The sequence below is a fragment of the Chiroxiphia lanceolata genome, chromosome 6, assembly GCF_009829145.1.
Source record: "Chiroxiphia lanceolata isolate bChiLan1 chromosome 6, bChiLan1.pri, whole genome shotgun sequence".
Taxonomy (NCBI): domain Eukaryota; kingdom Metazoa; phylum Chordata; class Aves; order Passeriformes; family Pipridae; genus Chiroxiphia; species Chiroxiphia lanceolata.
This window is the reverse complement of record NC_045642.1, coordinates 51,590,862-51,662,950: the sequence shown is the minus strand read 5'-3', so window position 1 is coordinate 51,662,950 and position 72,089 is coordinate 51,590,862.

The following is a 72,089-nucleotide window of genomic DNA, read 5'->3' as shown; positions in this document are numbered from 1 at the left end:
GGGAAAAAAATCCATCTGTTTTTAAATTTTATATAGAATATGTATTTATAGTGTCTTTAATGGTCAATAGCAACTGAAAATACAGAATGTTAAATCCACTTTTCACTAAGAGATGCACATTATTGAGAAGTTCAGAGATTTTCAGATATTGTATCTAAACAAATTAATGCATGTCTGCAAAGTGAGTCCAGGTAGATATAGCTGCATTTTAAATTTTTAACAGAAAACATGTCATTATTTATTTATTATTTTATATTGAAAAATGCCAAATACATCCTTCAATGAAACTATTTTTTATTTTAAGACTGGCATGTTTAAAGAGATTCAGCTGTGGCCAGTGTCAGTGTGTGTGCTAATAGGATGGTTGACAGCTCCTGTGGAACATTTTCAGCACAGATGCATTATTGGTTCATGAAACATTCCCTCAAATATGACGAGTGACAACAAACCTGGAAATGGTGCAAGACAGGCACTTCCAATCTATAAAGACAGCTCATGTTTGAATTCTCCAACACCAGACCATTATGCAATCAACCAGCACTCCATCTGTACCATAACCTCATGTCATAGAACCGCATTGTCCTCCTGGAAATGCTTCCTAGGACCAAAATAAACTGCCTTAAAACTGTAGGATGTTTGTTTTGTATCTTGCATATGTTAAGACAGCACCTAGTGGGTTAACAGTTTTCCTTGGTTTATATGCCTTTGGGTTACACTTGGACTTATTGAGCAGAATACCCAGAGGTCAAATCTGAGTTGGTTTCTCAATTTTCTTCAATTAATTCTAATATTAAAGTTGTAACAGACGATACTGAGTTTTTAAGGGAACTGCAGGCATACTACTTCATAGATGTTCTTAGTGTTGACTGCATCTCTGGCATTTAATCTTTGCTAAGGAAGCTCCAGTGGGTGCTTTATGCTTCTTCAGTACTTATTTTTCATCTCCCGCCCTTCTGCTTTCCTTGCAGAAAAACTTTTTAATGCTATATAAGCCACCTGGTTTGTGAGTGTGTAATGGGAATACTATTTTCCTGAAATGGGATGCCAAAGTTGCAGCATTAAAGCAAGCCTTGCATTGGTGTGGTGTGGCAGTTGAGCACCCTAAGGCATCTTTAGCAGGATTTGCGCCACCTATCAGTTCACATTACACAAGTGCCTTTAGGCATTTCAGTAAGGCAACTGTCTTAGGGATTGAAGTCATTTACCTCAGATTCCCTTCGGAGTTGGTGAGAGAGCAAGGCACCTTTGGAGGTGGTCAGCCTCAGGATGTTGTTACCCAGCTTAACGTGCTGCAGTGCCTCACTGCTTCAGCTGTGCACTAAACAGGTGGAGTCACAGCTTTCTTCCATTCTGTAGTGTAGATCTCAAAACCAGGTATGAGCTGGTAAGACTCAGGAATGAACAGTGTCTTGCACCTTTGCAGTTCATGTGCATATTTACATTTCCCTGCCTCCTTCAACCTCCATCTGCCCTTTCAACATTCAACATCAAGAATCTTTAAAGAAACACCTTCAATATCTTTGTCTTACACTGGTTGCTTTTGACTACCACAGTAACAGTGGGAGTGGTAGAGACTGTATATGCATGGTGATATGTTCTGTCCTCATGGCAGGTATATTTGCCCTTGAGAAAGTGCAAAAGCACAAAAGTCACCCACAGAACCGAAAACAACAGAGTGGTTGAGGTTGACAGGGGTCTTTAGAGGCCAAGTAGTCCAAACCCCATCACAGAACAGGATCAAACAGAAGAGGTTGCCCAGAACCATGTCCACTTGGGATTTGAATATCTCCAAGGACAGAGACTATACAACTCTTCTGGGTAACTGGTTCTAGTGTTTGAGTGCCCTAAAGGTAGAAAACCTGCTGCTTATGTTTAAATGTAATTTCCTGTATTGTAATTAGTACCTGAGATTTTCACCATATAATCCCAACTCAGTTTCCCAGAAAATGTTTCTACAGGCAATAATGTACATGAAGAATTTAGCCCCAGGTTTGTCCATAAACCTATTTGCATACAGCTTTATAAACACAATTATTTTACCTAGGACTGGTTGATTGTTCTGGTTCTGGTTGGTTGGTGCCTCACTATCTCATTTAAGTTACTGATGTGGACACAGATGGTATGTGCATTGCAGAGTAGAAGAAGGGCAGATGACTACTGTGGATGTGCTAAACTTAGTCACAACCCTTACCCTGCTAGTATATTTTTGGAGGTAGTACAACTGGCTGATACTTTTGGGGGTAGAGCTGATTCCTCCCTTGAAGGATCTATCTTCTGGCAAGAAAGCCCCCCACCTTATAGATACAAACACAAGGCAGAGGAGAGACAAGCTTTGATAGGGTAGTTTTCTTTCTTCCCCCCAGAAACAAAAGTTAGGATCTTCAGTGTTTTCTTCATATTCTATGTGCTCCCTGACTTTTCAATACTAAACATAAACAGGATCGTTATGGGCTGACAGGGGATGAATTCTTTGAAGTTCAGTAAGTACTGTCTCATAATAGCAAAAACATCTGAGTTGGTTATTTGTGTTAGAGGACAGTGTGCCGGTGTGCTCTTGTGTTGGAGACAGAAAGGTGGTTAGGGTGCCGGACCAGAGCCAAGGGTGTGGTGCTGAGCTCTGGCAAGGTTAAATGAGGAGAGAGGCGGTTCTCAGCCTGGAGGATAGGTGTGTGCCCGAGGTTTCTGAGAAGCTGTTTGGCACAACTTGGACAAAGCTTTTGAACCATTTCAGGATGGTAGAGTTTCAGGAAAGGAATGGAGACAACTGGTAAATGAGTTTGTGGGTGAATGGATGATATACTGGTGGTAAAAGGGCAGCAGTAGACAGATTGGAAGTAGATTGATTGACTAGGCCTTCTTAAAAAAAAATTGTAAGACCCATGGCAGATTAATTACTGTTTTCTCACTCCCTTTCCATTTTCAAGAAACCATTTGCTCCCCTGACATTTTCATATCCACTTCCTACCTTTCTTTGGGAAAAGACAGAAGAAAAAGGAAGGAACTTATAAGGTCTGTTTGAAAAATAAACATGCATGTGATTTAATAATTTACTTTAATGTCATGTATGTACCATAGACAGGGGGAAACAGCACAGTCCATGGAATCCACTGTGATTTACAGCCAACTTAGGGTCATGTCTCCTGAGGGTTCTATTACACTCAGAGAACAATTAAGATGCTTTAAAGATTGCCTGGCTTTTTATTCTTCCAGTAAGTTGCTGAAAGGTTCATATAAGGCTGAAAGTGGTTGAATAGGCATTTTCAGTTTTCTAAGTTTTGAGGCTTTTTGTGTTTGGGTTTTTTTGTTTGTTTGTTTGGGAGGTTTTTTGTTTTGTTTTGTTTTGTTTTTAATAATTTATTTTTTAGTTTGCCTTAGTCAAGTACTGAAGACTGGGAAAAAGGAGGAGTTCAAAATAAAATGACAGAGGAAAAGAGAAAAAGGGTTTATAAATACCATCAAGGTGGTGGATAACATCAGTGTATTTTAAATAGATAATGTATGTTTTGAGAGGTGGTCCTTACAATTTCAAGGCAAGTTATATCTCTAAGCTTGGTTCCTTACATATTTTCCTTTTGATATATTTTACTGGAAGGAATGTATTTAATGTTTTACAGCAAATATTAAGCTTTTCTTTCACTTTCTTCCCTTTTTGTGCAGAGAAATTCATATGCTATGCTATTCTAAAAGAACTCTGACTTATTGTTTCCCTTTAAAAGACTTATTCAAGAGACTTTAAAATACACCCGTATGTGTGTATTCTGTTATTTACTGTATTTGTTTACCATTTGGCAGTTTGCATTCTTGTCCCTTATTCCCTATTCATGGTTGGAGTTTGAGGACTAGAAGAACAAGACGAAAGAACAATATGAAATTGTTATAAAACAATTTGCAATTGACTTTATATATGAATTGAACTTTGGCTGAATTTTCTTTTGTGATTTTCCTACTTGAAAAATGTTCAGGTTTTTATGTTAGATATTGTGTTCTGCTAGATATTGTCTTCTGTTTTATGCTAAAGTTTCCCCAAATTTTAAATATCACAGTAAAAATACAGTACATACTTGTGTACATAGTTTCCTTACTGAAAGTAGAAGTGAATCTTAGATAATTCTTCTTGTGTTTGTGAAAGACCTGGAACATGATTCTGTTTAGTCCTTTTATTCTGTTGTCTACTGTCCAAACTTTGATCCAAACTAATTGTCAAATTTTCAGGCTAACTTTAAATGCAGCACACTGCTCTAACAAATCACAACATGCTGGTGGAGGACAGCTCTGCTATAGTAAAGACCTCAAACACCTTAGACTCCACATAGTGATCTTTACAGTGGCTTTCTACATTATCTCACAGGGTCTCAAGAATGGAAAGGTTGGAGCCAAATAGGATAAGAACTAATTTTCCTCATCAAGATAAAATTTAAAAAGGAATAAGAACAGAAAGATAAAACGGTTTCTCAAATAATTTTGATAAAAAATGTATGGATATTAATCAACACTCTTTGTTCAACAATTCCAGGATATTTTCTTTAATTGAATTGTTTACTTTTCTAATATTAAAATTATTAAGATGCTAAACCAGAAAATTATCACTAAATAAGACATCTCAGTTTTCATTTATAAAATATAGAAATGGAACATTACGACAATAATTGTACTTTTTTCTTCTTTCAGGTTGAAATAATTCAAGACTAATTCCCCCCCTCAGAAATCCCATCGTGTTTCACAGATTTTCTGTAGAAACCTCATAGAGGACTCCTCTGAGGTACTCTTAAACCAACATGCAGGTAAAAATTACCATGCCAAAAAGATGAAATAGAACTTTTCCAGGCTGTCTTCTAAAATCTGGGGCATGACCTCCAATTTTCACCATTTTACTACTATGCTATGCAGCCCCAAAGAGGATCTTATGTTGTCCACATCACTGTAATATCTGAAAGTCCCAGAGCAGTCCATTAAGCAACATGACTGACATTGTCACATGTGGTTTGTTCTTCCACTCTCTGCCCAAGGGAAGAAACAGGGTGTGCTGTTTCGTTTTGGTGTGTCATTTTCACACATCCATCGTCGTGTAATACTCCTCCTGCTATTAGCCAATGCAACAGTAGCTTTTGTCCTGGGAGAACAAACTTCCCATGAAACTGGTATAGCTCCTGAAAACAGGGCAGTAGCTTTTGTCCTGGGAGAACAAACTTCCCATGAAACTGGTATAGCTCCTGAAAACAGGGCATCTTCATTATCCCTTACTTCCCAGTTCTTGCTTGTCTCAGCAGCACCCCTCTGTCAGCAGGCAATAATACTGAAGTCATGCCAGAAGCTGGCACATTCAAGTGGCCTGGCTGTGAGGTACTGGCAGACACCAGACAGATTCAATATTTGCTTATTAAAATTCACCATGGAGGTGACCATACAAGGTGTTGACCAGTTGCTCTCTGTCTTTATTGTTAATGATTGGCTCAAAAATGGAAAGAGCAACCCCTCTGCCACCCCACAGCTGCAGTGGTGGTGGCATCAACATTATGTCATCTGCCTCATGTTGCATGCTTTCAATGCTGCCTCTCATTTGGGTTTAAAGCATTACAATCATTATTCATCTGGGTCACAGGTACACACACTTTTTTCAACAAAAACAGACATTGAAATGGCCTGTGAAGTGATCATCAACCCTTGGGGAAGAAAAGAGAGGAAGAGGTCTTGCTGGCTTGTTTGTGTTTCTTCATGATGTTACCAGTGAATTTCTTTCCCTGAAAAAGGACCTAATGAAATTCCTGACTGAATTTTCCACACCACAATGAGAGTATATCTAGGTTTTTTTTGTTTTCTTTAAATTTCATGCACACAAACTAGATAAGAAAGATGAAAATGTTCCCTCCTCATTAGAACACTGATACAAATGGAGCATTGACTTATTCAATATTCTCCCAACACTGACGGCACTACATGGGTTAGGGGTGTTATAATAATTTATTGAGATTATACAGCAGCTGTTTTACCTTCTCCACCAACATTCCATTTGGATGCATCAGGCAAACATGGAGTGAAAGATACAATCTTTTCTGTGTTTGTAAGTAAGGAGTGAGACTGGAAGCAGAAGGGCAGGAAGGTAATGTTTTTATGTAATAAAACAAAACAAAAGGGTCAGACTGGGACCTTTGAGATATGTGGGAAATAAGAACAGAAGGGTGAGAAACAGAACATGGTGCATGGTACTTTCAAATTCAGATGAGAATATGTAACTCTGCGTCTGGTTACTCTAGAAGGTGACTCGGGTAAATACAATAGTTTGAGTTAGGTAAAATGTCCGTGCTGACACCCTCAAACTGCATAAACCTGCTCTCACTTCAGGTTTAATCATTTCAGAATCACTGATATAATGGATGGCTGGAGGGTCCTTAATGCTTCTTGCCTCAGATTCAGCCAGGGCACAATTTCTAAGAAAACTGGACACAGTATGCTTAATTTTAATAGAAAAAAATCATGTTAACTTTGTTCTGAGAAAGTGCCTGTCAATGACAAGTTTTTTTCTATTTAGAGATGAAAATGTTGAGTAGAAATGAAGCAAAGAGAGGTGATTAATACGGTAAATGTCTAGAGGCAATTCAGGGCAAATAGATAAGACAATAGCAAATAGATCCAGTTTTTCCCCACAAAATCATGCTACCTTGATATTTGCAGGATGATAGCACTGTCAGAGATGTTTTGACCAAGTATCTGATCTGTCATGTGAGGAGCAAAGAATGCTGGAGTTAGGCTCGGCAGATTATGTATCAGGCTTCTTGTGCTTGTTGCTGCTTGCATCTGGGACTTTGCCAGGGAAGGAAGGAATGAAAACATCTTCACTAGTTATGGGCATTTCATAAACGAGGGAACCTTGCTCTGTGTGTGGGTGAGAGAAGACTTGCAGTTGCCCTTTGTGAAACACTGTTTGGAATAGGAAAAGTTCCTGTTAGTTTCAGCATTCTGTGGTTCATGGCTGAAAAGAAATCTTAGGAAATTAAGCTGGCAGTATTACTACCTCCTGGATGGAAGTGGGATGGGATGTTATTCCTGTTTGTTAGTGGAAAACAGGATAAATTTTAAATGCACAGTTGTTGCAATGATTACTTTGCATGCTTCTGCTCCTATATTTTGGCAGTGAGTTACATGCATCAGTCAGTGGTGTCTGTATGGTAGCATAGGCGTGTGCTCAGCTTTAGTTTTATAGGATATCTGGAACTGGCAGCTGAGGTATCTGTAAGAAACTTTTCTAGTGGAGAAAAGGCTGAGGCTGGCCAAACTAAGCTTGTCCTGACAGAATTCTTTGAAGCCCACTAAATTTAATCCACAGATATACTTATGGTAAAGGGCAATGCTTCCTTCTCTGAACCCCAAAGCCCTGTCCTTGATGACTGACTGTGCTCTTACACCCTTCTAAACTCAGATTAAAAGAAGGGCATGAAGCAGGGCAAGGGGAGAAGAAAGGGTTGAAACCTGAATAAAAGTTTCCAGTGCAATCTTGTGGTCAAAAGGTCTAAGATGATCCTGTGATCTACAAACAAGAGACTACTGAGAGACAAATCTTGGCCTCTCTGAAGTCAGAGATAAAATTCCCAGGCTTTGGGATTTTTCCCTCTCAGCCTTCAGTTGTACCAATACTATCTACGGGATAAAATAGAGGGGAAGTCTGAAATCAGATATTCCTAGTTATACTCGAGGCATACTAAATAAACCCTTTGCAGTACTTCTGAATGGGAATAAAAAAAAAAAAAAAAAACAACAAAAAAACAACAAAACCCAAACCCAAAAAACCAAACAACAAAACACCACCTACATTGTGTTTTCAAGATTATATGCTCATTACAGGAAAGTCCCTGATTTTTTTTTCTTGATTTTAAATACGTTAGGGATGAGAGAATTTTTGGAGAAGGATGGGGCAGGGTATTGCTTGCATGCATTAAGAAACAAGCTTCTGGTGTCCGTTTTATTTGTTTAAAATTTTCTTGCTCTAAGTCTAGTTAGGACTGAACTGAATGGAGTTTTATTACTGGGACTTTTGTGGGAGCAAGTTTAGCTTTTGGCTTGGTTAAAGCTGGTTTGAGGAAAAGCGGTCTTCCTTAACCCGGACTAACACATGCTTATAGCATGCAATGTAAGCATGTAATGGTGTGTTTAGAACCTTTACTGGAGGGACAGTTGCAGTGTATATTGGAACATTTTACAGCTGCTAACATAATCACTTTATTTATAAGTGTAATAAATTTACTTGCTAAAATGAGGTTTTTTAGAACTATTTTACTGACAGAAATGAGGACAATATGAATATATGTTAGCAATTAAAAGACATGATTTTTTTTAAATAACAAACCAGAAAAAAGTTAATATTTAAATTATTTTATTTTGACAAGCAAGTGTATAGGGGTTTTTTTTGTCTGTAAGATGCAAGACATCTGCAAAGTCTGACAGTAAACCAGATATCATTTTTCATATATTTTAATTGGATTCAGTGCTGTTGATTTAGTAGTATATTTTTTGTGTCTCATTAAAAGATGAAAGAGACTATGAAAGCTGTCTCTTTACTTTAAAATAAATACTTCCTGGACATGCCTCTTTAGGTGGAGCAGCAAAGGGAAATAAACATGATTGAAATGTGTTTTTCAGAGCCAAAAAATCTTTCCAACAATTTAATGTAACATTACAGTGGCTGAGCCCAACCACGAAAATTTTGAGGACAGGTATAAGTTACACTTACTATTGCACCGTCTGTCAGATCACAAATCTGTCCTCTGCAGTGCAACTGGACCAGCAGTACCTGGTAATGGGCTCTCAGGCACGTTCTCTGTGCTGTGTTCCCTGCTGAGTTCTTCCATCACAATGTCTAGCATTTAGGTTGCTTCCTGGCTGGGATACATGAAGGGTGGACTGGACTAGAGGGGGGATGTGCCAAACCTGTCCTTTAGCCATATTTGTAAGTAAAGGAGTCCAAGAAGGACTGATTGGTGGATGAACCAAAACAAAGCATCTCTAAACCAGATTTATGATGGTACAAAGGGACATTTTTGCTTTGTTTGCCTCCACCTTTCATTTTCAGTGCTGGAAAGGGGGAACACTGAAACTGAGCTGTGCTTGGGCCTTAGAAGGTCATGTTTCACTTATAGTTTGCTGAAAATGTCTTACAGCGCTCTACCAGCTTTCCAAGTGTCATAGGTACCCAGCTCTGAACCAAATGTTATGTGCTTGAAGTTTTACCTGTCATGCTCAGGTGAATCATCTCTGCAGGGAAAGGTGTTGAGAGGCATCACTGTGCTACACTATCCAGCTTCAGTTTTGAGGGCTATCTTGTGCCTAGACAGTTCAAAACGTCAGTAGGGTAATATCTCTCCCATCTGCTCACAAAAAAAAAACAGTCCAAGGCCAGGTCTACACAGTCTTACTTCAATCTGGGTATATAAGAATGGGATGTTGGTGGTAGGGACAAACACAAGCACTCATTCTTGGTTCCCTCTCCTCAGAGCTGTCCCAGGATCCACTGGAACTGATGGAAATATTCATGCACCAACGTGCATGAACTCTGGTTTAGGTCTTTCTATATCCACAGAGGCACAACTCATTCTGGAAAGGTCAAAATCACACCCATCTACCCCATCTTTCTTAACAGCTTGCTGCACGGATCTGGTGCATCAAAGGCTGTACACAGAAACCTCTTTTAGCACTGATGACAGCAAAGTCTGTAAATTTAGCAAAGTTTCCAGCAGTGACATGGAGATGGAGTAGATGATTTAAACAGGATTTTCCATTCTTGATTCCCACTTGTCCATTTTTCTGCTGAAACCTGTGAACAAAATTGTTAATAGCTGGAGGCCTGGTAACTTGGCAGGTCTGAAAAAGGCTGGTGTGGAGAAGCCTGCATGGGCAGACCGCAGACTTGACATCCAGGGTTTGATCAGATCTGAACAAGAATTTTAATGAATCAGCACAGGTATTTGCACTGTTGGACAGTTACACTAAACATGCATGGGTCTGGTTAGTATCAAGATAGGTACCTTCCAGAGGAAAGTAAGGAAGAAAGAGAGTGAGAGGGAAGAAAAGAGGTACTACTCCTTCTTTTGAATGTTTGATAAACTAAAGCCCAGACTTCATTAAATAATACATTTTTGTTAAAATCCTTCTTCCAGATGAGACAAATGTAACTGAGGTACAAGATCACTTGTATTAATTACATTGAAACTTGCTTACTTAATCCTGATACAACTCACACAGAAGATATTAACAAGATGGTTTTGATATCAGAAAAAACTGTTTTATAACATAGCTAATAATGAGAAACAGTATTATTAGTACTATTATTAGCAGATGTTTTTTCTGTGTCTGTACCTGTGAAATGTTCTCGAGTTTCCGTCATGTGGTAGTTTGGTGAAAATCTGGAGTTAATTTTCAGGGTAGGTTCTTTAATCATCTTTTTGTAAAATTTTTTTTTAATTTCTTTTTCACTTCAACATAAATAGTTCTTATAGAATCTTACCCTAAGAAGGGTGCCTTATTAATAGCGACAGCAAACTGATAGGACAATCAATTATTTTTATTTTTATTAATATATTTTTTATTTTTATTTTTTCACTTGTACGCTGGTAGCCCAAAGCAAGAGAGTAGTATTACTTTGCTAATAATTTTACAAATATTAAAAAAATGTCCCACAAAATGATTTAAAAGCCTTGACACATCTTACTTCATAACTGTATAGTGTGAGTTCTGTAATGGCCCAGTCTACCTTCAACTAAATTTGCCAACAAAATGACTCCTAGTAACTGAGGCTCTAGCAAGACGTGGAGATACTTCCTTTCCCTTTGGCTACCCTGTAGATCATCAAAGCATTTTCGCAGTACTGTGGTGGACATAAGGAGTAAAGGAAAGCAAGGCCAAGAGAGGTCAAAACTGAACATTTCCCCTACATACTGAAGTGAGAACTACCTCAGGTAGACTTCTGCATAGCCCAAGGGCCATCCTGCTCCTTAGACCCTGTTCCTGTCTCCATTTGAAAGAGGTACTTCCTATAGATTCAGCTGTTTGGTGCAGAGCAGAGTCCATACTAAGGGAGAAATAAGTTCCTGGGGACATGGCAGAGCAGATTTGCTGGTGATGATCACAGATCTTGTGGGCTGAAACATGTACCAAGGACCTCCCACGGCCTCAAAAGCAGACAAAAGTACTGGGTCACTCTGCACCTCTCAGTTTGTGGTAAAGTACAGAGGAAAAAAATCAAAGGAAGTAAGATATGGCTAAGTTTAACTTATACAGGAGAAGAAAGCAAGGATGACACAAACGATTTTCCAAATATCCAGAATGGAGAGACTGTGGTTTGTACATTCACAGTTAACTAGCAGTGTGTGGCTAACACAGTTTGGAATAAATGGGCAATGTAAAATATACATGATTTGTTAGTTTCTCTGCACAGCAATTTCTTTGATGTTTGCTGTAGTGTCTATTTATAAAATTTGTGCTAGCAGGCAGGACAACATGTGATTCCTTTTTCCCCCTACAGCATTTCAAGGATTTTGTTTTATTATTAGATTTTCTTTAAAACTGGGAGAAATACAAGAAGAGAAGCCTAGCCCTTCCAGGCCATTTGCAAAGATTCTTTGTGCATGTTTTTATGCTGCAGGTTGATGATAAAGCTACAGTTTTTACTCTGAATAAAATGTTAAGACATTACGACAAACGAGATAATAGACAATACTTTGAGCGTCACTGTCCCTGGACAGAAGAAGAGATCTTTTAACCCTATGGATTGGACCGTCCTATATAATGATGTCAATTGCCAATATAAAATGTATTTGATATATGTCTTTATTGCTGTAGACCTCAACAGTGTCAGATGAATAAAGTGATGAGCGGCAGGGGAATTGTTCTGTGTAATAGTTAATAAAAAAAGGAATTGAATTAAATTAAAAACCAACCAAGCCTTGTCATTATTTTGAAGGAAGGAGCAGAACACGAGAATCAGGAAGAAAGAAACGTTAGGAAGAACTGAACTGGGAAAATGTCTTTTCAGAAATTATTAGAAAATAAATGAAAGTGTTTTGAATATATCAAGGTGTGCTTAGAAAGTAGTAACAACAGAGCAAGTGGGTTGGGGGGGAAACCCAACAAAACAAATATTTTTAACAACAACATCATAGTAAGATACACACTTAAGAATACTCAGAGCTTGAATGTATAGCTCTTCTGGGAAATTACACACTGGAGTTGCTGCCAATAATGCCCTCTTCTGGTGATGCTATTGCAGCTAAGGCAACGTGTCAGTCATCTCAGGACCCTGCATCTTCAATGTGCAGGGTGAATTCAACTGCAGGCAGGGAGAGACTTTTATCTGAGTTAAATGTCACAAGCCCCTTTTTTTTCCCCCCCTCAATTCCAAAGACTAGCTGTAGGTAAATTATTTTAATAAGGTAAGAGATACCACATTACAGTTTTCTTTTCTTTCTTTTTTTTTTCGTTACCCCAAATAATGCTCTCTATGTCATCTGTATATTTATGATAGCTCAAAGACATGGGTGTGTGGATCTAATTAAAAATGTGAAAGGGTTTAGCAGCCTGCTGCTTCCCTGTGAGTCTCTTGTTGCCAACTCTTGGCAGCTCTGCTGTCACTGAGCCAAATGTTTAGTCTTCAGCTGAACTACTGCCAGTGAGCTGCGCTGCATTCTGGGACCACAGAGCCTCGAGGTACCGTGTTAAACTATCTCACATAAGGATGTGCAGTGAGCTGGACTTCATATTCAATCACCCAAAAGAAAAGTGAAGGAGAATGCCCACTTTTGCCTGGTGAGCCTTAACGGTGTATAAGACACAATGACCAAATCCTTCAGGATTTTGCATCAGGGAAAAGAGATAGTTTCTTGAGGTGGATCAATGCAAGCATTCATTTAATGTGCTTATGAAGCAAAGGCAGTAGATATATTTAGCAAATTTAGTTTAAATCAGTCTGCTCTTGATATGGAATTAAAAATAAAATAAAAACCTGGCTTTCTGCAATGGGACTCTGGCCTCCAAATAAATGCCTGATGTAAAATAAATATATTTCAAATTAGCTTCATGTATCCTTAGCAAGTAAAGGGCAGTTTGGTCTAGAGTAATGAAAAAAAAGTTCGGCGTATGTGCATTCCAGCCAACAGCAGGAAAGCTATGTTGATAGAAACGTGCTTAGCACAGTTGCATTGCTTAATAAATTCAGGTATAATGTGGAAAGAGATGGGGTTATAGGCTAAGCTGGCCTGTAGGCTTTGATCAGTGCTCCAACTCACTTAGGGCTTAGAGTGGACTGGAAGAATTGCCAGGTCTCATGAGTCAATGATGGATTTCCAGCAGATCAGAATTAAATTCTCCTTTTAGCTGTTCTCCCTGCACTCTTTTCTGCAAGGGAAATTACTTCTGCTCACAGCAAAGCTGTGTATATGCCTTCATGATATTTTCTTTCTCTTTTCTATTTCTGTGCTATCCCATTTCTGTCTTTTGTTTTCATACTCTTTTTACTTTCACACCATTTTTATTTCCTTTCCTTCCCTTCCTTTCTTTTATTTTTGCTCCTCTCCTAAGATTTTTTGCTTCATCTGCCTGGATTTCACATCACCCTTTTTTCCCTGAACTTTAACTATCTTTCTCTACAGCTTCCCTTCACTGTCATAATGTTCTACCTGAGAGAATGAATGAGCCACCTCTAATGTTAGTTCAGGGACTTAGTAGACACTTTATTTCTGAAAATATGTTCTTTGTATGTTTTTGAAACCAGCACAATGGCAAAACAATAACTAGGTGCTGGTGATTGCACCATTGCTCCAACTCTTAATGCTGGGTATTTAGGAATAAAACTACAGTAAAAAAAATGTTGGCTTCATATCAAATGCTTGTCTGTATTCATTCATAATGCTAACTATAGATTAGACACACAGCACTAAAGGGGCAGAGAGAGAGGGAAAAAATAAACATTTACACTAATGATCATGCATTTTGTGTAAAAAGGCATTTAAAGCAATAGAAGCTGGCATAAGTGTGCAACACACCTGAACTCTACCTCTTTGATCTTTCCTCTGGGGTCCTTTTTGTTGTAGTGGGCCAGTGCTGGGAAGGAGGCAGGACTCAGAAGCCGCTTGGCATCCAGCCCAGGCTTTGTGGGCCACTGGAGAGATGGATAGCTAGGTGCAGAAGTGCCCTGAGGCAGGTGTTAAAATGTTGTTCTTAGTTCCTTGGTGGTAATCATTGCAAAACAATCCTGTCTGCTCTATTCGTATCCACAAGCTGCTTTCCATGGCTCGTTGCTAAGAGACAGGACTGTTGCTTACAAGTTGCTTAGTGCCTTAGACTTTCATAATTTATAATTTATTATCTTAGCATAAAAATTTGTCGATTTTTTTTTATTTTATTTTTCCACCAACCCAGTAATCGTCACATAAAACAAAGGTCATGTATCTACCAGAGTAGCAGCTGCTCTTATAATATACTTTGCCTTTGTATGGTTTTAGTTCTGTGAAAAGAAAATGCTATTATAAACTGACAATGAATATTATTTTTGTCCATTAACTTCATGCATTATATGACTGGTTAGGCCAATGGATTCCCTCAAGATTTCTTTACTATTGAAAACATGTTTCTACCCAACCAAGAAGAAAATGAATTGAAATTATTTCAATTATCATACGAAAGACGTCGTCTCTTCTTGCTCTACACTTCAGCACCTAATAGTTCAACTCAACAATCCTACTTTCACAAAGTTCAGTGGTAGAGATATATAACCAATGCCAGAAATTACTTTTGTGCATTGGTCTATCTTTCTAGATATACAAACCCTACCTTGCTAAAGTGTTTTGTGCTTAACACTAGTTATATCAGCTCAGTAAGGAGTAATGCCAAAGTGGAAATGAGAATAATTTGCAGACTTGTTAAATTGCAAAATAACTCCGTCACAGTTCACCAGCTTAAAGAAAAACAAAAAGAAAAAAAAAAAAAAACGAAAGATGAAGAACTTATTATTACACTCCCCGGTGGAAATTAAGGATACCAACTTTGGGTTGGTATTTACTGTTTAATGGAAGAGGTGTACACACATCTGATATTGGGGTATTAGACTAAAACATATCTAAGAGCTCCACCAATACACAACATTGTTACTGTAAATGCCTTAGAAAAATGAAGGCAAAGTTGCTTTTTCCCCATCATTTCAGTGAGCTGTTTATGCCAGTTAGAACCAAGAACTGCATGAAACAGAGCTGTAGAAATGTCTTTGGAAATGGCCTCGTACAGATAGTGCTAAGTTTGTGAGGGAGTGTCTACCCAGCAATGTTTTCAAGCATACCCGACCTTTTTCCATCCAGCAACAACAGTGAAGTTGGGCTTGCAAGCACATGACAATACAGCCAGGGTTAAGGCATGTATCACCACACCTTGCTGTCCTAGCTGACTAACGTAAGCAAAATTATGTGAACAGGTCCTGTGGTAACACCTACATTTTTTGTTGGAAGAATATCCTTGGGTGCTTCAGCAGCTTAATTCTCGACTAGCTATGCTAGCCAAACATGCCAGCCAAGTGTGTTTTAGTCAGTCTATATGTATTCTGGAGTTGGTCCTCTTACCAGTTAAGGTTACTTTAAGGTTACTCATGGGGTAACCATGCTGATCAATGCCTGAGATCACTCAAAAGCCCATACATCCTATAGTCCAACAGTCCATAAGAAATTCAGTTTTTCTCAATAGTGTGATGAAAGATAGTACATTCAGTTTTGGAAGAAAATACAGATACAGCTTAAATAAATGTGATGCTAAGAACTTCATGTGTGTTCTTGAAATTCTCTGAAATACTGCTTACTAATTCTGATGTAAATACCTCCCCTTTGTATAGTTACTTAAAAAATGGGATCCAAAACAACATACAAAAAGCCACAGTAAGATGCTATTGTGTTACCTGTGGAGTCTGTGTGTCACAAAGTTGGTATAAGGAATCTGAGGGAAGAGAACATGCTCCTCTTATTTTCCCGGTTTATGAATATCTTTGACAATAATACCTCATTTCCCATAAAAAAGGGTAGGCATGAAGATATAATGCCATGATACATACCTCCTTTATATAAGTTCATATTAATTAATTATTACTTCTGCAACCATTCAGAAGAAGAAATTTTTAGGGACAAAAATATAATTTATTCATTAACCTTCCAAGAAGGGCACTCCTGTTGACCCTGCACATGTGTCACGATTCTCCACAGGACCAGCTGGAGGATATTAGTCTAAGGAAAAGGTAGACTCATCTCCTAAGGAACTGATCTGTTAGAAGAAATTCTGTCCAAAATTTTCCCTCAAAACCAATATATGTACCCTGTCTTAATGGAGAGAGGGGAGAGGGAGAAGGGGAGGATATAGTCAAATGGAGATAACAACTGACTATTTCTTAGGTAATGTGAACTGGAAAATGCATCAACAATAATATGTCTACAGATGGTGCCTTGACCTCCTAAAAGAGTCCTTAGTATCTTTGAAGGAGGATTTACTGATTTTAAACTCTTGTGGCTATTGGGAAAAGAAACAGATTTATGGTTGGCTGTTACTTGTTAAGGTTCTTGGGTGAGCAACAGGCACCAAATGCTTGGAAATCATTGTAAAAGCACAAAAGAAATGAGCTGCAAAAAATGTAGCTGAGTGACAAATCTACTGGTTTAGTCTTTAGGTTAAGTTTGTGGGAGAAAAAATCAAAGATATGATCTTTGGCTAATTTTACTGAAACTTACATGTGAAAATATCCAAATGTTCTTGAGGGATGGTTGTAAGTTATTCACTCAGGTATGTCAAGTCCATTGTCTCATCTGGAGCTTCATGTCTGGAGCTCCATCAGAAATCTGACAAATTATCATATCATACAAAATCAATACATATTCAACAGACTGGATCTTGGGGTTCAAAAAGGAAGGGTTGATGGATCATTATCTAGGTACAGTTCATGTATTACTAGGTTCCTTTGTATTTTTTCAGGAAATAATAACTGATTAAATAAGATACGTGAACTTGTTAGATTAAATAATCAGAAGAAAGTGAAAATACCTTGAGTTTTCAGCAGGTCAGAACCTACTAATTAGATTCTATTAATGTGTTTTAAAGGTGGTGTTTTGGTTTTTGTTTTGTTTTGTTGTTTTTGTTTGTTTTTTGTTTGTTTTGTTTTGTTTTGGTGTTTTGTTTTTTGTTTGGTTGGTTTTTCTGGGGGGTTTTTTGTTTGGTTGTTTTTTTGTTTTTTTTTATCCCACCATCTAACCTACCTCGTGTCCTGTTTGGACTAAAACGTCACCATAGTCTGGAAAGGGGAAATTAGTGTGAAGGACTATAGTGTAAACATACTCATATCAAAAGAGTTTATAATTGAAAGATTTGTTTGAAGCTTTGCTTTAATGGATTAGCAAAACAAAATTTAAAATACAAAGCTCATCAGAAATCATAGTTTCTGATTAATTTGTCTGAGGGGTTACAGGAGCTCTCCTGAGAAGACACATGGTACTGGGCCACCCAGCAGTAAAACTCAGCATCTTGAATGCTCAGGCCCTTCTTCAGGGAAAAGCCTGGAAAATAACAGAGAGGGCTCTTCACTGCTCCCCTCTCAGGCAAAATGCCCACTGAATTCAATAGGATTTTTGCTTGAGTAAGTCAAGCAGGATTTGGCTCTGGAAGGACATAACAAGATTGAGCAGCCTTGGTTCCCAGTAATGGTGTGGTTCCCATTGTACTGTGGTATGGTAGAACATGCACTGCTGGAGTGCATTCTGTCAGTGCCTCTGTCTTCCAGAGGATATTGTAATATCTCATTATTGAGAACCAGAAGAAAGGGATCTGGTAGAATTAGGACTGGAGATTATTGTAGGGTTTTCAGAAGTACAAAAAAAGCAAAGAAATGTAGCCATTATGAGTACAGGATATTAATAGCTTACTTTTGCTCTGTGAACTGTCTTTAATTCCAAGCACATTGAGGCAGATGACATGGTTTTCAACAGTGTCTAGTGGCTCCATTCTAACTTATGGATACATTACCAAAAGTCTGACTGAAAAGCCCAGCTTATGAGATGTTGATTGCTTCCTGTGAAGATCTAAGTGATTTACCTCCCCCTGATTTCACCAACTCTACAGAGTTTCTGTGTTTTGCTGGATTTGGGAAGCGAGGTGTCTGAAGCAGGCCTTACAAAGCATCCTGAGAACTTGGCTTAGGCAACAGGGTAAAGTCCAGTGTTTTTCCCGGCTCAGCTCTGTGTGTTCCTATCAGTGGACACTGGACATTTGATCACAGCATGGTGCAACCACTCTGTCATAGGGTGATCCAAGCCCAGGAAACCCATAAATCCTGCATGCCTTGCAGCCTGCAACCTTCAAATCATTTGTGGAAGGGTATCAGAGATGAGATAGCTGACACAAAGCACAGGTTGTGCATGTCATGTGAGCGTGTCCTGCTCGTCCATGGAGTGGATTGTTGCGTGCCTTCAGCGCATGCCAGGGAGTAGTAGCTCAGGCCATGCTTATTCCTGTGTATGATTTAGACCTTAAGCCTAGCCAAAGGCTTTTGTCCACATGATAGATTAGAAGGTGAATCTGAACATAGGTTGGAACTTGAGTGAAAAATGTTTGCTCAGAATATGATTTAGACATGTCCAGTTTGTAGCTACAAACATTCCAATCTTACTATTTGTACAAATTCAAGACCAAATCTTTCTCAAATTCTGGATATTATGGTGTAGCCAGTTTGCTCTAGGCCTATCAGAGATACTTGCTGAAGAATATACCTGGCTTTGCTAGGTCACCTTGGTACAGACGGGAATAGGTCCCAGATTAAGGGGTATCTCTGGAAGATATGATCTCACCTCAACCTTGGCCATCCTCACCTGGTGTTCTGACTATTCCCTCAAAAAGCTGGAACTTGTCTGTAAGCAATACATCAAAATACCATAGTCAGAGAACTGCGGTAATCCATGCGGGTTTTGTGTCACCCTGATACAAAAAAACCCCAATGTTTGTCCTGTTTGGGGTGTTTGTCAGTTGATACAGTGTTTGTCATTCTTTGCTCAAAAAGAATTGCATTTATAAGTCCATTGACACACGCAAAGAATTTTTTTGAAAAAAGCTCTGAAAGGTAATTTATGCAGAGTTTATATGCTATATATATGGGATGCAATACATGTGTGTGTGTACATACACAAATAAATTATTAGTAAGCTGAAAAGTGGAAAGTACCAGTATGCAGTGAAAATCACAAGGGTCAGTATGACTTAGTGATATTATTAAAAAAAAAATACTATCTCTGCGTTTACAGAGTCTCTGAGACTATCAGTGGTACCTGGAAGGCATAACATGAACTTTTATTTAACACAGACCTGTCTCTGATGTGCATTATTAATTGATATTTATAGAGAAGTGCATTAAGAATTATCTGGGTATAGGCACTACTGTAAAGCTATAAATATATTTAGCTAGATTTTATAGTTCCTTAAGATCAGTCACCAGAGACAGAGAATGATATATATTTGATATGAATTCATAACATCTGTATTTGTGTCTAAATAGAGGAGGAAATGCATCTGTCTTTAGTAGATCTCTCTTTTTAATGTTTCATCCTGCAAGAAATGCACATTAATAGCAGCTTCTTCCCTGAGGAAGGTTTTGAACTAGAGTACTTGAGAAGAAACTTACAACAGAGCAGCCTAAAGTGCCACCCAGTCCCTTTTAATTAGCACATATAAGTCCCCCTACATCCAAGATATGATTGAGAATTTCTGCCATTTCATTTTAATATCAGTGTTATATGCTAACGTTTGTCAGACTAAGCTAAAAAGCCACTTCTTTTTATGTTGTTTCCCACATGCAGAGCAGACCTCTTACATTTTTGTTGGCTGCTAACGTACTAAGTGTTTTTTGGCAGCGTGCGGTTCTGGATGGAAGCCATGCATGCAAGTCTTCCACAGTAAGTATGGCCCAAAGGATTAGAGATCAATGGATTTAGTTATCTGGTGAAGTTCTCCTGCCTCTCTGGTGCTATTAAAAGGTTTTGCTATTGTAACGAGCACCAGAACTTTTCATTTTAAACTTCCCCAACTGAGGCTTCCACTTAAGCTGCAGAGTGTAAGAAAGTTACTGGACTTCTGCAGGCAACTTTACTGTCATGCCACTGAAATGTATGTCCAAGAAAAACCCGAAGCAGATATTTCATACACTGGAAGACAAAAATTATGCATAAAGGGAAAAAATCCCAACATTGCAGTGTTTTTTCTTAATGTAATCAAAGGATGCTATCTTAGAGAAAATTGCCTTCTAATTGGTTCATAATCAAATCCTGAGAAATGGGGTAGAGACTGCTAGAAAAACTCTGGTGCCTGAAGCACTGCCAGCCTGAGGAAAAGGAATCCTCAGTCCCAAGAGCTCAGGGGCCTCCAAACCACAGACCTGGCCCGCGGCTGGGCTGCTGCTGGCTGTTGGCTGAGGACTGGTGGACACTGCTCATTGCTCCCCGCTCTGTCACTGGCTCTGAAGCTTTTGTGTGCAGTCCAAAGCTACTGATTCAGGCCCCAAAACACCTACTTCCTTCTTCTTCCCTCCACAAGGCAATGCGAACAGCTGCCACAGAGATTTTCACTGCAGTGCATGTGTGGAGATTCCTCCTGTGTTTGGCACCCCTGTACAGCAGAAACCTATCATAAAACCCTTCAGAATTTGGCCCATGCTGTGTGTGAATATCTTGACTTTCAGGTTTAAGGGACTAAGCAGGGGTTTTTTTGGGTTTTTTTTGTTGGTTTTTTTTTAACCATGGAACTTCCTGAGGAGAGAAAAATCCATAACCAAGCTGATTTAGGATCGTGAAGAGAATAAACTATTCCAGGCATTTTCCTTTGTAGCAGACATAGTATTAGTAAATAAAAATACAGCTCAAGTTTGTGTCCACCCTGTGTATACAGGGAGTGGAACTTAAATGGGAATTCTTCTGCACTTCCCCATTATCTTTGCACAAGCCTCAGTAGACTCTGTTCCTGTAGTTACCAAGCTTCATAGGGCTAATCTCTACAAGAAGGGAAATTAGAAGAAGGAAATTATGGGAAAGTAAATTCAACCTTCCTACCTTTTTATTAGCAAGCTGCAAATAATGACATATACTGCACTGTCACATGACTGGACGGTAAAAGCAGGTAAAAACTCATTCAACGAACAGGACTGATTCCAGCTTAAGACATAGGTTGACACAGTATTGATTCTCTTTGGAAACATTCTACTGTCCAGATCTGCAGTTACATTGCATATTTATGAAATTTGTTGCAGCTGAAGTGACCCACCACACAAGAACAACCCTAAATCAAAACAAGATGGCCCTCCTACCCCCTGGTTAAAACAACAGTCATTAAGAGTAAAGCATCCACAACTGTTAACTCAGTCTTACCAGGGTGACAGCCAGCTCAGCTCAAACACTAACATCTCTGCCACCCCAAAGTAAAGCACAAACCTGCCAAAGGAAGGACAACACAGTGGAAGAGGGCACAGTCCTGAAGAGGTGATCTGGTTTTGATAAAAAACTCACTGCTGATTTCAAGATTTTACTGTCCATGAAAAATGTCCTCAATTGCCAGATATCCTGAAAAGCTCTTCAAACATAGTAAGTGTGCCCAGAGACAATCAGGCTACCAGGCTCCCTAGGGAAGCCACATATTTCTATATTGTAGGGAACAAAATGTAAATGTACCCTTCTTAAGAGAAGCCAGATAAAATAAAAACTAATCCAAGCACCAAACCAAGTCCAAAACCTTTGTAAGAGTTCATATAAACACCCTTTAATTTATCCATGTAAAATATTGTCCAGGCATAAAATGCTCTAAATTTTCTGCTATCCTAGAGTCCTAAAAAAATCCTGTCCTGCAAACTACTGCCATTCCAAGAGGATACAGGTACTTTGGAGCTTCCATTCACATGAGCTGAATTTTTGGAGCCATATCCAAAGTGAATTTCTGGAACCTCTACAGTTTTAAAGGCTCACTTTCAATGGTTTTTATGTGCTTCTAGTTCTAATCATTTATCAATTAAAAAAACACTCATAGAAATTTTTGTATTCATTTCCATTTTCAGGTCTTCCAAAGCTCTGAAAGCTGTTGCACATATAACTCTCTTTCCTGTAGCTAGAGTGCACTAAAAGTTTTCCTTCTGACAGTCTCTGCTACTGCAGATGGTTTGAAGCTGGGGAGGCAAATGGGGATCTGAACTTTCTCAAAATTGGAGCTGGTCTGTGTCTGAGGTTTACCCCAGTGCAATATAGATGTAGGAGCCAGCTAACTACATTAGATCTGAATGCTGTCTGCTTGGAAGAGCAAGTATGTCTTGAAAACTCTGTTCCCAGTTATGACCCTTTCCTATTTGTGATTCCATCCCTAGGGCAGCACCCAGCCCATTTTACAGTGCTCTCATTGTCAGCATCTGCAGGTGTCTCCAGGTAGAGCTTGTCTTTGGTGATCTCTTCTACTTCTCTATTTTAAAAATAAAAATACCCTTTATTTCAATAGTCTTTTTAACACTTGTTAAGTGGTTAGCTTTAGCCTTCCCCAGCTGAGCTCACAAACACCTATGTTTACATTTTTGGGTTTTTTTCATTGTGCTTGCCGATTTCCTCTTGCTTTTATTGCAGTGGTCTCAGAGTCCTAAACCATTCAAACAGACTTGAGAAATGCGCAACACTGTCAGGGGCTGCAGAGGAAAAGGAAAGCCAGCCTAATTCAGACTCGCTGTCACTTGCCTCAGCTCAAGTGTGGATAGGGGACGAAGTGTAGAATTAGGGACATGATGTATGTGGTGGCTAGAACTGAGGTTATTGCATCACCTGTACCATCACAAAGGATTCCTCCCATTTCCTCAGAAGGGTGGGAAAATGTATTTAAAATAAAAAGTTATATAGTGTTTCTAGCACTTCCTTTTTAATAAAAATTATCTGATTCTTTACTGAGTGACATTAACAACTTTCAGTTTTCTTTTGTTTCTTGCTTACCAGTGGGGGAACTGTGTTTAATTTAAAATATTTCTCAACAGTTTACAAAGAAAACAAATCTACAAACAAATGTCCAAACTTGTTTTCTTCTAATAAGTCGCTCATACTGATATTATTCTCAATCCGTGTTTATATGTTAATGCAATCATATCTTATGTCCTTTCCCTGATTTCCTAGCATGTCTTCTTTCACTACTCTTCTTGTAGCACTCCCCAAAGGTTTGCCTATATCAGTCCACAGTGACTGATTTACACACTAGAAAGTCTCTGAAAGCATAAAGATGCATCATGCATAGTACAGTCTCAGTTTAGAGCAGGGACAAGCACAAATTAATTCCCATGATATTTATGGGAACTAAACATAGAGGGGCAGAGAATTAAAAACAGGGATGCTCCCTAACAGGCAGGGAGACTGCTGGCTAATATACTTCCTTGGATGAAATCTCACCAGGAAAGTGTTTGGAGCCTAACCCTAGACTTCACATGCCAAGTTCTTCAGTCTGGTGCTATTCTAGATGTACCAGTCCAATCTGTGGCAGTGCGTGACTCAGCCAGACCTCACACAGCTGAACTGAGCTTGGAAGCCTCTGCCTATGAATTCCTGGGTTAGACTTCACTTTCTCTGTCTGTTTTCTATTAGCTCTGTGGGTTTTCAGGCTTTTATGGCAATCCTCTGACTGAAAATTGCTGCTGCCCAAGACAGCCTGACTGCCAACAAGGTTGCAAACATAGAAGATCTTTTTCAGTAATTCTTTGGGCCATGAAAGGTTGGTTATTTTCAAACTTTTCATTAAATGTACATTTCTGAAAGCTGAAACGTTAATTTCCATACGCTCCTCTCTCTCTTTTTCCCTCTCACTTACTCTCCTTTTTAAGCTGACATCAAGAATTCAGGCACAGAGACAGAGAGAGGGAGGGAGTACAAATATATTTTTCATGTAACTCTACTGAAGTCAGGGAAGTTACACTAAGGAAAATCTGGTACTGCTCTGTTTATTTTCTTATTCTTGGTTTGCCTAATTTCATGCCACTTAAAATTATATTTAATTGCAGCAGTTCTCTATTTCATTTTCAGTTGTGCTCCTTTCCCAACATGTTCCCCAGGACATTGGAAGAAGAGAAAGGTTGAATCAGTTTGGAAAAACATTAATATTTCTGAATGTGTGGACACTTCTCACTTCTTAAGAGTGGGAGGAATATTTTGCTGCCCACCTACCCATCACTCTAATGTCCCCACAAGGTTACTGAAAGGAATTAACCTTAAGAATAATTATCTGAAGAGAATTCTCTTCCTGTTTCAGAAAGCACACCTACTACCATATAAGCTTTTTTACTTAGGTAACATATGCCCAGGCTGGCTTCAGTTAATAAACTGAGGGATGCCTAAATCCTCTGAGGCACACACTCCTCAGTACTCCATTGATCTGAATTTGCATTACTGGCAAATAAAACTACTCACTCAAAACTCTCACTCTGCTCTAGTTGCATTTTGAAACAACAGCTTATACCAAACAAGACATCTGTACTCTGGAAGCTGAGGCCCTGACATGTGGCCAGCTCCACCTGGGCTGGGGGAAACACGGATCGAGGATTTTGCTAAAAAGCCTCTTGCTGAGGTTCCTTGGCACTCATCAACACAACCTCTTCGACCACAATCACTCTTACTTTCATTTCCAAATTCAGAAAACACGTACATGGTACAGCTTAATTCTCTTGAAATTAATGGCCAATGAATATCAAAGTCACGTGTAGGCATTCACATGCATGAGTAGTCACATAGGAGATTAGTCATCCACCAAGGAGCAGAAACATGCCATGTGACTTAGGGAAGCACTCATAACTCAGTTACACATCTTGATTATTCTGTATGGAATATTTGGAGACAGCTGTTCATGATTAACCCAGAAAGGTTCTAAAATATTTACACATTCTTCCTTGTGGCCTTCATTCAGCAAGGTACTCAGGCATATTTGTAACTAAGCAAATAAATAGCAGAGCATGGTAGGAAAGAACAGTGTGAGGAATAACTGAGATGTTTTACTCCTTCTGTCAATGGATATCACCTTTCAATGGATAGATGGAAAGAAATTTGGTTGTAAAAAAAGATACAGGTAAGGAGAGCACAGTGGTTTAGAGTGGAGTGTGGTGACCTGTTCACATATCAGTGCTGGTCCTTAGAAATGTGGAAAAAATCACACAAGAGTAGAAAGCACCTGGGATACTTTTCAAAAGGAGTCCCCGTTTAATATATTTTTAATGTCAAAATCCTTTGTTGCAAGTAAGTTTTGCTTCTGGATTTTTCATGAGCAGGAAAAAAAGATGCATTCATTGGATGATTTATGCATTTCAAATTATTTGTTCAGCTCACTGCAGAATGAATTGATACGCTGCAGAAATCCATATTACATCTATTTCACCTTTCTGTAGCTTTGAGGATACATGGCAAAACAGCTTTGCTTAATGCCATATTCTTGTGTCCTATGGGAGAATAACTATTTTTTTTGTTCTTTTTATACATCTGTGTATTCATTAAAGACATATGCAAACACACAGAAGCACTGAAATATGAAGAGATCCCCAAAAGCAAAAAGCTGAGTTGGAACAGGTTTCTGAATTTGTTTGCAAACCTGAGACAGTGAACAAGTCTCAAAAAATAATACAGCTAGGTGAGACTGCAAAGTTTTGGGGAAGTTCTTTGAACACATGTAAACATGATGTGTGTAGGCAAATGTTTAACTTGCCTTTTTTACTTCTACAAATTATATTATGAAATCAGACATCTCTGACTTCTTAGGAATGTCAAATCAATGTATTCCTTCAAAACAGATAATTGCAGGGAACTGCTCTGCTTCTCAGCTTCTATAGTTTTGATTGTTCCACTTTCAGACTGATAATGATCAGACGCTTCAGTTGTTTTAGCAGTTCATTTACATAATACAGGTAGTTTGGGAAACATCACCTGCAGCCCCAAATGTAGTGTGTTAGACACTGCAGACTCTGAACAAAAAAGAAGCAAACACATTGAGTTTATGCAACTGGAGGACAGAGACAAGTCTTGTGCTTTCATTCACTGCCCTTTGATCATGGGGACCTACATTTTAATCCATCCTAGGCAGAATCATGGAAAATGTATTTGATCTGATAGCTGTATCAGCACTACTTTAATATGCTTCTTTCTCAGATTCAGGATTGAAGCATCTAGATTTAAAATGTCCTTCTGCTGCCAAAAGAGATTGAATTTGACAGATCAGGATTTATGAGTGCTGCTCACATGTTGCAGAGGTCACCTGATATGGTCACTCCTATATTCCTGTGAGGGAATGCACTGTAGTGGTTTGGAAGCAGCAATATGGAAGATATAGTGTGTGTCTTGTTACCAGACACATAATTAGGATCTTAATGAGAAGCTTTCTATTAACATTGTATTAGGGCTAGTGACCTAGAGTGATACAAAGTCAATGGACCCATTACATTGCGTGCCATACTGTACAAAGTCCCACTGAGAGCCACAGAATATTGAAGGACCGTCCATATGATGCCCTCAGGGTCTATTCTCCCTTTGATGCATATGTATAACTCTCATTAATGTTAATAGAAGTTACATCTGAATAGTTAGGGGAGAACAGACCCTCTGTTTAATATGAAAGTGTACTTGGAGGAGATTCCACAGGAGCTTTGGGATCCCAAACAATGTCAATGAAGTTACAACAAATCAATAAGTGAGCAGCTAGGGAAATCTACTGGACGTTGTGCAAAATCCATATTGTGTGCCCAAAATGCACTGGACACACAACACTCCCCTCTTCCAAACTTCCTCCAGAAGGAGGTATATTTTATAATGGAGGCCACATAAGCTAAACCTGTCATAATCTTTATTCATCCTTTCCTCTTATGTAATAGGCTCAGGAAATTATCCTCATTCTACAGATGAGAAACCACCTCATCTAACTTTCATAGTCTAAAGATCAGTTTAATCTACTTTTTTAGACTCTTTTTATGATTCACAGGGACCATAAGCCACCTAAAGTAGGTAATAGATTCTGGTTGTGTTGAGACAAGATGATTCAACCTTTAGGGGTGCAAATTTCCCTCTACTGGCTGCACAGGAAGTGTACCTTCAGCTGACTCATAAGGTGTTTGCAACCACTTTGCAGTCCTACAATATATATGTAGCTGCATGAGGACCTGAACCTTGATTTTCAAGGGTCAGCCCTACTGCTCTAGCCACCATACTTCTTTCCTTTTTTGGCATCAACTCCAGATCCCTGGAATTCTTCCTATCTTTGAAAATGGAGTGTTTTTTATGAAAATAACCTCTCTGATACTCAGTAGGTTTTTGCTGGAGAGCAGCATACTCTCTGTGCAACAGCAAGCCTAGCTGCAGAGGCAGTACCTGGCACATGTACGATTATAATCATTCTCTATATGTATACTATGAAACAATGGTTTAGATATTTTTAATTAAAGAATGTACCTCTAAAACTCTAAAATTTCTCAGTATCTACCTAAAGCCTCCCATTGAAAACCCTGGGCAGACCTCTTCTGACTGCCAAGGAACAGGAAGAGCAGGGGAGTTGGGCCAAGGCAGGTGGGGCAGTAGCCTCCTCAGTGTGGGGGGAGCAGTCCCACCACATCCAAGCAAGAAGAAGAGAGCAGATCCAGCAGTGGTTACTGGGTTCAACCAGTGCTTATCCTTAAGTCCATGCAAATGAGGCAGGTCCAAAGTCAAGCCAGAAAGCCAAGTCAGTGCAGCACAGGAAAAGGTCAAAGGAGAGGGCCTGAGCTTAAAGGCAGCTCTCAATTAAGGAGGGACAGGCGTCCACTAAGACTGCAGGGCAGACATCTGCACCATATCTATGATGGTCCTGGGTCTAGGCAGCTATACTCCCAGGAAGGAGTGGGCCACTGAACTCAGGGTCCTGGTAGCCATCGTATCACAGTGGAAACTTCAAACTTAAATTTCTGAAATGCTTATGCTGTTACGTTTTACTTTGTACTTGCAATAAAAGTGATCAAAGTCACTCTAAATTTTGAAAGAAGATATGGATCATATACCCAAATATGTGTCTAGAGGAGGGACCTATTGAGACATGCATCAACCAAGGTACTTTTAAGTAATCATCAGAAAGAGTCAAGGAGTCCTACATCCCTGAGTCTTTATGCTACAGTTCTCTTCTGCTAAAACCTAGGCTGGCAATGAACAACTCTGTATTGTGTCGTTAGACCACCTTGGAGCTAGGACAAACACAAGGATAGAACTGAATTAGTGAAGGATGACAGAATGGGAAGGTACTTTACTGTCAGGTCTTCTGCATACCTTACCAGCATATCTGGCTATCACTTCATTTAAGTATCTTCCTGTCCCTCGGGCAATGACTTATCTGTGATTGCTCTATGACCATATTATCTTTTATCAGATCCCTCTCTGAGTCACACTGCCCTGTTTTGCACCTAAAAGCATGTTCCCAGAAAGTGTGGACTAGTCATCAGTTTCAGTACACCTAGGTTCAAAGCCACTGTTAACACCCCTACGTGAAAGCCTGTTACTGCTTGGTTTTGACTGTGCAGGAGAGCAACCACCAAGTACTCCCATTGTCGGTCTGAACTCCTACACATTAAAATACTCCCTATAATCTCTAACATGGCTGTCAGGACTATACAAATTGTTACCTCATTGTCACACTATACCTTTACTTTTCTCATGCAAATACACATATTCATCAAAAAGATAGCAATGACTGATGGAGGATTAAAACTCTAGAAACAAGAGTTTCCACTACAGTTAAAAAAAGAAATCTGTGGTTTGGAGTTTTTCAGTGTTTCATGTAATCACAGTCCTACTGCTTGTGCTGAAAAGTATATGCAAGATCTAAATCTTCTTGAACAAAACCCAAGTGACTAGGAAAAGAAAAAGACTATGCATGTGTAGGTATCTGCATACAGTCATACCTAAATTGGGCAGCGTGTGTTTGCAGATATGACTTTCTCTCTCTTTCTATGACTATACATTGAGATACATGCATCCATTGTGCATATATACTACATTTAGTTAAAAAATAAAGACTTCTATTCATATCTTCCTTGATAAATGCATAAATGTACAGACAGTTTCTTGGCCACAGCTACTGCATGCTTGACAGATATGGTCACCTCATACCAGACCTCACCTAGACCCGGGGCAAAGACAAATCCAGTTTGATTGATTGGGATATTGTGTATTCATTCATTAGCCCAGGCTTTGGCAGACAAGACCTGGCAGGTATCTTCTTGTAAGCAGACGGCTTTCCTGGTGTGGTCTTGGCTTTTCTGGCAGCTTAGCTGTGAAATTTTATACACTTCTGTGGTGGGGATTAAGGCTATCAGGACTCCAAGATTTCTCATATATTAGACAGCATATGCAGAGTGAACCCTGTACTGTATTCCCTGTTCCTAAGAAAGTGAAATCTGAATTGGTGCTTTCTCATGTAAAGTGTACCTGGACCCATATTTCAAAGTTTCTTTTTATAAAGAAAGCACCTAGAATTTGCAGCAAGTTTCATATAAGTATCTCTTTCAGTTGATTTCACCTCAGTCTCCAACCCCCAGACTGGGTTTTAATGCCCTCCAAAGAGAGAATTAAAATGAAAAAGAGAATCAGAAATAAGAGATAACCAGAAACCAAACCAAAATTTTCAATGGTAATGCCTGATTTATAAATCAATTATGTTTCAGAAATACAGGTTTCCAGGCTTTAGATATATCTCATCCTTAAGGTTGGTGTTACAATCTGTAGGCTGAAATTCTTGGGTTACTGAAGCAGACAGCAGAGGAGAACACAGCTCATATTGGCCATTTAAATTCTTTTTTTGTTCATTATTTTCACTAGATCATAAATCCACCACTTAGTAAACTCAGCAGGAAAAATGTAAATTGGATCACACTGCAGATGACAGAATTTGTTCAAAGTGAGCAAAGTTTGTCAGTTAAAAAGTACCAACAAAATCAAATGAAAATAAATGTTCTTAAGCCTTATTTTCAGAAAACTCATTTAATAATATTTAGCTGATAAAAAATGCCATCACATCCACTAGAAGTCTCTTTATGTACTACCAGAGTGGAATAAAATGTCTTATTATAAGTAAAAAATCAAGACCAGAGTTTTGAGCTGGTTTTCTATGGATGTAGATTCCTGGCGTAGGAAGGGTAAAATAGAATGAACAAAGCCAAAATTGAATTAATTTGGTCTTTCCTTTTAAAGAAACAGCTAATACAAACTGTGCGCTTACACTTTTAAAGTGTTCAGATATATTAGGCTTTGAGAAGGAAAGCAAAGCATGTAAATATTGCTGATCTGCCTTTTTTTTTTAATAATTCAGTCAACATGTTGTCTTTGTTTTTAATTAAATAAAGCTGACAGTAATATAGTCTCTGCGCTCCCACCCTTCCAATGCCAGATCAGAACTAAGCAAAATTTCAAGCTCTGAAACTGGAACAGCTTAGAATCACGCTGGACTTGATGACTACGATTTGTCCATTCAGTGAGTTGTCTTTAACCCAGCTTCTCATTCTTCAAGGAGTTAAACAGGTCTGTAAGTAATCACAAGCACAAAAACCGAATACATTTATTGAGGTCACTATGACACAGTAGAGGAGGGAGATCAATGTTCTTTTGAGGGGACACAAAGTAGTTGCATTATTATTAAATAATTAAAAATTGCTAAATGATTCATGTTTTGTTTTGCTTTATTCATTCAATGTTTAACAGGTAGGATTTTCTGCTACTTGATTAAAGACAACTACATTTCATGTGAGAGCATGGCTAAAACTATTGTGTAGCATTATGAGATAAAACATTTGATAAAACAGACTGCTCACTAAAAATATATAATTTCTCCTAGTTAGAACTTTACTCAGTGTATTTCCTCTAGTAGCCTGGATGAATAATCTTCCCGTTGTACTAGGAATGGCTGTTCTATAACTATTTACCATTTGGATTGAGTAACTTTTGGTGTGTGATTGGTCACGTTATTCTTTTTTTCATCGGACACATAAATCTTTTATAGTTGAAAGATGAAACCTTCCCATTAACTGTAGTTGGCTCTGGATCTCACTTGTAGAGGAAACTTAATGGAGTATAATATAATTCATACAGAAATGTGTTCACTTAGAATTCTGCCAGTTGCTGAGGACAGCACCATCCCAGGCACTAGGCATCTTAACAAAGCTCCTAAAATACAGTACTGTCTCACAAATGCAATATAATGACAAACCCTACTAGAAATCTCACAGCATACAACTCCAACCTTAAGGAAACTTGTAATATTACTACTACTACTACTACCACCACTACCACCACCACTGATGTTGGGGAGTAGACAGCCAAGAAAAATTGTGAAAATGGCAACCTCAGATAGCAGCAAATTAAAAAATTAGTATGGCTCATTATTTGTTATAACTATCTTAATTTAAGGGAATCCACTTACACTTTGTGTTGAGGTAAGAGCATGCACAATTAACTACTCAGACATAAAGGATATATTTTCAAAAATAGCTAGAACAGTTGTCTTTGTAGGTAATCAGATATTTGTGCATTAAAAGATAGACAAGGCCACAAACAAAATGTAGTTGTGTAGATAGGAACTGAGATAAGTATAACATGCCCTGTTTATTAAATACATGTTTGATAGATAAATGCTGCATCCTCAAGTGAGATTTATGAAAAGCTCATAAAGAATATTTTTACAAACCAGATGAAAGTAGTGTAGTCTGTTTGTTTAATGCATAAGCTTTTCTCTTTTTTAGGATGACTACCACAAAAGCCTCGTTTTTTTAGTGCTGCACTAGAGTATGTGTAGCTAGCATGGAAAATGCTGTGTAAATAATGCTATAACAAGGATGTGTTCCCACAGTAAAATTGGACTCCCTGCTATATGTTTGTATTTAACTTGGTTCATTCTGGGCATATGTTTTTTAAAAAAAAACAGTTATTCCAGGGAATGGATGTTTGACAGGCAAGGCTGTTCCTAGAATTGGCTACCCCTTGGAGTACTGAAATGAGAGAGCTTTGGTTAGTGAATGTCATTGCATTGCCAGTTCATCACCTGTTATTATGTGAGTGACTTATCTAAGCAGAGCTGCATAGCCCCCATAGAGAAAAATAACATCCTGACATGAGCAAAATGGTTTATTGTGTACCCAATCTAAATAAACGAAGTTGAAGAGGACTCAGAGATCGACTCCCCTTTCTCCTACCAACCACAAAATATATAAAGCAAGTGGTGACAACTTTTTCCTTTTCATTGCTTTTCTAAAGAGCAGAGGCCTATCTACGAGATAGAAGGGCAGGTTCTTTTCACCTTGTGAGCACATAGGAGGACCAGGCAGACCAGTTTGATGGGGCATGACAACCCACTATTTTTGCCTGGCTGCTAATGCTAGCCCATTCTGGAAGTAGGAATGGGCCTTGATCAGCAGAGCTGGCATAAACTCAGTGCTGATTGCAGTGGTGGTATGGCAGCTGTGCCCTTGAAGGACACTAGTTCATTTGCCTGCCACAAATACCATGGTTGAAGGAGATCCTTCTACTCTACCACTCCTCATTTCTCACCTCTCTTCAGTCCTCAGTTATGTGGACTATGAGTTAGCACCTTAATTAACCCCAGCTAACTATTCCTCTAAACACAACTGGTGAAAATGAAACAGACCAAATGATTCATCCATAGTCACTGAAGAAATCTCTACTGGTTGGGATCAGTCCCAAACAGACAAGCAGAATTGTCTTCAAAAATACAGGATACCATTGACTCAAACAGTTCTATAAGTATCAGTTGCAGTGTAACTTTGTTCTGGTGTCTGCTTTTTGGTGTTCCTCAGTTAAAATTTCCTATAGAATTGGTAGTGGGGATGCAGCTGTGAAAACTATGTAAGGACATAATATTAGTGAGGCCTGTGAAAAGAGTCTCAGGGTACTATTACTTGGGAAAGATAGTAACTTCCAAGGTCAAAGGCTAATTTTGGACTGAGAACCAAGGCACAGAGCTTTAGTGGCTTACTCCTGGGAAGTCTGTGGCATTGCTGAGAACTGGAACTGAAACCAGAATATCTGAATCCCAGTCAAGTTCCATAACCACAGGATAACTCCAAGACTAGCTGTAACCTACAGCTGCCCCTGCCCAAGAATTCAGCCAGGTGCCTTGTGATCATCAAGAAGTATTTGATTGCTCTTGATGAAGTACAGATAAATTTCTAAGTGGTTGAGTCAGTAGAACCAAGTATTTTTGCTTTAAGGAGACACAACCTGGCATATAACATATTACATTGCCCTCTCTTCCAGAGCACTTTGCTTCCTCTTCTGAAGTTCTATAAGTTTTAGAGGTTCCATTCAATCTTTGAAGGCATGTGGGGAAAATGGATCCCCCTTGATCCAAGATAGAGATGAACCTTCTTTAGAGAATGACTTATGTTGTATTCTGACAGAGTTAGTTTTCCAGGGTTTCAAATATGTCAAGATATTTTTAGGAAGTGACAACACATGCCAAATATTGGCCAGAGTGTTTTATGACCCTTATGGTGAGATCTTCTTGAGCGGCTAAACATTTGCAAAGAATGGTGTAATATTCTGTTAGAGAAGTATAAAATATATATATGGTTAAGTATTGTGTCTGTAGGAGCAAATCAACACATCCTTGATAAAACTAGTATTCCTGGGGAAAAACAGTACCAAAACAATACACCCAAACAAAGTTTAATAATTTTCCAGCAATGGATTTTACAGGAGGGCTTGCTACTACAGAAGATTTCTTAATCTTTAACTTTGCCTAGGACAGTGCCTTGCTTCCCTACAATAACCTAAGATGATCTAACCCCACTGGAGCCAACTACTTCAGCAAATTCCTGGCCTTGAATTCACAAATGCTCCCACCACTTAAATATAATATTTAATTATTAAACATCATGCTAAATTGAGTCCAAGTAACAATCAATAATGAAAACAGGGAAAGTAAGCAAATAAACAGAAAAAAACATCCCTGATTTTAATATACAGCTTTAAGTTTGGCCAGGTTGAATGGAGTTTTGAGCCACGTGGTCTAGCAAGAGATGTCACTGCACACAGTGGAGGGGTTGGAACAAGATAAACTTTAAGATTCCTTCCAATCCAAGCCATTCTGTGATTCTATTATTCAATAAATCTTCACTAAGAGCATTTTTTCTTTCTTTGGGAAAAAAAGACTTTGTCATTAGGCATGATAGGACTGAAAGTAAATCAAATTCTTCCATGGTCAAAGTGCAAGAGGAATACTCTAGGTCATCTTCATCCTTCACATTTGTCTTCTTGTGAAACAGAATTAAAGGAATTGGAACCTTTAGTGAAATATCATTGATAAAATCTTACAGAGTCAAATTATTTTCCCCTTCACTTTTATGTGCACTTAACGCTTCCACGCATAAAGGATAGAATTTGTATAAGCACCTGTTTCAATACACAAGGCAAGGTCAAACTTAACAAAAAGAAGTTGCAAGTACCAGTTCTATCAATTAAGCAGTACAGGACAGTACCAGAAAAAATTCAAGGCATTGCTCAGTGTTGTAGCTGAAACCTGAATTAGAAAATAAATTTCTTTCCATGCTTAATGTAGTGGAGAAGATTGCATCAATAATGCTACTTTTGATCTTAAAAATTAATATGGCAAGCTTCATGGAAAACTTACTGGAAGAAAGAGAGGAAGGAAAAAAGGAAGACAGAATGAAAGAAAATTATTCTGTTCCCCAGTCTAGAAGCACTGAGTCAGTGAGAAACTTAAGCTCTTGTTTAACTTTTCACTGCATATGTGTTTCTATTAAATTCAATACACTCTGCTGAATAAGACAGCTCGTTTCCAAAATTTCAATTTGTGATGCACTGCAAGAAAGAAAAATATTGAAATTCAGGTTTGCCTGGCACACCAGGCTGTCATTAATCTCACATTGCAAGGCCTCAGAGTCTTTAATTAATAGAATATCATATTACTAAAGCTAAGAATGACAATTATAGCTTTTTTTCCTTAACTTTCATATGACACCTGACCACTGCTACAGGGAATATTTAACTGGAGGTGAGTTTATATAATAGTCACATATGCAAGAGACAAAACAAATATTTGATCAGATGAGTATGAAATATGCTTACCAAAACATATTTGCGATATTTTTAATAACACTAGGTTTTCATGAATAATCAATCAACATTAAAGATAGGATAGATTCAGTACATAGTCATTCTACAAAAGAAGGTACTTGACTGGCTAGAAGCAATTGAATTTTCACCAGTGCTTTGCATAAGAAACTGTACTGTCTTATACTCAAGGTTACTTAATGACAGTGCTCTGGTATTTCCTCTATTTAGTGTAGGTTCTCTATACATCCGTATGGGGCTCATCTAAATCTATCGTGGAGTGACTGATCCACATTTTGGCTGAATACAGCAACTGAACTTTTTCTGTGATGCTGTAAAATGAAATGAGTAATGTTACAGTCAAAAGTAATTTACAGTCTGTAGATTTAAGCCTTGTTTATATACATAGTTGCTGCAGTTTAATTAAACTGGTGCCAACCTCCATTTGGACATCCTTCTGTTTTAGTTGGTTTAGTTTAAGCCTATTTTAAGTGACTTACAAATAATCCAAAATACAAGGTCCACACAGAACCTTCTGTACTATCTTAACCAAATGAGTTTAAAGTCAGATTTTTAACTGACATCAGTACATCTCAACAAACAGCCAAGTCTCAGATACAGAAGGGATTATATGAAGTGATGCAAAGGATGAAGGTCTGCCTGATATCTATTAGTGGTAAGTGCAATGCAATAATTTAGAAGCAAGCGCTAAAGGAGTACAGATGGAAGACATTAACTGAAACTAACAATAATTACCAAGACTAATAATGAGAACAGAAAAACTCGAATGATCTTGAACCAGACTCGTGGTCTTGTGTGCCTTCTGTATGCTGGCCACTTTCAGTGACCATATCACTGCCTTCCATGCTGATAAAAGAAAATGTGGAAGACAGAGGAGACTCTAGTAGAAGCAGCAGGTAGTATGGAATTTTGTTAGGCTCCCTGGTTTGTTATCCCTGCTTAGCACATCAACAGCACCTGCTGGTAGGAGATACAGCCTTTACAGACAGGAAGCTTCAGTTTCTTTCTAACTGACAGCTCCCCTGGAGCAGAATGGAATACATATATTTATAGCAGACAATAAAGAGTATGCATAAAGTCTGTTTGGGTCAGGCCAAATATATTTTACTGAATCAAATCACTTTGGATTTGTAACTCTGGCCTCCTTAAGTGTATCGGCACAAACTCTTCATCCTGATGACCATAAGGTTGTTCCATGTACATCTGCACAAGAAGCTACTGAAGGGTTCCTACAGGCTATTAACTTCTAGTGAGCTCATTCAATTCTCTGATCCCATCATCTCTAACTGTGGGAGCAAGATGCCAGCACATGATGTCAGAATTTTCCAGAAATATGAGGACTGGTGCACATTTTAATCCCATCTAGTTCAACAGTGATGGTTTGCACTTGCTGCCAGATGGCAAATGCTCTAATTTCCATTGATGTGAGGGGAAAGTTGTGCAGGCTCAGAAAGTAGGAGAAAAGGGCTACTGAGGCATGGATCAAGATGTAGTCTAGCAGGGTCTTTGAGAGGCTGATCAAATCAAGAGGTTATCTTTTCAAACCATTAGGAAAGAGAATCAAACCAGCTGGACTGTCCTGATAATTTATGATATTACATTTATCCCGTGGACATATATATTCTCTTTTAACTTCAGAAGTTGAAGAGTTGTAATATAGATACTTAAGATCATTTATGCACTATAGGGTCCTCAGCACACCTTGCTTCACAAAGGCCATGCAAAACATGAGAGCATCAGACTGTGTCAGGAAACCACATACACATAAACTCACAGTCATTCCCATTGATGTAAAAATTTAAACATCTACATAAATTAAAACATTTGCTTAAGAATGATTCTTAGGTGTTTTCCTAGGAAATAGCCAATAAGCCTGGAATAGGATGTCTATATTACATATACATTTCTAAAGACACCAAAACCATCTCACAGGTTATTGCTGAGTGGTAGCTGAAAGGGCACACTGCCTAATTACATTTGAAAGCTGCTGGTTAGACAAGTATTTCGGTAGTAAAGATATCTAAGGAGAGTGGGTGATTAGCTTTACAAATAGAGAATCATGTTGAGATCTGTATGAAATCAGACCCTGATACTCTCTTCCCTGCCCTAATGTCATTTATGTATTTGATGGCCTGGTCCAGTAGAGAATACCTACTTAAAGCATAGCCCACTGGAGTCAGGTGCAAAGAAAAAAAAATAATGCAGACTTTATAAGAATTTGGTTTTCTTTCCTAAGCAACAAAGAAAAGAGTATCAAATACTATCATTGTATTGACCTTAACAATAAATATGCCAGTGTATTCATATATTGTTTGGATGTAATGAATAACCGACTACCCTGCTTTAAATAGATAAACAGGTAATGGTTGGGACTGTCTCCTATGGAAAGTCATAAGTTATACAAACACAGTCATAAAACAATATTTCAGGCTTTATTTTAATCAGGACTAACATTAGGACATATACACTCCTTTGTCAAGACTACTTCTCTCTGCAGGCAATTGCATTTTTACACTTGAAAGGAAAGGAACAGAAAGGATACTGAACTTTCTGAAGTTTTTTACCTGTATTATTCTTTCAGACATATTCAGTACATGCAATCCACTGTGCTGCAAAACTAAAAGTTGTTGTATGTAAAGGCAGGACTGAATCAAAATCCATTTAATACATGCCAATAAACTGAAGTCTGGAAAAATCTTAGCTCTAGATACTCATGCCCATTTCTACAAACTGCTCATGTAATCCAGAATAGGATATGGTCATGAGTGTCCAGACTTGAGAGAGGTCAGTTTATTGCATTGGCAAAGGACATGATCTATTTTGTGTCTGGATCAAACTCTATTATACTTGTATCTACTTTTCAAACTAATATGTCAGCCTTTAGGGAGCAGAAGTCGGTGGTGCACATCTTCTTGGTCATGTGGAGGCCTGCTTTAATCCTAATAAGGATTCCTTAGGATTATACTGTTTTTCCTCTTTGGCCACAAAAGCAGTGAAACTTCTGATTCCCTCCAAATCTGGCAACAGACAAGTGTGAGCCTAGAGGCAATAATTCAGGAATGCAAGGTGAGATTTTTGGATTTTTTTTCTTCACAGGAAAATTGAAAGGTGGACAGAAATTATTTTACCTCAGAGGATTTGTATTCATGTTTCTGGGTTTGTCCTGAAACAACCAGCAACATCCAGGAAAAATAGGTGGGCACACTGTCAGTCATGTTGAGTCACCCTGGGCTGGGCTGTTGTTTTCCACACTTCCCTCTATCAGTCTGTTTTACTGTGTCTTATATTTGGACTGCAAGCTGGGCAGGGTGGGGGGAGTGGTGGTGGTGAAGAGAAGGGAGATTGGAGAATCTGATCCGTGCTTGCACATTGCCCAGGATAAGTACAGTAGGGTACAGTATTAGGCCATCCAGGGGGCTACTACAGCATTATCTCTGCTGACATTATATGCAGGTGATTAAAATACAGAAAAGTCCGTGACTATGTGGTGATGAGTCATTTTCCTTCCTCTTGATTTGAATGAGAATGCTACAATGAATCCAGGAAACTCTAAGCTTACAGACTTAAAAATGCACAAAAGAGAAAGTTTGTTTTCATACAGCACAAAAATTAAATTATGAAACTCATTGTCACGTCAAGCAAAGATAACTAAAAGTAAAAAGACAGTTAAGGATAGATTAGATAAATTTATGGATGATAAGACTATTGGTGTCTATTAAGATCAATGGGGCAGATGCAAGCCCAGGCTCCTGAAATTCTCAGATTATGTCAGCAAGAAGCTGTCCAGGAATACCTGAGAGAGGATTCTTTGCATAAACCCTGTCCTTCTTTCCTATGTATCCTCTACTCAGTACTGTTACAGAGTCACAGAATCTGCTGAGTTGAAAGGGAGCCATCAGGATCACCAAGTCCAACTCCTGGCCCTATGCAGGATACCCCAAGAGTCACACCATGTGCGACTGTCCAAACGCTTCTTGAACTCAGACAGATTTGGTGTTGTGACCACTTCCCTGGGGAGCCTGTTCCAGTGCTCAACCACCCTCTGGGTGAAGAACCTTTTCCTGATATCTAACCTAAAACTCCCAACACAGTTTCATGCTATTTACTTTAGTCCTGTTATTAGTCATGAGAGTGAAGAGATGTAGATAGAACAGCAGTCCTAACAGACTAATGTTCAGACTTCAGCCTGAATCAATATCTGCTCCTATATACTCAACTTCACATACTTAAAATTTAGCCAGATATAGCCAAGAAAGGGAATTGTGGTTTAAAAACTGGATTATTTTCCTCTTTAAATCATGGTCTTGATATTTTTTTCATACTTATGATTATTGTGCCATGAGTGTCACAGAATCACAGTATAGGAGAATAGCTGAGGTTGGAAAGGACCTCTGGAGGTCACCTTGATCAACTCTCCTGCTGAAATAGGGCCACCTAGAGCCAGTTACCCTGGACAATGTCCAGACAGCTTTTCCATATCTCCAAGGATGGAAACTCCACAACTTCTCTGTACAATCTGTGCCTGTGCTTGGTCATTCTCACTGTGCAAAAGACCATATCCTGTTTAAACATAAACTCCTGTCTTTCATTCTGCCCACTGCCTTTGGCCCTGTCACTGGAAACCACCGATAAGGGCCTGACTCCATCTTCTTTATGCCCTCTCTTCAGATATTTTTACACGTTGATAAGATCCCCCCTGAATCTTCTCTTCTCCAGGCTGGACAGTCCCAATTCTCTCAGTGTTTCCTCACGAGAGATGCTCTACTACCTTAATCATTCTCATGCCGTTTACTGGACTCTTTCCAGTAGCTCTATGTCTCTTTTACTGGGGATATTTGTTTCCTAGTGGGGAGCCCAGAACTGGACACAGTGCTCCAGGGGTGACCTCACCAGTGCTGAGTAGAGGAGAAGGTTCACCTCCCTTGATCTGTTGGAAGTACTTTGTGTAATGCAGCCCAGAATACCTGTAGCCACATCTGCAGCAAGGGGATATTGCTGGCTCTTGTGCAAAATCATATAGATAATATCTAAGAGAGAACACATTGTCTTAGACATTCCAGTGGGCTTTTTCTTTCCATGTATGGCCAATAATGTTTTGGCAATGATAATGTAAACATGCATACGTAGTGCTGTGCTGTGCTAAGTCACCAGCTCAGCCACAGGATGCACGTAGAATGGTCAAATATTACCTAACAGCATCATATTAGAGATACAGTGAGCTGCTCTATCTTTACATATGTTTACTCCTTGGTTTCTGTGAGGAGACTGCCAGCAAGGCTGACAATTAGTGCCAATTGTGGTGGACTTCTGAAGTTTGCCAGTAATTTAATTGCTGGCTAACAGGTGCCACTTGGAAGTCTGGGAACTTTGTGGTCTCATAACTCTCCCTTTCGTCCCATTCTAGCCCTGCCATTTCACTGGGTTGTTTCATCAAGGAAAGCAATTATAAAAGCTGATAGCAGTTTTCTCTAAATTGTTGGCAGGGAGCCAGCATTATACTACGAAGGTGCGGTGCACTGCATCAAGTGGTTGCACTGAGTGATGCTCTGTAATGATGTGATGTGGCTATGTGATTAAATACTGGCTTCCTGCCGAAACATTCTCCCTGGGAAACAATTGTCACTGCACTTAGCATCTCTCCCCATTTCAGTGCAATGTACCCTGCTTTTACGAGAAGGGAAAGGCTTTTATTGCTAAGGGTGAAAACCTGATGTCTCTGACTGGTGCCTTCTTTAGCTAAACTCATCCTGAGGCCAAGGACATGAAGGTTTGGTCTCAGGAAGGTTTTATCTTTCAGTCAGATATCATTAAAATAGTGAAGAAAACCTACAGGAGGGAAAACACAATTTATACTGTTGTCTGTCTAGTCCTTCCACTTGTTTTCCTCTCCCACCCTCCATATTCTTTCTACCATCCTTAATCCAAAGCCTACTCCAAACACTTTCTGAGACTGTTTTTTAAGACCTGCTTCCATATCTGCTAGGACTCAAAGGAACTGTTCAAATCGGCTCTAATACCCTGCAAAAACAGGGGGAAAGCCTATTTCTCTAAGACACAATGCTCCCCTTTCCACCTCTCCAATGATTAGTCACTTTCAGACCATCCAATCATCTTCCAGTCTGGTTTTGAACTATAGGAGATGCCTGTATTGGTGAGAAAAAAGATTAGTTTCTAGCAGACTTTATAAAAGACAAACCTCCTTCTGGGCAAAGACGAGACAATGCCAAAATAAAACTAGTGGTCACCTTCTTATCTTAAACTCTCTTGAAAATACTGGCAGAACAACAAATCTTCTTTGTGTTCATAAGAAACCCACATGCAAGGTAAATCCGAACCTCTGGTAATTCCCTAATTAATCCCTATTGACCTATTAGCTGTTAGGGACAAAGCAAATACTCTGAACTCCCAGGACTCTGTGGAAACACATCTCTTTCACTGAGCCAAAGAACTCAGGAGAGTGGGGTCTGAACTGGATAAGGAAAAGAGGGGGACACCTCTTTTATACAGCTAGCACCATCTAGTGACAGTTGACAAAGGGACCTCCAGTAGGCAAGAACACCAGGACCTACCTTAGTGTCTATTTATGAAACTAAGAGAAATGCAAAACTTTATGAAAAAGAAAGGGTTTTTACCTGCCTGCATTGTCTTACCTGTATCAAAACAAGTTCCACATGAGCAGCTTTATATATGTCTTCTGCAGACATAAGGTTTTGATCACATACAATCAATGCAATCTCTCCACAAACACACAGCTGCCACGTGCTTCCAATATTAGCAGACAGGTCAAAATTGCAATGCACACTGCTCACATGTTGAGCAGTGCAATCAGTCCAGGAGGCACTGATAGGTATGTGCAAATGTACAGTACAAAGATAAGATCTGAAACAGAGTCATAAGAAAACCTCCGAATCATGGACGCCATGGCACGCAAATGTGCCATTCACACAGGTACAGAAATGTGAACAAACCCATACTCCATCAGTGGGACACAACTGTGTCCTTATAAGATACTGAACTCTCTTAGATCAGTTAAAAAGCACATTACACATGACTTCTGATTCTCAGTTAATAGTCTCGCTTTTATCAAGGGTCAATAGTGAAACATGATGGCACATAATCTATCATGATCATGTTACTAACTGTTGTCTTTGAAAATTATAGGTACAGTATACACTGAGTTAATGTTGGCAAGTATTTTGTTTTCTCCTTGCAGTATTCTCTTGAATACACTTTACTAAACCTGCCTTGATATCAATAAACAGATGTTTTTTCATGCAACGAACGAGGTAACAATTTTGTAAGACTTCCTTCACAAATAAACTTAACTTTTTCTCTATGTTACAACTCTTCTGACCCTTTGTGTTAAATTTGAAAAACATCCTTATATCATCCTAGAATTCTATTCTTTCTCTCATGCTACTTCAGGAATTAAAAGGCACAGTGTCCATACCCATTACGAAAGTTTGGAACATCATAGAATTTCTGTCACACTTATGGCTAAATATTACATTATTGTAAGTTTCACATTGACATTGTCTGAAAGAAAACTGCATAAACAACACATATGTACATTGCATAAATTCATTTTCATTTCATCTTACTCTACCACCTTTCAAACAAATTCATTGCTTATGACAAAATAAATCTTGTCAAACAAAGGGATTTCCCACATCTTCAAAATAAATCAGATCCTTAGATAGAATTGGCTGGCATAATATGCCCCTTATGAGAATCTGACTTCGTGTTCCTAAATTTGAGAATAAAACATTCAGTATGAAGAGATTATCACTTTCTTCATGAGATTTTTTTTTCTTACGTGTTCTAAATACACGATTCTGTGATTTTTTTAAAATATTCTCTTTTGAGATTGTTGGACAGTTTTTATATGGAAAAGAATGTGACAAATTTATAACATCTGAATGTGACAATGCCTTAACACACTCCAGGGCATATATGCCCAGACCAGCCCCAGAACCTTTAACATTAGCTTTACAGTCCACAGTCAGTCTGCTGACAGGTTATGATGCATGAGGGATTTAGCCTAAATCTCCCCAGTACACCTCGCTTGAGAAAGGTGTTCACTCATTTCTAATGCTGACTTTTGTAACTTTATTTAAACTTTGCTCACTATCTTTTCTGTTAAATGTGATGTCCATCCAAACCAGGAACCTCAAGACACAAATGAACCAAAATAATCATTTATGGAAAAATAACATAATATAGATTGCTATAATTTTTTCTGTCTTAGAGAGACATTTGGAGAGAGGGAGTACCTTCATTTTTTCAACTTTACTGCATAATTGCAAATTAGTGGCCTTGCTAAATTGAGAACTATAACTCAGCCTCTATCAGGACTTCACAAGTACATGTATGGATGATTCTGAAAACAAAAAAATGGGAAGGTGAGCCTCCAGCTCTAATACTCTCTCATGTCGTGGTTGTTCCTTGTCATGCAACTGCATCACTCCCTGCATTGTGCATGAACAGGACTGTTGTTCCCTTTGTGGTAGAAAAATTACCCCTTGGTGCCAAGCATTTAAACCAGGTGTCAAAGAAAAAAAGAAAAGAAAATTATATCCTACTTGACACTGGACCAGAATAAATTCATTTGCTATTGATTTCCTTATTCAGAAGCTTGATCTTCCTTACTCATTTCTCATACACAAATGGCAACCAATATGCCTCTTCTGCATAAAAAAAAAGAAATTACAGTATTAATCAAAATCAGATAAATGAGGCAAAAAGCTCAACCCTGCCCTTGTGCCCAACTAATTATTTCGAACAGCTCTGGTCTGTTCACCTCTGTGCTGAGTTGGTAATGTATCCCCTTTTGGTCGATTCAAGATCTCTAGCAACACCTATGGGAGAGTCTTTAATTAATCCTCTGTTACTGTTGTAATTGCATTATCCTGAGGGAAAGCCTGACTAGCCAGGAATATTATTTTAAACGTATACTGTAAACAACATATGTCCTCAGGAGAGTTCAGTTAATACAACCACTTTGACCCTTTCACTGCTGGGTGCTTAACAGTTTATTTTCATAACCACTAAAAAGGACTTTTTCCTCTTCTTGTGGGGCTATTTCAGCTTCATACTAAAAAATTATATAGTGCAATTACATATCTACCCACCAAATAAAATAATTGTTTACAGACTGCTTAAAGTATTTCCAGCTAAATGAAGAAGGCATTGACATTTTGATCTCTTCCAGTCTACTGTCTCATGATGAAATAGAGCCCTTTGCGAAAACAGATATCTCTAACAGTGGCATAACCTCTGTCTCTGCTGTACCTTCCATATATGCGGCAAAGCAGTATGATACAGCCCAGCAGAATCACCTTGCTCTCCTTATTTCTTTTACACATTTAACATAAATACAGGATTACAAATCCTTTGGAGCAAGACAGCAAGAGCCTGGAATGCCACCCTCAGACTCACAGTTCTTCCATGAATGTTATAAATTGTAATAAGTTAGTAAAATTTCCATGTCTGGGTCTAAATATTTTAATTTCTAAAAATATGAGAACTTTTTAAATATTCCAAAATTTCATTAAAACTATAAAGTAATTAATGTTGTGGCATTCTCCATGCTTTATTTCACAAGCTTTCTGTTGTCAAAAAAGAGACATACAACTTCTTTTTCTTTCTCGAGGTAGAAATGGGCAGAGTATTGCCGGCTATTTCACCAACACTCTGGGAGGCTGAGCAGTGTCAGAGACTCTCCTGTGGAAAGTGTTATGTAAGTGCAATGTACTTTTAGCAAGGACATGAATAAAAAAGCTAAATAGGACTTTGAGGCTGTTTTTTTATTGGATACCTTGACCATTTTTTATTTCCCTGATCTACAGATACCAGGTATGACAGGTGCAGTGTAATGAGATCAACATATTAGATTAAATGTAGAAGATTAAGGAAGGTCAGTCTCCCGCACAATTTTTAAAGCCTTCGCTTATTTTAGTCACTATCCAGTGATGTCTCTAGAGTATGGTTGCATTTACTTGCTTTCTGATTTCAAGGAATTATATGACAGCCACAGCTGGTCACTGACTTTTGCACATTTCTCCTCCTAAGTGTTTTTCTTTCTTGTTTGTGAGACAACCACCCTATAAACAACAGCTATCTTGTATAGCCAATGCACTGGCTCAGTGAATACTCTTCTGCACTTTGAAATCTCAGCCTTTCCCAGGACCTCAAGATGTTCTTAACATACATATTCAAATGAATGCTCAAGCAAACCTCTTCCCCTTCTCTTGCTCATTTTCTTCTTCTGAAGTGTGTCAATAACCTTTCCTGAAATTTCTGAATGAATATTGTTTGCAGGAAAAACACAATGAATTAAATCTTCTCAGTGGGCCAGTTTCAGAAATTAGACATTGATTGGATTGCACCCAGAGAAGTATGAGGAAAACATACAACTAGAGACAAACAAAACACAAGTGGTGCAAACTCATTACCTAGAATGGCCAGATTAAAGTCTCTTAGGTTCAATAGAGCTAAGTTGAGCCTTTCCTCATGACTCTCCCCCCACAGGTATTATCTTTCCAAGAAAAACAAGGCAAAAAAAAAACAACTTCAATGACATATAATGCCAGAAAGACACAGTATATCAGGGGAAAAAAAAAAAAACAAACTGTAGTGAAATCATATTTTCCACAGTGTGACAAAAAGATCATGACCACAGTTAAATCATACAGGATTAGGCCATAATGTATGAAAAACCTTTTTTCAAACAGAAATATTTTCTCTGGATTTAAGAGAAGGTTCAAGTGTAATTAATTTATAAAAGGAAAAAGCAAACAGTACATTTCTTAAACTAACAATCCTGAGAAGATAGTATGTGTATCTCTATTCTGGAAAATTTATTAAGCATTAGGGAAGGGGGGAGAGAGAGACCAAGTTGAATCTCTCTGTTCTTGCCAGTTTTTGCTGCTGTGGTGAATTATCACAAACTTCATAAACGTAAGTAAAATGGGACTCTTGAAGTCTCAGTCACTTTATTTCAACAGAATGTAACCATATTCCAATTTGCACTTGAATTAATGGGAGACTACATAGCTTTGAAAGTCTTAAAGTGCATGTCACACCTATTATAACACATTTTATTAATCAGTGACTTACATTAAGAAAGACCATCCATCCCAGCTTTCTACAACTCTTTCAGGGGAATAAAAAAAAAAAAAAAAAAGAAGGAAAAAAAATCCAAAACAAACCAGCCTCATTTGTTACTTGCATACAATAGCTCAACAATATCACAAACTGGTTCTGTTAAGCAGACACATTAGGAATGTGCTATGTTGAACATTTCAGCTTTACTTAAATCAACTTCACTAATAGTTAATGTTAGATATTTTAAGAACACTAAATGCTAGTCTTTTGATATCAAGGGCTTATTTTCTTCCACTATTTCTCTCTACACATCATCCTTCATGTCCAAGTTCCATCAGAACAAACGCATCCTATCTCCCTTTGATGTTGTCAAATATTAGGATTGGATTTTGACAATGTTGATATAGTGCTGTTAGTCAATATTCAGAGGTATAACATGAAATGTTCAAGAAGCCCCGGATATGTAACAGGAAGACTAGTGATACACACTGTACCAATGGGAAAAAAAGAGAGATTTTTCGCATACAATTCAGAACAATCTAGGCATGATCACTTTGGGTGCCCTGTTGCTGGTATATTTTCATGAGGCAGAGAAACATAAACAGTTTCCTCCTGTTCTTTCCATCTGAATGCCTGGGAGAGCAGGTCCATGCAATTGCTATGCACTTAATAGCAATAGTATTAATAACTTCTGTGAGCATATATTATCCATATTCATTATAACAAATATAGACTAGAGAAACTATAAATAGAAATTGCTGTTTTGCTGGAGTGCAGTGGGAATATTGGATCTACATGAGGAAAAGAGCAATATAAAAGGATTTGAATTGGCAATGAATCCAAGTCTGGGAATGTTTATACACATGAGCTTTGTCTGATAATATTTACGTACAGGAGGCACAGCAGTCCACAGAACTCTTCAGAAACTTTAGTGAGCCATTTGGCACTACTTTCAAATGGAAAATAAATAATGTCCTGTAACCTGGACTCTTTTTATAATTTTCTCATTTTCTAAGACACATCAGTATCATTCTTTGCAAAAAAAAAAGCCTCTTTTTTTTTTTTTTTACATTTGCTTACAACTGTCAGGTTAAATTCTACCCTCCTAAATACATGAATGGCAAGGACTCATAAGTGATAGTCTATGGCAAGTAGAGCTGGAAAAGATTCAGCAGCACGGAATGTCCCAGTTCTAGCTATACATTGGAGTGCTTTGTCCACTTCAAGTTTAACTTGAAGCAAGCAGACAGGCTTCTGTTTCACTTCCTTTGGGAGCTGGACAGACTTTTCTCCCAAAAAAAGCTTTCTGATACTAATGCTAAACCTTCCTATCCTTAGGTTCATCTCTTCTCTCCCCACTTCCAAGAAGTATCAATAAACAAAATAACCTACAAAGATCCTGAACTGTCCAAACTGTAATTTATAGTACTTTTCCCAAGATGCTGTGCCTAACAAACAGACAGATTATAAAGACCGACATAGATGCTTTTAATTTTGTTTACTATTAATTTGTTCTTTCTATGAGGCCTCATATAACATCTGTGGCTGACCTTCAATTAAATTACAGTCTCAGTCTGCTTGTATTTCCCTGATACACCAAACAAGCATGAGAACACGGAGTATGGCATTTAGGCATCTTTGTCACCTCTACGTACAGCCCCAACTGAACAATTTCTTCTTGCTTCTTGTGGAACACTGACAAGTTGTTCAAATCTCTTACATCAGACAAATGGACTTTATTATACAAGAGACCGCTTCATAAGTACAAACCTTTTGGGATGACAAAAAAACCCACTGAATTCTCCACTTTCCACCAAAGCTGCCAGCAATTTCCTGGGTTTGGCAGACTTACTAACAAAATTCTGTTAGTGAAGGCAGAAACTCTAAGCCCAGGTCCAGTTGCTGCCAGTCTGCCACACACAGAAAACAGATCTCAACTTTCCACATCTGATCATTGTTTGAAGGACCATTTAAAAGTTTATATTCAGGGGAATTTCTTTCTGTAATCAGAACATTTAATCCCACTGATATCCAACCCATTCTGAAAGAGGAATAAGTTTATGGCAAAGTCACTTCAAATTAAACTGTCGTGTTATTTCATTTTTTAGGTGAAAAACGAGGGCCTGATCCTAAAAGACATCCATCATCCTCAGAACGGAGGACTTAAAACACATTGCTGAAAATACTTAGCACCTTCCAGGTTAGAGCCCTTAATGCTATTAAAAATGTTTTCACTTGCCACACATTCAGGAATATGTGTGCTTTAACCAGTCTTAGACTTTCCAGGAAAATATTCAGTACAGATTTACAGTTACTTATAATGAATAAATTACCCTGTTCAGCTTACATTGCAAAACTGCTGTCAGTGAGTGAGGTTGGAGATGGAGATTACGTAAAGACAGATCTCTAAACACAGTTTCCCATCCAGAGCCCTCACCTTTAAGAGTGTTGTTTGAGTGGCCAGATAGTTCTGATAGGCTCAGAGGTATCACTGGATTATTCTATGAAGTCATGAATATCAGAAAATAAGAAGGGAATATTAATTTCCAAGAAGAAATATAAAAATAATTTAAAGAGAAAAGGTCCTTATTTTTTTCTACAGAAAACTACTCAGCCATTTGGTTTGATTTTTTTCCCTGAGGGAAGATACAATATACACATTTCCTTTAAGAAAATGTTATCTTTTGCTTCCAGGAATGTTCTCTTTATGTAGAGGTCAGGGAACATGGCTGCTGGTCTAGACCTATCCCACAGGTTTATTGACAACTCATGGCTTTTCTCTCTGAAGAAGGCATGCTAAATTTTGTTCCTTGTTCGTGGCACAACACAGGAGGCATGTATCTGCCCCCATACTTGATGCACTGCTATTGATTACACTGTGTGTAGATAAAAGCTGTGATGTGATTCAGCTGTACCACTAACTGGGTTTAAAATCATTGTAGTATCATAAGCTACACAGCACCGAAAAAGATTGATAACTAAAGATGGAAGAGGACAGAAAGAGTTCCAGAATTAAAAATAAATCCCGAGGCTTCTCTGACAACAGGAAACTTGAGTGAAACAGGCTAAAGAGACATACAGTGTCTGGAGGAAGAGAATGGCCTGGAATAAACATGCAAGATAAATATTTATAATATCATGAAAAATCTAATTTTAAGGGATTTGAGTTAGTACCTTAACAAATCTGCCAAGGTTAATTTTTTTTCCCTAAATTAAAAAATGTGTTGCTGCATTAAAAATGTGTTGCTACAGAGGGGTAGGTAGCTTTCCAAAAGTGTGTAAAAGTGTAAGCAACAAATAGGAGGAGTTTGAATATAAAAGATGAGTGCAATAACTAAGCATCTCCCAAACTGTTGTGTTTTGTGGGGGGTTTGTTGTTGTTGTTGTTGTTTTTATGGATAAAAGGAAAAGACAAGTTCAGATTGTTTAAGGACCAGATCCTTGAATGAGGTCCTCAAGAAATCTTGTCAACTATTTGGCTGAAGGGTCACAAATGTTTAGTTCATTTGGGCTCAGGGTTTGAAGAAGGAATTTTTTTTGCAGTCTTTCTAATACATTCAATTTTTTTTCTAGATCATCTGTGTCCAAAACTATCAAATAAAACCCACTTTTCTTTTTTTTACCCATCTGAAACACACACAGACAAATGAAAATGGAAAATAAAGATCAAGACACATATAAAATCTTAAGATTTATACTTTGTAAAATACTTCTATCTAAATGCAGATTTCTGGAAAAACATTGTAGAAAATTTACATGCAGCATGCAAATCCATGCTGTATGGAGAACTTCCAGTCAGAGTTTTTTTAAATAGAGTGAGGCTTGCATTTTGTTTTGATTTCAGTATGTATGAGATCTGAGAAATGTCCTCTTCTTTAGTTATCCGTGGCTCAAGTACACTGTAGCCCAGTGTTAAGCTTTTCTGTAAGAGCCACAACTTGTATGTTGACTTAAATAGAAATTAGTCCAATTCTTAACATGGTGATGAATTTTTTTCCAAACTACCACATCCAAAAGCAGACAAAACAGTAACAGAAAAAAATAGTAAAATAACCAGCAAAACTTGTACTTATCAGAACTACCTTGGCTTCAAAGCACTTAGACCGAGTTCAGAAATAGTCCCAGCTCACTTGGTTATGTAGTATTAGCGCTGCAGGACTCTATTTCAGCATAAGAATCTGGAGAAGCAATACCAGAACATCTGGTAATTTGTGAAACCACTGGACTTCCTTATGTGCTCATTGTATAGTAATACCCACAGTGTCTTTCCTGCTGGTACCTCTTACAGGTTACTGCAACCAACAATCACTCCTTGGTGTCTTTTGCCAGCATGACTTATGTTCCCAAACTTTTCTTGCCTTTCTCTTCCTCAGGTCTCATTCAAGGTAATGTTTAGTGGTCTGGGCACCATCATGGCACTGGAGTTTCCTGGATTCTATTTGGTTTGATAGCTGTGATCTACTTGTTAGCTTTAGTTATTTTGTAGAATGACATAAAGATCTGCAACAAGTTGTGGGCATGTTGACCTAGCGGTCCATGCTAATGAGCCACTACATTTTTCATGTATAAAGACCTCTCATCTGCAAATCAGGACAGTAACATTCTAGTATTCACACCCCAGCTGACCTCCTCAAACAGATGCAACAAAAAATTGGGGGGCAATGAATATGCTGAAATACTTATGCTGAAGGACTGAACCACTTTTAAAGCTATCTCAAAATCTTTTTGAAACTTGGTGTAAACAATATTGTAAACAGTTTTTAAGTAAGTTATCTCTCTCTGTTAGAAAATGTCTAATGTACATAGGTCAAGCAAAAGCAACTTCTATTAGAAATACTGGTGGGCTGGGGTAGAGTATACTGTTAAGTTAGGGAAATCAAATCCAAATTGTAGATAAAAAGGTTTTGATTTATAATAAAGTTTGGATAATGGTCTGAAAAATCCCTGTGAAATTGATAAATGTTGGCTCCCTCACAGTGCCTGTAATCATTAGAACTTTCTCTGATCATGCTATCGGCTCCTGCTGAAGTGTCCCTGAAAGCCTTAATATCTTCACAAATCATAAGTGTAAGTAAGATACACAGAAGAACTGGGTCGGCCAGTAATGACTCTGAAACACACTGAGTGTTCAAACAAAAAAAAAGAAAAAAGAAAAAATAAAGGTACTATATGAAAGAAACTTTATCTTAAATGGTTGAAACTTTCAAGTCCAAATTCAACAAAGCACTTAAGCATAACTTCACTACAGCATAAACATATGCTTACATAATTTTATTCAACATAGGTTTACAGTAGAGTGTAATATTCTCCTTCAAACATCTCAAATAAGAACAACAATTTTATTAATTTCCTTTTTTTCTCCCCTGCTTCTTTAATTAAGGGTTCTGTGACTCTGCAACCAGTACAGCTTGTGGTACTGCAGCGATATAATAAGAAATCCATGCCCAATTGGACATGATAGCTTGACAATTTTGCTTTGAGTGTGAAAGTGTTCATACAGCTCTACCATCTAACACCACTGACACTCGCTTATTCTATCTCACACTGCAGCTGTTTGCATGCTGTTTCTTCTCAGCTTCACTGCTGTTCTCTACTTTCTGACTAGCAAGCTGGTGTTGGACCCAACTGCCACTTGAATGCTTTTCTCTTCCCTCTGCTTGCAACAAAGACAGAAAAACCTAGCAACTTGCTTCCAGTCTCAGATTTAGTACACAAATCTGAAAAATCCCAGTCTGATTCTATCAGTCGCTAAATGAAAAAGATGAAGTGAGGTTCACCCCTGGCACCTTGTGCAACTGCTTCTGAAGGGAGTATCGTGCTGTAACTGAGAGCACTGTTTGTCCCTCACTGTTTAATAAATGTGTCTGTTCTGATACAAGCTCCAAGGGACTGTCTCTCTTTATGGTTTTATTGATAGACTAATATCCCGAATGGACAGACAGACAGAATGACCACCCTGAAAACAGAACAGTTTCTTTTCACAGCACTATGGGCATTTTTTAGGCTAAATACATGAAACTGCTGTATAATTCTGTGTGAGAGAAAGAGTGATCATTGCTTCAATATTTGCAGTAGAGAATCCACTACCTGTACAGTTTATACCTATTCTGCTTCTGAAAACTGAGAATCAGAAAAACACATTTTATTTCCCTTTTGGACCTTCTGCAGTGTGTACAAGAAGTTATTTTTTAAATGACACTCACCAACTGTTGTCTTAATATTTCCACCTCCACTCCATTTCTGCACAATACACGCACATGTACACACGTACACACACTCTGCAGCCCTTGGAATCCACAGTGAGATTTGATTTTACTTACAGAGGATACTCTGCCATGACTGTCACCAAAGTTATATAATTGGAAGGAAACAATAAAATGACAGATTGCTTGTTCTAAATAATTGGATAGACAGGGTAGCAAACAGTGGGTTATGAAAAATATTCCTCAAAGGATGTCAAACTTCAATAACTCACATAACAAAAAGACAATGATATCTGTCCTCCTGACACAATGGAATATATCTAAGATTGTTATAATTTTCTATATCAATTTTTAAATATTTTTTTAAGAAATGGGAAGTGAAAAGCTTGAGGATCATTGCTAAACTTCTATTAAAAAAAAAATGACACCAAAATGCTTAACAGTATGTTTAGGGTAAAAAGTTTCTAACCTTTAAACTATGGGAAAATGTCAAGCTCAATACTATTAATTAGTTTTCAGTCAGCAGAGTGCACAGAGACCCTGACTGAAATCACAATTCTGGTTCAAGAGGTTCTATCCACATATTTTGCAAAAGACAGTCCTTTCTTACAGGAGATTTTATCTTATAAGCTGTTATGGGGCCAAAGAAAAACAAGTGTTTTAGTCCACTCAATTGGGTTGACAAAAGAGCTTAGAATAAAATCCAGTGTTCTAGCTTCTTTATCAACTAAACTGCACTCAATAGCTGTCACTGCTTACTTTGTTTATTTTTTGTATATTCTAAAAACTAGGACTGGTACAATATCCACCAGCATAAAAGCAGACATGATTGAAAGGACTAAAGTATTTCCATCACCCAGTTTTGCTGTTTGCATTTTAGAAAGAAGCCCCACAGGTTTTCATCTTCACTAACATCTTTCCAAGAACTGTGGAAGAATCTGGAAGCAAATGTCATGCTCAGAAGTTGATCTACATGGTCTACATTGTTATTTGTGGTAACACAACCAACTGTCCAGTTACTACCAGCCCTTCCAGGTCCTGGAGACATCCATCTTCCTCAGGTGGAAGCTTTTTCCCTTAGCGATTGTTCTATCATAGCTCAGCAGTTTTTCCCACACATATAATATATAAAACAAGAGTCACTCCATTGAAGTTCATAGTGAAAATTAGAAAATGTGAAATCTGAATTAAGATTTAATCTGCGACTTCTGTGTGATTTTACCTGAATCACAAACCCATGGGAATATATGCAAATACTTCCACTGACATCAGTATTATCCAGAGCAGTTTATACTCCACTCTCTGTGTAACACTTTTCACCAATACAAGATTACTTATTCACCAGAAAAACATATTATTTTAGTACATCAGTGAGTCCTAGTGTTGTTTCAAGAATATAACTCTTCTTCTGTTGAAAACAGTATGTGTGCCAGGCCTTAAGACCCTTTTCCTATCTATATTTTTCCATTAATATTTTCTGTAACTGTAAAGTGTCTTAAATTACATTAATTTCTGTGGTAAATAAGCACTGGAAGTGTAGGGTGTTTCTCTGTCATCTCTTTCCCACACACTTACTCCTTGAGTGAATCTAACTTGAGTTGAAACTCTGATATGACGAAAGATTATGCATAGTGCTTCCTGTAAACAGTTGCTTCACATAAAGTTTTTTATATATATTGTTTCACTTTGTGTTGTGCTGTGTGATTATTTCTAAAAATGTACATGCTGGTTTAGTTTTATTTACGCTACTGCATCTTCTTAATTGAACAGAATATGATGGAAAGTATCTTAAGTGCTGGGAAAAATTATGAAACACTGGTTTTCAATGTGGGTCTCAGTCCACGAACGAACCTGCAGTAGGGTTGCAGGCTGTCTAGAGAAGAGGTGGGAGCAGAACTCTCAAGACTAAATCAGAACACATTAGAAGGCTGTGAGACTGAAAAAAATTAAGGCAAATTAATAATAATTCACAAACCACTGAAAATAAACTTTTATTATGCCAACTCTTACACAAAACCTAGAATCATACAATATCTCAATTTGGAAGCGACCCATAGGGATCATGGAGTTCAAGTCCTTCCAAGACCACCTGACACTAACCCATATGATTAAGATGACCAGAGAACCACATTTGGATGACTATAGATTGTCATAATTTTCGTCCTGGATTTAAAAGCAATGAATCTCAGAGCCCTAGTCTATCTGTTATTTGCTGTTTGGGGATACTAATAAAGGATTTCATTAAGGAAAAGAAACAATTTTATTGAATCCTGCTATTTATAATATAGGCTATCATCACTGCAAAGCAACCTTCAGAACAGGACTGGTCTGGGACCAAGAAGAAAAAAGAAAGAATGAGAGAACATGTCTCTAGGCGGAAGATAAAGCTTGAACAGTCTGAACATGTTTAAAATGCTGCTGTGTAGTTGCATGAATGATATAAGGTGGTGGTCTGTATGAATTGCTCATCCCTCTACAAATGAAGTGCAGTTGCTGCCAAGATATCATGGTAGTTTGTGTTAACTGCCAACCATAGTTGTCTCCAATAGGTTACAAAAAAACATTCATGTTTAAGATATATTAATGGCACTGCGTTATCTCATAATAAAGTACTTGCAAATACGTGTCATTGCTGAACACCCACATGGCACCCTATTCTAGGGCATATGGTACTGTATGCTTTTACTAGGCAGTGAGTGGACTAATTAGACTGTGCCTTAAATAGGTATTTAGTTTTAAAGGGCTTCATGGTATTTAAGTATACATTTAGTTTAATGAACAGAAGATGCATTTTCCTAACTGGGTTCCAGACTAGTAATTCATATTTCTGACCGTATATTTTGGTAAGCATCTCAGAAAAATGAGGTGTTCATTTTTAGAAACAATTATCATCCTGACCTTGATGATTAAGTATGATAATTAAAAGACGTTGTGAGTAATATGTTTTATATCATAAACATTCCTTTCTGATTTACTTACTGAAAAAAATGCCATTTTAGAAAAGGAATGAGTATTTTTTTAACATGATTAGCAAGCCATCTGTTGACATTTCAGTACGGTCTCTTATGAAAGTCCCTAGCTTACTGCTTCAGTTTTAACATAGGAAGAACCCAAAATAGTAATGCCTTTTGCAGTTCAATCAGAATAAGGTGATTTAGAAAGGGCAGATTTGAAAGAATAATAAAATGCATAGTTCGTCGAGCTCTGCAAAACTTTCTTAATGAAGCCTGAAGGCAAGGGGAATTCACCCCATTTGGATTTTTTTTCTGTTTTTCTTGTTGAAAACTGGTCCAGATTCCACAAAAGATTAGCCGATGCTGGCAGACTTTTCAACTAACCTCACCAGAATTTCAAGTCTTTGTTAAGATTCAAAGTTTCAACCTGGGTAATACTTGGGTGAAACCCATACAAGTGTAGGGTTCGCCTTCCTAAAGAAAAAACCTGCATGACTGAGTAGATACTTACATTATATATTTCTGGTTTTAGTATGCACTATACTGAAAGATAGACAAGGATACTTGAACAAAAAGGGCTTTATGCTTCTCTTTGAAAGTAGAACAAGCTATCTCACATTCAATCTGTGCTGAAAGTTTCCTCCTGAAACACATGATAACCAGGTAGCAATTCACAGCCTCAGCACACACAGACTTCTCCATAAACACATGCTGAACATGAATGAAAAAAGGTTGAAGTTAGCACACACTTACCTCTCTCATAATTACACACCAGTACCCTCCCATTGAAATTAATAGCAAATTCCTCAAGCCTGATTCACCACCATGGAAGTCCACTTATGGAAAAGTGGACTGTCCATATCAAGTTCCTGTCAAAGACAGAAGACTTAGCTGAGTTTTACTTTGAGACTTGGGGTTTATTTGGACCGGAAATTCCAAAGGAATATCAATTAGAAGTGTATATTATGTCCCACATGCTACCCATGTCTGCACAATCCCAGCAAGCGCAGTTTAATAGGTCCAGCACTTGGCATTAGGGGATAAACTTGAGGACATCTGTCAGAACTGACAAATCTTCTGAAATAATCCAAGTCTTGGACCAGGAAAAACTGACCTGTTTCACACTTGCAGAAACAAAGATTTTCTAAGGACCCACAAGATGAGAGCAAACATGGGAGCAAAATCCACTTTCATAGCTTTCAGGCCTGTCTCTGAAACTGCCCTGATTCTCATTTAGCTTTAAACAAACACCTTTTTTTCTTTTTTTTTTTTTTTAGACAGTACACTGAGAAAACCTACTTCCATTTCTGAAGTATTCAGTAGGCTAAATATGTTTCTCAGCACCCATTCTCATTTCCTGATATAGTTTATATACAATTTCTCTTCTCCCACCTGCTCTCAATCTCCCCTCCCTTCTCCTGTTTCCTATTTAAAGGAAGTCATGCAGGAAAGGAAAGGGAAAGGCAGTAACCAGCTAGCTCACAACTGGCAAAGGAAAACAAAAAGAGGAACTGGCAGTATGTTTTTATTTATTTACTTGTCCTAATTTTTCTGATAAGCATCAGTTAAGCAGAGTTTTAGAAAGACGCTGTTGACTTCCCTGCTGTCTGTGAGACTTTTGCAGATAGAGAATAGCTCCAGGGCTACTCTAATCTCTCCAAGCCACCCAATTAGCATTCGACCCATTGTGAGAAGCTCGTGCATTGAATTTTCAGTCACCTGGGCCTGGTGGACATCTGTGGATGATGAATGTTTGCTTGTTCTCACGATACAGGGGTCCTGAACAAGTGGACAGCATATGTACCATAATTTCCAGGCTAAACACTGCAGCTCTTTGCTAATTATTAAAGATGCAGAAGCCTCTTTCTCTCTCCCCCCTGTCACTCTCTCTGTCTCTCTCACTTTCTTTATGTCTTTGTTCTGAGCAGCAGCTTCAGCAATGGAAGAACGGCAGTTTAGACACCACAGTGTCTTGCTTGATTGAAGTGGGTTGAGTACAATATCCTTTCGTTCTGTTATATTTACAAACCAGAACAGCTGAACTCTACATCAAAGAGCAGCCAAAACATTTCTTCTGTCACTTCACAGGCACTGTATCTCACCAATGTCTGCTTGTATAAAGTAAGCAATTAAGATTGCATTGAACTCCTCTAAAATACTGATATACCTACTTTGGGCTTCAGCCTGTCTTAGATCCAGTCTTCCTAATCTAATCAATTCTGTGGTTTCTGCTTGTGTTTTGCTTTATATATATGTATATAGACATATACATATATATAGGTATCTTTATATAGATATGTATATATATATTAGATAGATAGACAGATAGATAGATTTATATATATTAAAGTAATTAAGTTTGATTTATTTCTGGTCACTTTTGTAATTGAATGTACCTGGGTAGAATGGGATTTAAGAAAATATTAGACAGACTGGGGCAAAAGGATGAAGGGACTTTGACCCAATGCATCATTTCAGTCATATCCCGCTTTTAATCTTTTCTTCTGTGCTCTTACAAGAAAGGAAATATATCCTAAAATATAAAATGAGGTAGACATTAAGGGCTCATTTACAATCCCCAGTGCACAACCAACAAAAAACAAACTTGCCCTTCTTCCCATGTGTGGTTTACTTGCACCGTGACAGCTTGCAGGATGGCAGTGGGGAGTGAGATCAGTCACTGCCTTGGAGGAATGGGGAAAGGGCAGGCAGTGGAAGAGCTCTGGGTCCACCCCCCCTCCCCACCCACTGTTCTGGTCCTAAACCAAGAGAGAGGCAAAGGAGCATTAATCTGGTTGCCACACTTTAGCTCCCTGCTGTGATCAGACTGCTGCGTTCACTCCGATCTGGCTTCCACGAGAGCTGTGCAACTTCTACCCAGTCGCAACCTCATGGAATGGCAGCATTGACACCTGGGGACAGGAATAACGCTGGCATCAAACCTCCCTGGAGCATGGCAGGGATTTGCCAGTGAGTGCTGCTGACCTTGCTCAGTTTTTAAGTCAGCTTATTGCCTAAACCTTTGTAACCAGTAGGCCCCCTGTCTTAGCATGTTCCATATGTGCACCAATGTTTCAAAACCAGAAGACTGTAAAGAGTGAATTCCACTGAACTCCTTTTAATGTGGTCTTTTGGCTGCGGTCAGAAGTAATGCACTCCATTTAGAAAATGTTTTAAATGCTTTCCATGTTCATTATGAAATAACAATGTCCTCTGATTAAAAACCCATATCAAAGCTGAAGGGGTGGGTAACACAGCTTTCTCCAAATAATGTTTCAATTAGATTTGAAATGCTATCAATAAGAGAAAAGAAATGACCCACGCACAGAGATTTTCCTCTCTGCCTGATCCCTTGCTGAGCCCATGCAGACACACTCTCCCAAGAGAAACTTTTTCCTCTCAGAGGGGTCTGTGTATGTGAGTGTGAATGGGGCTGTGGGTGAGGAGGGAGATGTTAAACTGCACAACAGCTTAGCCAGACACTGAACTCCTTTGAGGTATTTAAATGGCTGACCTTCTCTACTTAACTGAGTTTTTTAAACCTTTTGGGCATTGCACAGCACATTTTATTGTTAAAACAATAACTTTCTAAAGGAAGTGTTACAGAACCCTTCTTTGTATCAGTGAAAAAATGTTAGTAGTTGGCTTCAAACCAGCAGGGTCGGTGCAGGCGACTGCGGGCACAATTACCACTGCTCCTGCAAAAACACAGTGACCATCCCTTACCTTACACTGACCTGCACAAACAATGCATCAATCAGAGAGCAGATCCGACTATGTACTTACTTGTCTGGCTCTCATTGCTGCACGGCTCTGATCATCGCAGTAGTATGAAACCTTTCCTAATCCACCTACTGTCCCTCCTCTTTTCTCATTCATTTTGACAGTGATAACTGCTTGAGCCTTTCCTGTCATCATTTGCCCTTGACTCTTTGGAAGAGTTTGGAGATCTTTCAAAGGCTTGGCCTGTTGTCAGCATCAGACTGTGGCAAGGAAATGGATGGTAACAACATATAGAAAGGTCTGTGCTGTAGAACCTGCTCTACAATTAAATCATCTACTCTGCCTGAAAATTAACAATCCTGAAACTTTCTAGGAGTATAAACATTTCTGAAAACACACATGATATTGAAAGGACTTTAAAATCATCTCTAGGATCTAATCATCAAACAATGAATTCTGTTTGTCCAGAAATTATTACAGCTTATTAAACTATTTTCCTTTGTGGTGTATCATACAATCCTGTAAGTCCACCTTTGTTTAGAGCCTTTGCTTCCTTTTTTTTTTTAAGATGACATTGCAGGTTATTGCTGTTTGATGCAGTTGGAGTTGGCGTTTTAAAATATTCATTTCAGATCAGAAGTGATGTATTTGCTTGAGACGTGAGTGGTTTATAACTGCCAGCATTGACTTTAAATTTAATGACACAAAGAATGTCACGTACATGTGACACAGTCATCATTCCCTTCATTGTAATGCAACTTTGTGGCACAGACGACATCATTTGTATGCAAGTTTCCATGCAAATAATGTCATTTGAATCCTTTTAACAGGAGATAATGACACAAAATTCCAGGAGAACAGGGAACAGGCCATGAAATAAGGACTTTCAAGTGACAAATGGCAAGTTACCTTCCTTATTTACATTTCTCTAATTTTTCTCCTTTTTCTTCTTGCTCGAGGCCAGTTGTACCCAAAGGAATGGTCAGGAGGGGAATTAGAGCTACAAACACCTTCATGTCCCCACTAATACATAGTCTGGATAGAGGGGCACTCCCAGTGGGCTGCATTCAAAAGTTACCCTGATAGTTTTATTCCATTCAAGGTTTAAAAGAAAAAAAAAAAAGGAAATAAGCAAACTCCAAAATTTTTCACCTTTCACAAAAGAAATGTCACTACTTTTTACCAATACAAGCACACACCTATGATCTCAGCCCACCTGGAAGAGGTAATAAGTATCTCAACATGGGTCTAGTCCTCCCTCTTTGTCTTGCCTTTATCTCATCCTTCACAGCACAGCCAGATTGTTGGGACTCCTCTAAAACCTCATCCCCATACTATGCCATGACGTTTCCTACAAACTGAGGGCCTGATGCCCCCTTTGGCACTCTTTTGTCCTACCATAACCCTGCTGTGGGGAACCGAAGTCTTGGTTCCTCCAGACAGGTCCTTCCTGCTTGCCTTGCAAGACCACCTGCAGCCCCATTAATCTGAGGAGGTCAGGCATCAATAAATAAGGGCAATTTCGTGGACTCCTCAGGCCAACATCGAGAAGCAGAGCTCTCTGTGCCTTCATGCTTAGGATTGATGTACAGACAGTGCCTTTCTTTTGGATAGACTGCCTTAAGTTAGTGCTTGTTATTGATTCAAGCATATATATTTCAGAGTGAACTGAAGTGCATCATTAACTGAATAAAAAAGTAACACATAAAAGTACAGCTTTTTTTTTTTTCTTTCTTTGTTATTTTACCAGCTTTAAGCACAGTGGTTTGTAGCTAATACCAGTGAACAGAAGCACTATTTTGGGATTTTTCTCCACCTCCCTTCGTCTTTAATGTATGCACACATATTTTTCTATCTTTAGTGATCTTCCTTAGTGATCTTTTGAGCAGAAGGCTGGCTATGTTGCTTCCTTTCACTCTGCATCCTGAGATGGGGTTTGACACAAGGAGTCAAATCATTGATCTATCTTGCCCCTCATGGTGTTTTCAGGGGTGCTTGATGTGTCACTGCCTGCAACAGAAGATGAGACTGTTCCTTTTGTCCAGCAACTGCATGTTTAAACACTCCTCTCCTCTATAGTTACTTACATTGTCCATAAGGAGCCATACTGGGGGCTTGACATGGCATGTGTCAGTATCCAATTTGCATAGCTTTCTGACACAAAAAGTAGGTTTCCCTATGGAAAGTGAAGGGGTCAGAGGATTGCATGGGAAAGGCTGTTATTCATGAAAACCTATTAATTTGTTATTTCATGTCTTTCACAGTTTCAGGATCCAAAACTTTAGGCGTAGTGATAAACAGCATTTGGGGTAAAAAGGTGAGAGTCAGCACTGTCTCTTCACAGGATGAGAGAATAAACCACTTTTCTCAAAGCGGTACAAACATGTTCCCAAACTTGAAGCTATTTTGATTATTTACCCATTGTTATTTTTACAGAATTTTTCACATCTCAGCAGGAATCATCCCATGTTATCTGTGCTGTTTGGATGATTACCTGTACAGCACTCACTATGTTCATGGGTAACTGATTCTCCCTCCTGCTCGCATGGTACTACCTGCATGTGGGAAGTGGTGGCCCATGCAGTGCCACTGCTCAAGTATCTGTAACTTCCAAGGCATCAAGCACCCCTTGGAAACACTATGCCAAGTATGACAGACTAGTGTTTGCTTCCTTGTGCCAAGTCCCATCTCAGAATGTAGAGTGTAGAACAGGCAATACCACCCCGTTGGGGAGGGAATGGTTGCAGCACACTGCATTTGGGGTGTTGGAAGCTTCCAGTGTTTTCACTAGATGTGTTAAGGTGAAATGGGATGTGCCCAGTTCTGGGCAGAAGGGGAAGGAGGAACGACCTGACAGTACCTGATCTTTCTGCATTAAACCACTTCTAAGCCATGTAGCACATTTGGCTTGCAATGTCTCCCAAACTCTAAATATCCAGTGTGGAAACCTGGCAAGATTGCCATGGATCCCTTTGGTCTATTAATTTAGGTTTTCTTCCTGTGGAGGTCATGGATAGATATAATGAAGAGCTAAGGTTGCAAATTTAAAATATCCCAGGCACACTAAGACAGCACCATAAGCACCATCAGCTTTAAATTGGAAGCGTATGAAATGCACGGATTTCAAGGCAGCGCAGTGTATTTCCAATTTTAGCTTGTAGCAGTGGGGCAAGTGCTATAAATTTTGAAATCTGTGTAACCTGTGACTCACATCCATTTTTGTTGTGCAGAAAACAGCACAGAGAAGCTCATACGCACCAAACTATGGTAGCGTGTGGCAAGCTGATCCTTAACCTTCAAGTCTAGGACCTTCCCCAGCTGCTGTCTACGCCAGCCTGTATGCATAGGTTTCTCACCAAAATGCAATTAAAAGTGCCCTTTTTGAGCTCCATATGAAAGAGAGATATATGCTGCCTCTCAATTTTTTCCAGACTTCAGGGTCAGACAGTGACCAGACACGCAAATAACAGTCAAATTATACAGGAAGTTGTCAAAAGGGTCCTAGCATAGGCAGAAAGGACTTTTGACCTTCCTGGGTGTCAAAGGTCTGGTTCAAGTTTCTTTATAGTAATCTGTAGCTATGGCAATGAAAACAGACCCTTTGAGTGAATCAGTTTGTAGATTTTGCTTTGAAAGTTTCTTTGACTTTCATATTTGAATTGAATTTTAATTAAAAAAATTGCTTAAAGCTATAACCCAAGAAAGACTTTATTTACAATAGAAAAGGAACTGAGGCTGACAGCTGTAAGGGTGGGCTCAGGAAAAAAAATAAAGGAAGAAACAAGGACAAAGAAAAGCACAGTGATGCCTCTCCATACCAAAATTAGACTGAGGTTTCTTTTTTCTCTGCCTCTTCCCCCCTTTCTCCCTCTCCCCAACCACTTAGGGAAGAGGTTACCTGCCTTACACTTTCATAGACCCTAAAAATATTTTCAGAGATGTAAGTAGCCTGTGAGAAAATCAGTAGGATGTGCTGACAATGCCTTCAAAGTCAGAGAGAAAAAAAGAAGGCTAAAGGCAAAATAAAATGGTTTGCAAAGAGAAAAAAAAGGGCTTTTTTTTCTTCTCCTTCATGGCCACTTGTCATAATCAGAACCATCTTTATTTTTTTCTTGTTGTAGTAGTAGTCATTTCTTGCAGATTCATTAATGCAAGCATAGGAGAAGATTAAAAGAGTTTAGACTATGACACAACTATCGATATTGGTACCTGACAGCAATATTAGCACCTCATTGATATAAATGCTGAGCATAGGTGATTTTAAAAGTGTGACTGATTAAAGCAACATAAATAGTGGTCTTGGCACTAATGTTGTCAAGAATAAATCTGGGACCTTGACAGTATTGTGTGAACCCAGCCTCTGAGTGACCTGAAACCCTCCTTTTATGCCTCTTCAGGAACATGCCTGTCACCTCTCTGTTTTTAACTGAGGGCAGCAAAAAAGTTTTTGTTTTGGGGGGTTTTTTTGTAGTTTTTTTCTCTTTTAAGGAGATAGTGTCAGAAGATTGTCCTTTGCTATCTCCCAGATCTTACCTGGTGATTTTTTCTTCTTTAAAAAGAGAAAAACTGGTAGTAAATATTCCCAGTGGTTGTTCAAACCATGCTGGAGAAAACCTGTGAGAAGGAATTTGATGTTGCCATGTTTTTAATCTAGTCAATGTTCATCATTAGGCTACTCAATGTCCTTTTTTTGCTGGGTATCTTTCTTTTTCCTCCTTGAAAACTCCCTGCTGATGGCTAGCTGAGCATGTGAACACAGTGCAGATGGGCTATGTTCAGTGCATCATGTCCTTGACCCATTAAACATATTGAGTGAGTGCAAACCCTCTCTGCAGCATTTGTAACAGTTGGTCTCAAGTGTATATCAGTATCATTGTGCATAAATTTCCAAGAAAGAAGTTTAGGAACTTGCAGTACAGAATACACCCAGGTTTCCCTCCACAGTTCTCTGCCCTCCAGTCAAGAGCAGTTCAGGTGCACAGGGGGAGCATAAGTGAGTGAAAGTGGAGATGTCAGGAAAGCTCTCCTTGCTTCATACCTTGGATTCAACCATTGCTTGATGAGTGTTGAGTGAAGTCTGTGCTCAAGACCAGAGATATCCACAAGACATATCACATACTGACACAGAAGGGAAGCATTCAGCATCCAGGTAGCAATAACATTTCAACTATGAGGTCCAGGAGACCTGACCAGACCTGAATTTCTGCTGAGTAGAGGGGAGTTGCTTTGAGCCAGAGGTAGAGCTGGGCTGCAGACAACCATGGGAAGAGGAAGAGATGGATTAGTGTTCCTACATTTGCTCTTGTACTCTTTTACACCTCAGTAGATCCAGAAACAAACACCCCCAGTGTCACCTATAGCACACCTGAGTTGATAGAGTAGGAGTGGAGGTTAGGAGGAGAGTTTTCTATGAAATAGTCATCTAAAGCTGTCCAAAAATATATTATAACGGGACCTGTTCTTTATTTCCCATTGCTTTTAAGATTGGGTTATGGTCCTACTGTTTATCACATTCACCCTCCAATGATAGCCAAGCAATTGAATCAGATACACAGATTATGACAAATACAAGAAACCTCAATAACCATGCACCATGTGGCACAGAGGAAATGGTATTCCAGAGATCACTAGTCCTAATAAGAGAGTAAACATTGTCTTAAAGTAACATACATACACACTATGTTCTTTGTAGTGCAAACATGCCATCAGGTATCTAACCATGCTCTGTTCAGTTCCGTTTAAAGACAATGTATTTTCCACTTACACTTTACAGTATATTTTGATTGAAGATCTCCTGATAACCTTGCAAACGCAAATGAAATTCCATTCCCCACACCCCCTGGAACAGTCACAGTTGTTCCTTTTTTTTGCATATAGAGGACTGGCTTCTGACCTCCATTATGCCAAAGTGCTTTAATTATATTAGTGGAGTGTTTATTATTTTATTGTACCTGTTAGCACCTGAGACTTTTGGACTCTGATGAGGCAAAGGGAAAAATATTTTTCCTTTTACACTTTCCCAGTTAAAATGGAATACTATGTCTGTGTCCCAAATATAGTCTTAGATGACACGATCCCAAACTGCCAAGAGAAAACAGAGAAAGCTAGAAAAAAATTTAGTTAAGAAAAAAAACTGTGAAAAACATCTGCATCAGAATTAGCCAAAATTTCTAGATATTGTTCATCCAAAGAAAGGAAGACTAGGAGCACACTATGACAGCCACACTCCTTTACATGCTTGCATCAGTCCAACATATTCTTCCATCACAGAACTCACTTGGGATACTCTAGATTCACATTCAGATCTCCCTAGTGCCTGATATAGTGCACTGATTTTAATCTAAATCTCTTCCACTTTGGTGAATAACCAATGAGTTACAGATTATTGTAGGGAAAATCTCTGAAATCTTCCTCCCACTAATTCTATCCCAGAGGAGAGAAACTTTTTTGGCCAATCAGGATTTTGGGAGGTAGAAGAGGGGAGAATATTGAAGATATCCTAACCAGCTCCACTTTCAAAGTTTGAGAAGATTAAAATATCCCTCCAAACATATACACCACCATTCACATCTAACAATCAAAGGATAACCACTGCAAATCACAGAAAAAAAAATGTTTGGTGGCTGAACCCTTAGACTCAGTTCTAAAGCCCAGATCTGTATGTTTTAAAACACTTCACTTAATGTTTTGTTAAAAGTCACTGAACAGGAAAAAGAAAACTTAAAATATAACACATAAATATGAGTTTAACTATATGACTTTTACTATATTTTGACTCAATTAGTTAATTTCTGCTTGTATTTAAATGTTTTCTTCTTTTCAGTGCAATCAAGACATGGTCTAATGCTTTTCAGTCTTTCTTTATGGCTTTTTTATTCCAGATCACAGCGAATTAGAGATTAGCAGGAGGTAGCTTCAGTCAAGGTGCATGAATTGCATCACGGTAGCTTTAGACTAAGAGAATACTCAGAACTCTTATGTTTCTTCCCCTTCTAGTTTTCTCATGTTTCCAAATTTTAGGAGAAAGTTAAATGTTGCATGCCATGATTTTAATAGCTGCTAATAGCAATGTGATAATAGCTATTTGGACGGAAATTCACTATAGTTGTCTTTTTTTCTTCCTAGTTCCTTTGAGTCATACCGTCTCAACCTTTTCACCATTGCAATAAGTTGTCTGTAGTTAGTGAGTAGGAAGGATGGTACCTGCTTTACACGAGGAAGAAAGTTTAAAAAAAAGCTGGTCTTTTTTCCTTTTTTCCCTGTACAGTGGTTAATTACAGTTTTGGCAGGCAGCATGTGATGGGACAGGCCTTATTTAAAGTGCCCCAAACAGTCTTTCACTAATCAAACAGCAATCAGGTTTAAAGGAAATGTTTTTGCTCTTTGTGCCAAAACAGAAAATTGATCTTATTCAACTAATCAGGGGCACTAAAAAGTGCTTGGCCTGGTGGATTTGTGTGCTGCTGTTTTGCAGGAGGGCTGTCAAGTACAACCTAGGCTGCTAAAACTGCAAGAATCGTCCTTTGAAACGATGGTTAAACCCAAACACTCACTGATTAATGTCAGGCAGAGAGCCCAATTCCCCAAAGTACTAATTTTGCAGCTTGAGGAGTAGAGGTAGTCCTGTGTGTAGTTCCTGAAAAGTGGAGGAAAATGAGAAACCTTTTAATTTCAAACTTAAATGAAAACTTAGAATCAGAAATGCCTGCCTCTCTGTTAACCTTTATGATAAAAATGTACAATTTGCATTAAGGAAGAGTGTGTATAGCTTGCAAGTTCCCAACCATCTGATTTCGGCAAAATAAGCAAGTAGGGCACTTTTTAAAATAAAATCTCAAGTCAGTGTTTTAATTTGAATCCTGAGAAAAGCGTGTCAGGCACCTTGCAGTCTTCTTGGTCTGTTTGATGCTCCAAGTGTACAGAAGGATTCATTTATAGAGAGGTGTCATGTGAAAACCAGTCTGGTAGACAGACATTAAAATGAGGGGACTAAGGGTTTTCTGGCACTGCTGTAATTCTTTCTACAGTTGATTTTCCCCTTTCATTTTTTTTAATAACTGTTAATAGGAGGCTGAAAACTGTATGGACCTGATTCTGCACAAGTTCTTTCTGTGGTGTTTCAGGACAAATCTAAATCCCACTAAAGTCAGAAAAAAACTTTGACTTTGCTGGCTGACTAACTTTTCCACAGTATATGCTTATGTGTACAGGTCTCTGAGTCTCTCTTTTCTGTGCATCTACCATTTTATAGCATTCTCATTACATAGAACCTAAGGATATTTTCACTATCTTCCAGCACAGCTCAGACTTCCCTTGCTTTTCATTTCTTTCTTCATCTCCATGATTTTTTTCTCCCAGTTCTTAATAGCTGTGAGATCTCTACTGTCCAAGACCTGTAGGAGGCTCTTGGTTAATATATCAGTGCAGTAACTTAGTATGTCACTCAATATGTCCACTGAACCATCAGAGAGGTCTGACCTTCCCCACTTAACAGGAATGTACTTTTGATCAGTTCTCCTTGTTTCAGTCAGAAATTTAAAACTATGGTGATGAAAGTGAGTATCTTTTTGAGGAAAAGCAGTAAAGGAGTTATTGAAACTGTATCTACTGGGAAAAGGGAAAGATTTATATTTAACAATCAACTGATTAAATTTAATGTTTGCAGTAGCTAGAACTGGAGAAATACACTTCAGTTCCTCTCCATGCTGGTGTAGATCTTACCCCCTTCTTGTTAAGCACTTGTCAAGAAAGTTAATGACTAAAAAGTTTAAGTAAAAACACATTAGCGCAATGTGTTAGACTCCTGTGTGGATGTTTTTATTCAGAAGCAGTCTGTGTTTGCATCAGCTTCATCCTGAAGCCATGCTACCTTACTCAAAGGCCCTTGTGGCAGGGAACCAGCTATCTAGATATTCTTGAAGAAACAGAAAATATTGGAGAACTAACTAGAAGAATTTCAGAGTTCTGTACAGGTCTTGATTAAATCATATTATATAATTTGACAGTGTAAACTGTCACAAATCTGGAGATCTAGACCTCTCTGGAGTTGTTCGTCCTCCCAGAGTGATCTTGCTCATGTTGAAACAGATCTATCACTTGTGCTGATGGTGGCGTAGACTATGAAAAAAAAAAGACATTTTGCTATGTTGATATTTATTTTTTGTATTGAAGAAAATCTTTTTCTACAAGAACAACCTTTTTAGTTGCTCAAACTTTCTTTTCTAGGAAGGAGATATGCACTACCAAAACTTCTCTTCTGGCTACTTCCCTGTTCTGGCTCCTACTCCTTCCAGTTCTCCTCTGCTTTTCTTCTCTACTGTTTCTTTCTCTCCTGCCTACATTTCCTGGTCAAGGTGCATTTACCTTAACACTATAACACAGTGATAAGAAGTGGGCTCCTGCTTTAGTCTGAATTTTTTAATATTTCCCAAATATATTGGCAAGGCTTCAATGGGAGCAATTTTACTCATTCCAGCTTACAATGGGACCAAGGCGGTTCAGGAACCCCGCTCTGAATGCAGACACAAATTTTGTGTTTGATGAAGCCAGAACCAACATGAGGCAGAAATGAGAGGTGTGATTTTAGCAATCCCATGCCTAAGAAACCTCCATTGAGGTTGCCATTCCCATTTTTCACTCAGCTGTGAAGTATCTCAGAGCAGAAAGTCTTTGTTTGATGTCTGGCCAAATAGCCAGAAATTGATCTTCCAAACCATTCTTTTTGACTTCGTTTGCTCAGACTTCCCAGGAAGAAATCCTGTCAAACACAAGGAGCAGAAAGGTGAGCAGGAACTACCTAGTCATCTCTCAAACTCTAGTCTCATATGCTATCTCTGTCCCTTGTGATCTCTGGTTTGTGGGGTAAGGTGCCGTCCTTGAAACCATTGCAGAGCCCCTCTTTTATTCATAATATTCCAGTCTTGGCATGTTTTTACTAGAACAGATCTCTTCCTGAGTGCTCCCACACCCTTATTCCTACCTGACTTGTTTTCAGGGGCCATCAGGTTGGCTGGACACACAGGACCTTGTGGTACTTGTCCTACTGTGCACTCTGTCCTCCCAGAGGCAGCACAGAGAGGGTAGAAACAGCTGGAAGTGATTACATCTCCCTCTGATGTCATGTAATTGTAAATGGAGTAGTATGAACAATGAGTGAACCTCTTTGTGTCAGACAGGTGAGCAGAGGACATGTGTAGAGCCAGGCATGTGGACATGTGTCATAACACCTGGAGACCCAGGGAGTCTATTAGTTTCACGGAATCACAGACTCATTTAGGTTGGAAAAGACCTCTGAGATCATTCAGTCCAACTTTTACCTAATTACTAACTTGTCAACTAGACCATGGCTCTACATGCCAAATCTACCTGTCACTTGAACTACTCCAGGGATGGTAACTCCACCACCTACCTGGGCAGTCCATTCCAATGTTTAACAACCCTTTCTATGAAGAAATTCCTCCTGATGTCTAAACTGAACCTTACCAGGGACAGCTTGAGGCTATGTCCTCTCTTCCTGTCGCTAGTTGCCTGGGATAAAAGACCAACGCCCACCTGGCTACAACCTCCTTTCAGATTGTAGAGGGTGATTTAGTCACTCCTGACCTTCCTTTTCTCCAGGATAAACAACCCCAGCTGCCTCAGCCACTCCTCACAGGACTTATTCTCTGGACCCTTCAGAAGCTTTGTTGCCTTCTCTGGACACACTCCTGCACCTCAATGGCTTTTTGAAAGTGAGGGGCCCAGAAACTTTCAGCACTCGAGGTGTATCCTCATCAGTGCTGAGTACAAAGGGATCAACATTTCTCTGATCCTGCTGGCCACACTGATATATTTTTCAACCTGCCTCCAACCTATCTCTGTGGCAGCTCAAAGGTTACATGTTACTGCAGCTGCACAGCTTATGGAAAAAATGACTTTTGTCCACTAAGAATTACCCAGAGTGGGAAGGAGAGGAACCACCAGCACCTCTCCTTTTGTGCAGAGGGAGTCCAAGTTTAAGAATCATCACAGAGCAGGGATTGCTTCCCTGAGCAAGGTGTCAGTAAGAGGATGTTATCAAGTTAACCCTTTTACCTTGAACCTTCCATGAATAATTCAGACCCTTCGCATTTAATATTTATCCACATAACCTCAGTTGTCACTCAGCAAGGGTCATTACTTCCCATCCATGTCCAACTTTATTTGTTCCTGAATCCTTCCCTCATATCTTTATTAAGCTGCCACCACATGTAGTAGAGGTGCATATGGAGGTGATGTGGCAATAATGATTATGAACAGTCTTTGTGTTGGCAAAGAGCACAGCTAGATCACAGTATCACAGTATGGGTAAGTTGGAAGGGACCACAGTGAGTCATCTTGTCCAACCTCTCTGCTCAGGCAAGGTCATCCCAGAGCACATTTCACAGGGTTGCATCCAGACAGTTCTTGGATATCTCCAATGAGGAAGACTCCACAACCTCTCTGGGTAATCTGTTGCAGTGCACAGTCGCTCGTACAGTAAAGGTCTTCATCTTATTCAACTGGAACTTCCTGTGCATCAGTTTCTGTCCATTGTCTCTTGTCCTAGCACTTGGCACCACTAAGAATAGCCTGGTTCCAACCTCCTACCTTCAGATACTTGGAGACACTGATGAGTTCCCTCTTAGTTGTCTCTTCTTGAGGCTGAAGAGGCCCATCTCCCTCAGCCTTTCCCCATAAGAGAGATGCTCAAGTCTCTTAATCATCTTTGCAGTCCTCTGCTGAACCTCCTTCAGGAGCTCCAAGTCCCTCTTGTAATGAGGAGCCCAGAACTGGACACAGTACTCATGATGCGGCCTTAATAGGGCTAAGTAGTGAGGTACTATCACCTCGCTAATACCTTTTCTCACATGCTGACCTTTTCGACCATAAATTTGCCTAGAACCCCATACACGTTTTCATCAGAGTTTCCTTCAAAACAGACAACTGTTAGTCACTTCAAACCCATGGTTGCAGAAGCCATTAGCATTCCTTTGAACAGCCATTTATTTTATATGTGAAGCATATAATACAAAACCAGGGCACCGGCAGGGCCCTGTTTTGCAAATGGGTGATGAGCATGGCATTATCTGTGCTAAAATTCCCACATGGCCTAGTTAGAGCAGCCAGGACCAGTTCATCGCTGTGTGGGTATAACCCAAACTGTGTATTCTACACCCTCTATGCCATTTCCCAGGAACTATTCACAATAGACCATTTGCAGCAGCTGCCCAGAGCATACCTAGCCACTCAGGTTATAGGCTGGGTGCTGGGAAGCCTGTGAGACAGGAGGATGTTCTTATCCTCATGCCAATAACTCATTAGCACCTCCACACCCAGACTGAGGGGTCATGTCTGCTAGTGGGCCACCAAGGATTCCAAAAATATCTCACGACCCACAATCATCCATGGTGGAACTCCCCACCCTGAGTGAGGTACTGGGCATTCCCACTAGAATCTGAGCGTATATAATCTTGGGGGTCTTGGGACTTTGGGCCCGTCTGTCAGACCCAGAGAAGGACCAGAACCTTGACCGGACTGTAACCACCACTCTCGACTGGACTGGGACCAGCACTTTCACCAACAGGTTTTCCTTTCCTTTTACTTTGGACTCAGGGGGACCACGTGGGGCTCAGCACGGGGGCCAAGGAATACCATTCTGTTCGTACCCTAGGGTGCTGGGTTATACATCTGGATTTTGTGGGTTAAAACCAATTGTTTGTCAGTATAACTGTATTTATTGTATTATTTTTATTAAATTGTAACTCTGACTTAAAATCTCTCTTTGAGTTGGGTTCATTTCTCCTGCCGGTTTACGTTTAAACCAGCAGACCATATCAGTAGCATGTGATTATGAGTACAAGGCTGCCAGTAAGACTATTGTCAGACCATATCATAGGTATGATTTGGTCTAAAAGTTTCTCTCTTCTTCCTCCCTATCCATTACACATCATGATATTG